Raw genomic sequence first — 72,089 nt, 5'->3', positions numbered from 1 at the left:
CATTAGTTGTAGCTCTGCTTTGCTGGTTTCCATCTTTTCAAATGTGAGTATTTACTGGTTTTCTATGATACATTTTTCAATATTTTATAGACTGAAGGATCAATTGAGTATTGATTAAACAGTTTAATCGATAATTGTAATAATCTTTGCAACCTTAGTTCCTACAGAGCTGGTTCCAGTGGGAATACAACCAGCAACCTCTGCTCCTCCTGCTGCATGTTTCTTTTGTCCCTCACAGAACAGCAGGATTAGTTCTTGGTAGAAAGAGAAGTAAAATGTAGTTTAAAGTCCATTTTTCATAAAGTTGGAGGTTCATTAGTGAGAAAAAAACCTCAACATTTCTTCCTTAACAGTTTCTCTTGGGGATAAAACAAAAAAAGGTTTTCAGCACAACTGCAGACTTCTGCAAAAGCTGGACTGAATGTCACCTCAGGGGAACTAAAAGCCTGATTCTGGAAGGTTTATGAGTTTACTGTGGAGAGCTGCTGGTTGGAGTCATTTAGCCTTTTCTTTTGTTACTGTCCACAGAACAAAGCAAGAAAAAGCTTTATGCTCTACAGTATGTGGTGACTTTCTTATTGTAACATTTTAAATTTAGTTAGTGACGCCCCTCAGAGCCATTAGATATACTTTAAGATATATAAAATCTATAAAGTCTGAAGTGTGTCACAGAGGAGCAAAGAAACCAGAAGATATTCACATTTAAGAAGCTGAATTAATATATTTTTGACTTTGTCTTTTCTAAAAAGAATGTACTCAAACAATTGTTAAAATTGTGGATTATTTAAATATTTGACAAATTATTGGATAATCTTTGCAGCTCTCTTTCTGATCTATTGGGACCTGCGAGCAATAGAAATGAAAAGACAACCTGAGTTGTTGAATTCATTTTTATTAATATTTGGTTTTGGGGTCGTCTGTCCGTCCGTTCCATTCTGGAGAACACCTGGAGGGAATTTCTTCAAATTTTGGCACAAATTTCCACCTGGACTTAAAAGATGTACTGACAAGATTTTGGTGGTCAAAGGTCACTGTGACCTCACAACACATTTTCTTTCCATAGCTAATAATTAATCTTCTAATTATGACAATTTCACACAAATATATAAAAGGCTAAAATGATGAAGTGATGACATTTTGGACCGGCAAGGCGGTAATTGTAGTTTTTTTCCATGCCTCCACCGTTCATCTCAGTAAGACATTGAAACTGGCTTTGTTGTTGTTGTTGTTGTTGTTGTTGTTGTTGTTGTTGTTGTTGTGGGGCGAAAGCAGGGGCTGTTTTCTAAACATGATGCATTCAAGCTCTTGTGGTAACGTAGAAAATATAAGAAGCTGCCTATAGGATTTGATTGCAGGAATGTAACAGTAAAGATAGGACTTCTAGTAGGAGGAAACAGTTTACACACACACACACACACACACACACACACACACACACACACACACACACACACACACACACACACACACACACACACACACACACAGCTTCAATCTTATGGTTTTCTGGATTCTCTAGTTTCATACTGGTTTCGGTTTTCTGTTCTACGGTTTTTGCTCTTAGAAAAAAGAATACCTGCTCAACGCTCCCAAAAAAGACATTTTAATTGCTAAAACTCCTCTTGTGATGCATCATCCTGAACATGTGATGTGCATTTACTGTAATTAGCCCCAGTGAGAGAAGCAGTCCTACCGTTTCTCCTGCCTCTTACATCAGAGAAGGAAAAGGAGAATATCCTGTTTATGTATGTTACACCTCTATAAATACACAAAATAACATTCTGTGCTTTGGGGATAAATGCGGATGTGACATCAAAAAAAGCCTTTATGCTACGAGACATGCAGATAAATGATACATTGTAGTGCATATAACTTATGCATGTACCATATTTTATTCAAAACTAAACCTCTTGTGTATTTCTTGTTTGTTATCATATGTTTGTTTAACAAACCTGTGTACAGTTTGTGTGATTACGTCTCTGCTCTTGTCTTCCAGGAGACACCGAGTGGTTACCCGATCAGGAGCTGCCTTTATCCCCCTGGGACCTGGTCCGAAAGCCTCTCAGCCAGAGCATCACCCTCCGCCTCAAAGGTACAAACATGGCAACCCAGAGTCTGTTGTTCTGTTGTTCAACCAGAATCAGAGCGTCTGTCGCTGTTTGGTGGATGAAAGGGCCTCACAAATGGGTTTGGATGCAGCGTGGGCAGCGATGTACCAGGATCTGAGTCACACCGACGGGGAGGAACATTTAGGCCAGGACATTTATCAAGAATAGATATTTAGACTAATTAATAATCAGCCTACATCTGAATCAATAAACGATTGTAATGAGTCTAATTCATTGACATAGAGCAGGTCTGGCAGGTCATGGTCTACATTTGTTCATTAACACATAGAAACAAAAACAAGAAAAAATACAGTTTAAAACATTTAAACATTTAGAAGTAAAAGTTCTGCATGTACAGTTTATAAATGTATGTTTTTTTTAACAAACATGATAAAATAGATCCATGGTTCAGATGAAGAACATGCAAAAAACACGGTTGTGCTGCTCTTCAAGTACATAGAAAACGTAAAGATGGATGGTTGTGTTGCCACATGTTTTATATTTTCATGGCCGCGACAGGATGCACAAGGAAAATGGGTTGGATTAAAAAGAAGTGATAATCAATATTTAAAAAATCTTCTTTTATTGCAACCATAAATCACAAAAGAGGGTGGAGCTAAGTACAATCGAACGCTTTTCGGCTACCAAAAATGTAACAACTAAAAAACACACAGTGAAAGTGTTAAAGATGTAAGAAGAAAACATAGACAACTTCCAGACCGGACAAAGCCTTGGTAGCAACCTGTCAATCACAAGGTAGCCCCGCCCTAAAGCATCCCCTGCTTTATGGTCTGTTTGACTCTAAATGGAGCATCATTTACTAAATGAACATCATGCTGTATTGAAGAAGACTTGAAACTAGAGATTGAGACCATAAACTCATGTTTACAATGTTTACTGAGGGAATAAATCAAGAGAGAAGTAGAGTCATTTTCTCATAGACTTCTATACAACCAGAGGAGTCGCCCCCTGATGGACAGCAGAGAGAATGCAGCTTTAAAACACTTCTACATTGCATTCTCTTTTTACCAAAGGTTGCCGTCGGCTATGTCCACTTCTCATATACAGTTTATGGTGGATTTAAGAGTTATTGATTCTATAACTTGACTTACAAACAACCTGCAGAGCAGCTCTTTTTCATGGATGTAGCCAGGTTGGCAGCTACGTATAAAGATACCTTCCCAATTCTAAATCTGTCCTTGGACAATTGTTTCTCCAACCAGGGGAGAACTTTTAATCTGTAAAGAATTATCTGTAACATGATATGAAGGAGTTCAGTCATATCTGTGAAGGAATGTTGGAGCAAGCAGAATCCAAATAAAAATAACCTTTTGTTCAACACCATTTTCAAAGACACGACCGGGACCATTAAAGATCTGGACCTGGAACCAGAACGGCTCCTCAGACACCACCATTAATGATTATAGATGAGTCACAGTGGCCGACCGGCACGCTCCACAGATATTGGAATAATCTTTCTTACTGTCTGCTGCTGCTGCTGCTTTGTGTAGTTTATTTCTCGTCTCAGTGAGTCAGGAGGAAAAAGACAGAACAAAAGTCTGGCACCGTGAAGACCCGGCTGAGCAGCAGCCAAACTCTCCCTTCACTCGTTCATCCAATCCATTTTCCCCTTTTTTCTGCCTCTCTCTGCGTCTTTCTTCGTCTCTGCCTTCGTTATTCTGCTCGTCTTTCGGCAGTTGTTGAAGTCCGTATCGACCTGTCCGTCCGTCCGTCACGGTGATGGGATTCAGCCAGAAAACATCCCAACACTTCAGTTTTCAACCTCTACTTTTTCCTCCATCTCACAATCGTTCACAAGAACAAAATCTGTAACAACTGTGACTTATTCATCAAATGTTTATTGAAATTTGATTAGAAGTTACAGACTAGTTATCCCCACGCTTCTATTTCCCTCCATAAATGCATGTCAACTCTCCAGATACGCACTTCCCTCTGACTACTAGTCAATCTTATCAAAATGTAATGCTTATGTTTTATTTTACAGGTCTTTAATGTCCTCGTTTTCTGGAAGGAACTCACTTATTTGTGGAGGAAATGGAGACAGAAATCTAAAACAGTTATACGAGTTGAGAAAAGTTTTCTCATGAGAACAACCTCCTTTAAACCCGAGTAGACATCAACGTATCATTGCAAACTTTATCCCCCATATACTTTGAAATCGTATACCTACAAATTCAATGCTTTTCCGTGTTCAGCCGACCTGCTGTGCACTCTTTAGATTATGACGGCAATTTATTGTAATTGACTCGCGTTTATGAATACCGTCTCCATTTTCCCTCTAATTAGTCGTAAATTGCGGTAAATGGTTCTTTTCAGGTGACATCCAGGTGACGTGGTCGCCTCAGTTTTTTCTTAAATTACCCAGAAAGGAACTAAGAAAGAGAAGTTTTCAATGATCAGTTGGGTTAAATCAAGGTTCTTCTCACGTGAAATCTTGTCTTAAATTAACTTTCTCAGAATTCTGTCTCCATTTTCTCCACAACTGGCAAAAAATAAAAAGAGCAAGTTCCTTCCAGAAAACTAGAAAATTACAGACCTTTAGAATAAAACTTTGATTTGAGAACCACCAAATTTCTGGCGAGACAGAATAAGAAATAAATGGAATAAAGCAATGTGGACGAATTACACCATCTGGAATGGAGGAAATTATAGTGGATTGTCTTATTTTTGCATTTGAAACAAGTGAACGCATCATATTGTCACATCTAATTACACAGAAGGTTTGAAATAAGATTTTTGGAAAGCGGTAATTAATTACTCTCCACATCTCAAATGGATGTTTAACCAGTGTTGTGTACGGAGTGTGATTAAAAAAAAAAAATGTTGATAAATGATTCTGTGACGATCTGAAGAAAAAGTGTTTAATGAGAATCTTTGATGAGGGATGAGTAAGGGGTTTTGATTTCCTCAGGAAGCAGATTAGAACCTCTCACTGATGATACAAAGCATTAAGAGCTATTAAGTGACTCACACACTTATCACATTATCTCAAGATGAAAATCACCTGAGGACAAACAGCTGTTCAACGCGGCGGGAATTGAACCTGTGGCGTTTCTTTTTCTTTCTGGACGGTCTAACCACAAGGGCACCTTGAGGTTTGCAGCCGTGTGATGTCACTGAGGGAGAGTCGGAGCTCGCTGTTGTCGGTTCGCTGACACTGAGCGTGTAAACCAGAGCGGATTTGAGGATTTATTGTGTGTGTGTTTTTCTTTGAAAGGTCTGTCTGAGTCGTGTCTGGATGAGCTGGCTCTGGAACACCTCTTCCCGCTGCCGCTGCTGCACAACTACGTCCGCCTGGTACGCAAAAACACACAACAAAGGAGTGCAAAGGGATTAGATGAGTAAGACGTCAAAAAATAGAAGAGGACTGCAGCGAGAGAATGATAAAGAAAGAAAAAGAGAGAGAGAGAGAGATGAAGGGAAAGTGAGCATGAAAGCTCAAACAGCTACAGTGCCCCCTGCTGGCTGCATCCAGGTGAAGATGATGGAGATGAAGGAGAAAATCAAGATAACAAATTTACATTTTTACAAGAGCAATAAACCAGACGGCGATGAAAGAACTATCAATGACACGCTGAGAAGACAAGAAGCATCTCGTGGAGGAGATTTAGTTTTCAATCCCTCCTCTCGTGACTGATTTATATTTCCAGTCTGACAGTAAGCCGAGGCTTTTAATCCACAGCGAGGCTTCACAACCAAATGTGGTTCACGGCTTAGATCATCGCCGTGGCAACTGAGTTATGGAAGTCTGGGCTGCAACAATTCTATTATTAATAACTCCATGTTTTTTTTTTTCTTCAGTTAATCAATAAATCATGAAGTATTTTAATTTAGAGGAATATAATAAGGAGGATGGTTTGTGAAGCTGTCAGCAACATATTTGTTTAAGATACTATTGGTACTAAGAGCTGATTTTCTCCTTTTATAGTCAACATACCCAGAATAGAATTCCTTCTCTCCTTAATACAGAGGCTCAATTATTTATCCGCTCATTGATGATAAAGTTACATTTCATTTCAGGTGTTTAGTTTAAGCTTTCAGAATCAGAATCAGCTTTATTGGCCATGTTGTGCTTGTATGCATACAAGGAATTTGACTCCGGTTTCTTACGCTCACTAGTTCACAGAAACAGACAAATAAACAAAAAATCAAGGAAGTCCCAGAAGAAAAAAGGATAAACATTTAACTATTTTGTACACGGAAATATAAAAATGCAAAAGTATATATATATGAACATAAAACGCATAAAAACCAACGACAATGAAGTGTAGATAAAAGTGCAAATATGCAGAGTGCAAGGCTGCTTGAATAAATGTGTAAAGAATTTTAATTTAAAGTTAGCAGGTTATTGGGAACAACTTTAAGTCAGTTGTAACAAAATGTAAATCTTGGAACAAAATCCTCAATTTGAATAAAGTGATTCAGCGCATTAAATGAGCTAATCTTGTTTATTATTAGATCAATTAACATTAATGAATAGACTTCAAAACGCTCTGAAATTATTGGAAATGTTTTGATCTGGAAAATTCCTAAGCAGCCACCCCTGGAATCCTACTCTACAAATAGTTTATAATAATTTAATATTTAATTTAATAATAATATTAGTGCAGCCTGACTGTGCACTTCTAGCTTAAAAAAATACATATTTTTAAATAATTGATATACAGACTTTTGTATAAATTATCCAGTAAGTGTGTTATTTAAATTTTTTGCAGAAGTGCAAATCTGATTTTAAGACAATCCCACTGGTTTAAGTGACTTTTTCAAACAGTGCAGCGGTGTTAAAGCCACGATTCCTCCAGTTCATCATCATCATCGCATGCATAACTTCATTATTCTCACTATTACCACCTTTGTATTGTCAGTTCATTTATAAACCAACTCATCCAGCTGTTTCTCTCTCCCTCCTCTCAGGTGGAACAGTACGGGAACCTCATCTTTCACGGGCTCGAGGGCAGCTGTCAGGAATACATCGCCAATCTGGTGGCCCGCTGCATCAAGGTACGTCCTCCACCTCACATGAACTCTGATACAAGAAGCTACCGGCCTCCATGACGGAGCGTTACATTCAACGTTTAAAGGGAATTATTCAAACTATAAGCTAAACCTGCTTTTTTCCATTTATTTGACAGAGATGATACATGTAGATATTGCTACATTTAAATAAAATGCCATAAATGCAATGTACATACGACTTCTAGCCGTAGCACAATTATGGCCAAAATGATAATTATGATTATTTTCATCCATATTAAGATCACGATTATTCTTCATGAATTCTTAAATATTTATTGATTTCAGGGAGAGAATATTTACTTACAAATTCTTACTGAACAGCACTGCTTTCACTCCGATCTTATGCAACATTCCTGCTAATATGCAAATCTTTGCATCAAAATACAAATGTTCTTTATTCACAGAGCAATTTCTAGAAGAAAAATAAAATATACCAAAACCTTTCACCCCAAAATAAATCAACAAATAAATTAATTTTGGCTTTGTGCTGCATTCTTGATAATTAACAAATCTTTGCATCAAAAAAAGACTTAAAAAAACTGTTTCTCTTCACTTGAATTCAGTGCATTTTCCTTTTGCCCATCTGCTCTCTAAAACAAGAACTTTACAATCTATTACCTTTTTACTCTGCAGCTGCAACATTCAGTAAAGTCTTTCACGAGCCAAAAGTGAACGCCAAAACATCTGGATCGCCCCGTGTGGCCTGCTGTTAGTTTAGGAAGCGCTTTTAGTTTTAAACACCAATATCACAGCCCAGAAATGTTCATTTAATCGTGGGGAAAATCGTGATTGTGATTATTATTCAATTAATTGTGCAGCCCTGGTCGGGTCTCTCATAATACATACACAATAAAACAATCCTGAAAAAAAATAAAAAATGAATCACAGCTCTTGTTGAATGAAGCCTCTTTTTCACATCACATATACTCAATTTAGAAACTGATTTTTGGAGTGTATGAGAGGTTTTAGCTGATGTTACTAGAATATCTAACATGGGATTCCAGTACCAATGACATACCAGAGTGGTGCGTATATCTAATCAGGTGAAGTTAGGCTTCATTTTGATGTCTGAGTGAAGGAGAGAGCTGACTTAACCCCACTTAAAGAGATTTCTGTTAGAAGTAAATCCACTCCACCTTGAGCTTTTTTAATTTTGGAGGTTTGAGAAACATCGAAAAGTCCCCATTTCTCCTCCCTCTTAAAGCGAAGGTAGATTTGGCTCTGTTGCACAGAATGATGCAATAAAACAGAAATATGATGCAAATAGTAAAAACCAACATGATGAAACATGAAACACGCTGCAGGTCAGCAGCTGGTCCAGTCCTGCTTCAATGCACCTACAGGTCAGAGATATCTCACACAGCAGAACTGAATAATCAATAGTGTTGACATTTAAATTTTTTTATAAATATGGATTTTCTTTTCTGCAGTAGCACTGAAATCTGATATGAGCAGGCAGAGAAAAAAGAATGCTATAAAAAAGAAATGTTCAAGGTTATAAGGAAGTTTAAATTGGATTAGATTTATTTACAATGACCTCTCTGAAACGACTTCGTTTAAACTGATAATTGATGACGGTGTTTCATTAATTAGTATGATAATATTTATATATATATATAATAAATATTCAATAAGAGGACTGCTTCTGTTCATATTTTCTTTTCTCTCGTCTTTATTTCATCCTTTATCCACAGTTTAATACCGTATACCTTGACCTTAATACATATAATTGTATATATATTTATAATATTAATATATTACGACATTTAAAAAGAAAGAAATGAACAATGCATCTTGACTGTGCTCTCTTTGATAGCAGCGGTGTGTCTGGAAAAGCCCTCCCTGCTCATTGAAATTCTCCTCTTGCTGCTGTTTCTCCCGGCGCATAGTAGTAGTAGTAGATTTTCTTTGTTTCCATGACAACGTGCTCCCTTCTTACCTCTCTCTCTCTCTCTCTCTCTCTCTCTCTCTCTCTCTCTCTCTCGTCTCCACCAGTCCAAGCATGAGATGGGCGGGCTCGGATGTGACGTGGTGAGGGTGGAGGTGGACGAGAGCCTGACCAAAGAGCAGCTGCTGGAGACTTTCATCACCTGTGGTAGGGACACACACAACACAACCACACACACACACACACACACACACACACACACACACACACACACACACACGCAAGGATGGTGTGCATACTCATGAACATCAGGTTTCACACAACAGCGTTCTTTACATAGTACAGTGGCTATTTATAGCATCCATACCATTTATCACATGATACTTTGGGAACCTAATAATCAAAAGTGTTTCTTTTACATTTTAAGACATACTATACTGTGACTTTTTTGACATGGGATACTATTACTTTTTTATGGCATACTATACAATTACTTTTTTTAATTTCTTATGACATACTATGATATGACTTTCTAATCACATACAATCCACTGCTACTTTTTTTATGGCACACTATGCTTTGACTCTTTGATAACATAATATACTATGACTTTTGTTATGACGTTTTTTTATGACATAATATACTGTGACTTTTTTATTACTTTTTATGACATACTATATACTATGACTTTTTTTAATGACATACTATATTATGACTTTTTTGGACGTTTTTATTACATACTATACTATGTTTTTTATGACATTTTATGCCACATACTATATACTATGACTTTTTTATGACATACTATATTATGACTTTCTTTGACGTTTTTATGACATACTATACTATGACGTTTTTATGACATACTATATACTATGACGTTTTTATGACATACTATACTATGTTTTTTATGACATACTATACTATGTTTTTTATGACATACTATACTATGTTTTTTATGACATACTATGTCTTTTTTATAACAACTTAAACTTAAACCCAGGTACTCACATTTAAGGGTTAATTGGACATAGGTGGTCAATAGAGTAAGTAGAAATAGGTGCAGCAACATTAATGAAATCATGTTTATTCGTCGCATACATAATCATACACAGTAAAACACTTTGTGCTGTAATCCGTAAATAAACTAACAAGAGAATAGAATATTTCAGAGAAGTTTTCAGAGAAACACTTAAACAGTATAACCAGGAATGAGTTAGTTGTCGTTGGAAAGTCTCATTGTTCTCTCGTGTCTCTTCCCTGTCTCAGGTTTCCTGGTTCCAGCGATGGGGTCAGGGGTCGGGCTGCCAGGCGGTCACACTGGTCACTGTGTGGTGGTGTTGCTGGAAGGACTGGAGAAGGCTTCATCCCTAACAGGGCTGCTGGGAGACCTCTGCCACAGTCTGGACAACCGGGGCTCTGGTTCACCGCTGGTTCTCAACACCGGTACGACTCACTGCAGAAGGGCTTTGACTTGAACCATATTCAAACAGTTAAAGTCTTCTAGGTTTGATAAATATAGCATTATATTCTCAATATTTATTACTAGAGATTAATATTGTATTAATTTAATGTTTAAATACTAAAAGCAGATTTATTTGTCGAGGAAAAGAGACACAAATTTGCTTAATGCATTTTTAATACAACCAGAAAATCTCATCGTACAATAAAACATGTAGAAAATCTTTATTCTGCTTTAAATACAATTCATGTTCCCATATTCTACAAAAGATAAAGTTCTTTATTATGTCCTGCTAAACCTTTCAGATACGGGTTGTCATGTTTATGCAGGTTCTATCCAGGATTAATATCTGATAATAACATATTAATATTCAAAATAATACCATGCAATCAGCAGAATAACTTGAAAAAGTGCAACAAATATACAAAAATTGTCCTTAGTATTGAGATAAACTGAGTGTTATCTTATGAAACCACCAAAATAATGGAAAATGAATCAACTTTCTGGTCCTTCCTATTGATTCCTCCCTCAGGTCCACACCGCTTTTGCGAAGGCAGCTTCCTGATTGCGACGCTGTCAAAGCCCCGCCTCCAGGGATCAGAGCTCCGCCTGCAGCAGCATTTCCGCTGGGTGACCCTGCGCTGGGATCAGGAGCCGCTGCACGGCCTGCTGGGAAGACACCTCCGTAGAAAACTGCTTCATAAGGTCAGTGAGAGGTTTAGTTCCAGCTGCCAAAGACGGAGATGTTGTGTTCACTGCTGGAGTCAAATATGTAATTCCAAAAGTCTTTTCAGCAAAAATAAAACTTCATCCCTTCCTCTACCACCTCTCCAGATGGGGTCTGGAGTTTGGTCACCTGATGGCGTCATGGAGCGCTGTGTGTTGTGGGTGAGTCTGGTTTGGCAGCAGCTCAACGCCTGTTTGTCCCGTCTGGGTACCCATGAGGCTTTGCTGGGCCCGCAGCTCTTCCTGTCCTGCCCTGTGGTCCCGAACAACACGCAGGCAGTCGTCAGGTGTGTACACGCTGGTGCGTCTGTATGTTCATTGATGTGGCAAAATGACTTTTGACATACTCTACTCTTAACATTTTTATGATTTTTATTTTTTTTTTGTCATACTATTCTATGACATTCTTATTGCTTTTTTTTAACATACAATAATATGGCATTTATATGACTTTTTTATTTTTATTACTATACTATGTCATTTTTATGGCATATTTTATGACTTTTTTGATATACTATAATATGAAATTTCTTATGACATACTATACCATATGTTTTTTATGTTAAACTATACTATAGTATTTTTATTACTTTTCTGACATACAATACGATAACATTTTTATGACATTAATTTGACATACGATACTATGTTATTTCATGACTTTTTTGCATACTATACTATAAAAATGTTATGACTTTTTTGGACATACTATACTATGACATTTTCTGGTATTTTTTTTACATACAATACTATGGTATTTTTTATGACATTTTGGCAAACTATTATATGACATATATTGCATTATTCGACATACTATACTTAGCCATTTCTTTTACTTACTACAGACTTTTTTTATGAACTATATTGTGACAAATGTCAATGGCATACCTTACATTGAATCTTTTTTGATATTCTATAGTATAAAGTTTTAACGATTTTTTTGACATACCGTACTATTTTAGATGGCATTCTATGCGCTATTATTAATGATTTAAAAAACAAAAAGGTTTTATGACATACTATATTTGTTCTAAACACATGCAGCCTGACAGTGAGGCTAATGTGTGTATCTGTGTGTCTACAGGTGGTTGGCTCGGCTCTGGAACGCCGTGGTCGTCCCCCGCGTGGAGGAAGCCATCATCTCGCGGGTAACAGCCAAGCGCTGCTCCTCCTCCTCCTCCTCCAGCACCTCCTCCTCTTCCTCATCGCCGTCGACGCAGCGATCGTCTCCTAGCAACTGCGGCCTTACTGCCGGGCAGCAGGCTGTGGTGAAAGCCGCCCTCAGCATCCTGGTCAACAAGTCTGTCCTCCAAGGCTGCCCTCTGCCTCGACACGGTGTGTGATCACGAAGAGGGTTCATTCATACTGGGGAATAGAAAAGACAGTATGACATAAAACAATACTGATGTGTTTTCTTTATCTCCTGCAGAGATTGACAGGTATCTTCTGGAGTTTCGAGGCGGGACCTTCCCTCTGTCGGCCATCGGCTCCTATAAAGGAAGCGGTAACGGAGGAGGTAGGAAGGGACGGGACAGCGGCAAGTTGAGACGATCCAACACCAGTCCTCGGAAGAAGGGAAGCCCCGCCCTGAGCTGGAGCTCTGGAGGTTCCTTCAGAGAGGGTAAGAAGTTACTCCTGCCTTCCAAGTCACAGGTTTGGATCTTCTGAAGAAACCACGACACTGTGCCCTTCAGATGACCTTAAAGTAAATGACATCGTCTAGCCTCACAGAGACAAAAAAAACACATAGTATAGTATGTGAAATACAATAAAAAAGACTAAAGTATAGTTTGTCAATAACATAAAAAGTCATAGTGTTAAATAAAATGTAAAAAAAACCTCACAGTAAAGTATTTCATAAAAAATGTCATAGTATAGTATGTCATGAATAAAAAAAAGACATAGTATGTTAAATAATTAATAACTGTAGTGTAGGAACCATTAATGAACTTGAACAGTTTCCCCAATAACCAAGTTAACAGTACATGATGTGACATTTAACTTCAATTCATAATGAATAACAACTGGTAAACAACGCACCAGTTAAATAAAAAACATATATATCCATAAACTTTGATTTTTAATAACATAATCAGTATTAAAAAATGATTGATAATTCCTGACTTTACAAATTGACGAGGACCACCTGAACGCACCATTAATAAATCATAAAACAAGGGTGCATTTGGGTTCTTTGAAAGGGGGCAGACTTTGTGAGGTTCAAGGGTCTGGACAGCTACGTAAAGAAATGTGGATTTCTGAGGTTCCAGTTTCAGCAGTATCCACTAGTGGGCGTTGTTTGACAGGTTTATCATGTGATGCATCCTGCTGTCATTCAAACTACGTCCCTCTTAATCAGGTCAACCCACAGACCTCAGTGTTAATGGTTTATTTTACCATTACTAGCAGGCTGTTTCTTATTAAAACTGTTGACAGAAAAGATTCAATGGATAATCCTGAGAACCTGGTAAAGAACAAAAACAATATTTACCTGTTCAGATTCCTGTAGTGTTAAATATGTTTGTGGTTTGAGTGAACTGCCCCTTTATAAAGTCCTGTTTCACTTACATGTTTCTTCATATGTGCTTGTGTTTGCAGGTTCACTGTCCAGCACTGATGTCAGCTTCATCGCCAACGGCAACGCTCAGAGGTTTGTGTTCTGCTGACGATCATAAGCATGTTGTGATGTTACATGTGTGTGTTTTGAAAAACTAGAACATGTCACTAAATTGAATTTCATTGTGTCTTGCAGGGAGCCTGTAGGTCTGTCTGTGTTCTCTGACGACGAGACGGATTTAATCAGAGAGCTGCAGACTTTGTGCTCCAGCAAGTCAGAGCCGGACATCAGCAAGGTAACGTCACCCTGTCACCCTGTCACCCATCTGAACAGATCTTCTCTTTTTCAAAACTTTATAAACCCTCATTATAGTGTGTATTTTTTCTGTATCTGTGCATTCCAATACCCATACTATCTAGTATGTGAAAAGATTGTCCCAATACATAGTATTTCAAATGCAGTATGCCAAAAAACTGGATCCTGTTACATTTTGCAGTATGCAAGCTATCAAGCTTTTCTGCCTATTCTGACCCACAATCCTTTGCACACAGGATAAACGAGCAAAGAAAGTCTAAGTCACTGTTGCGACAAATATTCTGTCCCAATTGAATGCATGCTGCATGCAACAGTCAATACTTTGTATGCAGTATTTCACTTAAAAAAAAAAACAAACAACACACACACACACACACACACACACAAGGATGGTGTGCATACTCATGAACATCAGGTTTCACACAACAGCGTTCTTTACATAGTACAGTGGCTATTTATAGCATCCATACCATTTATCACATGATACTTTGGGAACCTAATAAGAAGTGTTTCTTTTACATTTTAAGACATACTATACTGTGACTTTTTTGACATGGGATACTATTACTTTTTTATGGCATACTATACAATTACTTTTTTTAATTTCTTATGACATACTATGATATGACTTTTATACATCTTTACTGCTATATTTTGAATTTAGCACCTGTACTGAAGGACAAATACACACACATGTACCTCTGACTACCACTGTGTGTCTCTGTCATCCAGCCAGATACTAAATAAACCTCTTTGGAAACAGTTGAGCCGTTCAGAAAGGTTTCTCTCTGGTCTCAATTACGCTGCCATCTCCAACCACGCTGCCTTTAGGTCACATGTTTTGACTCTTTAATTCATCGCTGTCACCCTTCCAAATATAGAGACCATTTGGCATGTTGGTGAGGTTTACCTTTAAGAAGCTCCTGTGCTGTTGGAGATGAGGGCTTAGACGTATTTATCTGGTTGATTTTGGTGTTTTATTCTTGAAATTTTTAGTTTTATTTTAACAAATCAATGCTAGACTTTGTATTTAATTAGTCTGACATTAGAGTTAAGTGTCCGTAGATGACTTCAATGCTGTTTTACAGATATTTCCACACAGTTTTTGGTGAAAAACTAAAATGTAATAGATATATTTGCAATTGTTTAGCAATGCAAAGATCCCTCAAAGAAATGCTTTACCAACAACTTAATCTCTTTGTTTCTAAATTATTGGTATCAGTTTTTAAACAGTAATCCCCTGATCTCAGACCTGCTTGACCCTGATGACACCTGCTCACCGACATCCCACCCTGTCATTTACATATAATGACAGTCCTCACCTGTTCATCACTAACGTTCGCTCTCCTTCATCTTCTTCAGATCTCTCGGGCCAAAGACGACCTGATCCTGTTCTCCAGTTCTCCCAGTGACGGGGCGCCCCCCCACACGGCCGAGCAGGAAACCGCCGTCCAGCAGCAAGCGCAGACGGTGAGAGGACGGGAAATAAAAACATGAATGACTGACAGCTCAGGGTTTTGTATTAGTTTTGTGTGTGATTGTTTTGTACAACTTTTAATCATGTGTGTCGTGTGTTTTGGTTTTACCTCACACATAATTAACCCGTCCAGTATTATTATGAATGTACTGAAATATGTCGTTGTTTTGGTGTTGCAGCAAATTGACGGTATATTGTAGCTTGTTGAAATAAGTAAGTTGAATTTATTAATTATTTGTATTGTTATCCTTCTGCATTCCTGAACAACATTAAACTGTTTCAGAACCTTGAGCATCAGACTCGTGTCTGCACTAGATAATTAATAAAAAATACAGAACTTTTCTGAGAGCCTGCACTCAACACTTTTCATATATAGTATGTCAAAAAAAACAAAAAACCTGAAAGGATAGTATTTCATTAAATTTGTAAATAAAGTCATAGTATAGTATGTCATCATATAAAAAAGACAGAGTAAAGTGTCTATAAAATATAATAAAACCCCCATAGAATGTGTGTATATATATATATATATCATTACGATGTAAAAAAGAAAATCATAGTATAGTATTTCAAGAAAAATGTATAGTATTTCAAAAAAAAAAAGTCAGTAAAAAAGTATGTCATTAAATTTGTAAAAAAAAGTCTTAGTATAGTATTTCATAATATAAAAAAGACACTAAAGTATGTTAAAAAAAATTACAAATCATATAGTACTACATAAAAAAATTATTTAAAAAAACTCATAGTATAGTATGTCATGAATTTAGAAAAAAAGACTTATTATAGTATGTTAAATTAAATGTAAAAAAAACCTCATAGTATAGTATGTCCAAAAAATGTAAAAGAAACCTTGATTAAATAGTATTTCATAAAAAATGTATAAAAAGAGTTATAGTAAATAATAGAGAGTGTTAAACTCACATCTGGTTTCTTTGCAGCTTGTCGTCCATCAGTCCAGCAGCAGCAGCCAGACGTCCGTCCAGAGCAGCGACCGGCGTTCGGGCTCCCGCGCCAAATCGCATCTCCCCGTCCCGAGCAGCAGGGGGCAGCAGACTCGAGCCTCCACCGTCGCATCCTCCACCTCAACCTCCGCCTCCACCAGCAGCCGAACCCAGACGCCCTCCAGCCGCAGCAGAAACTCCACCAACACCAACAGCAGCAGAACGAAGCCGATTCCTCCAGGCAGCAGCAGCAACAACAACTACGACTACCGCAACAGCATCAACGAGAACAACCAATCACACGAGGACATCTGGATCCTCCACAGAGACCTGCATGAAAACAACAACAACAGCAAATAGACTCCTCCTCCTCCTATCTGACCCCGCCTCCACCTCACATGAGTCCACCTCCACCTCCTATCTGACTCCACCCCCACCTCCTATCTGACTCCACCTCCTATCTGACTCCGCCTCCTCCTCCTATCTGACTCCACCTCCTCTGACTCCACCTCCTCCTCCTATCTGACTCCACCTCCTCTGACTCCACCTCCTATCTGACTCCACCTCATCTGACTCCACCTCCTCTGACTCCACCTCCTATCTGACTCCACCTCCTCTGACTCCGCCTCCACCTCCTATCTGACTCCACCTCCTCTGACTCCACCTCCACCTCCTATCTGACTCCGCCTCCTCCTCCTATCTGACTCCACCTCCTCTGACTCCACCTCCTCTGACTCCACCTCCTCCTATCTGACTCTGCTGTGAAAACCTCCCTCCATGGTGTACAGACTATGTACCTGACGACCTTTGACTTTTAGTATTCGTACTTGTTATCCGTACTTGTTACACTGTACTACAGTTGTGTACTTGGGGACCATAGTTTTATTCTATCACAGTATTTGAAGTATTTGTTTGGTTTGGTGAGACTTTTAAAACGGAGGTAAAAAAAAAAACGAGAGAAGGTTACTTTACTGTCGCCTTATTCCAGTGACTCAACCTGCTTATTATGGGACAGTGAAGAAGATATACAAGTATTTAAAGGGTGGAAACTGCCTCAGAACAGTACTAACACAGTATTTCTGTGTACTTAAAGTGAAATACTGTGCTTGTCCTACTGGTATAAGGCCATTGAAGTGTAACTGAAAGGTACTTTTTTAGTGAAAAGTGTTTTTGGATCAAAGAAAGAAACAAGCAGGTTTTTATTTTCTCTTTTTTTTTGTTTTTGTTTTTGCTATTAAGTATTTTGAGATCTTCAAGTGTTTTATCTTTAAATAGTTGCAAAGTTGGGTTTAAATACTGTTGAAATTAATCAGGGTTTTACCAAATATATTTGTAAATAAGAATTAGTACGTTTAAATGCTCTATAGATTGGTGTACGTGGTATGACGCTTGTACAGTGACGAAAAACCTTAAAGCGAAACTGCTGATTTAAAGATAAAAAACAAAAACGTGTACATAGTGTTTGTAAAACCAGTTTGGTTCTGAAGCCGTCACTTGTTTCAGAGTGAAGGAGCCGTGGCAATAAGTAATAGAAGTGTATAAACACAGGATGTCCTTTCAACTGTAAGCCATAATAAATATTTTAAATGCCCATCGTTTTCCCCCGAGTCGTGTTTAACCACAACGGTGTCATTCTTACTATTGTTGCTTTGTTGCTTTCCATCACCACTGTGCTCTCTTTTACTTTGAGGTATGTGAGCGGACATTGTTTATATATAAATATAAATATATATATATATACATATGTACAGGAGATTTTGGTCAACCTATGATTTTGATCTGTACGATAGCTGTTTGAAGTCTTTCTAGCACAAATATTAAAATGTCACTGTTAAAAATCCCCATCGGACTTCTATATTTATTCTGATTTGTTAATTTTACATTTTGAGTAAAAACACATAACTTTACTTCCAAAGTCCCAAAAGATCATTTTTTAGCAAAAAATCTTAGTTAAAGTAAAAAAAAACTATGTTCTCGTATTAAAATACAGAATAAATCTGATAATTGTTTTGTTTTTAAATTTATTTTAATTCCTGTTTTCCTCAACCCAACTTGTTTGTGTTTAAATAAGTTTAAATTGAATTAAACACAAACAGGATGCTGACTGCAGTTCACTTAACGACCATCGGTGTCATTAAAAACAAGATGATTTTTTAAAAGAAATTGTACATGGTGGAGAGAAACCCACAGAAAGAAAAAGTACATAAAATAGTATGTCTTTGAAACAAAAAACATTATTTAATTCTGTCTTTGTGAAAATGTTGGAATTTCGAAGTTGCAGGTTTTTTTTTTTCGTGGGTGAAATATATTTTTGCATACTAACAGCATTCACTGACAATAAGTACATATTTAGTATTTAATTAACAGAATTTTCCTCAAACAAAAATTGCTCAACGACTTTCATCCACAAATGACAAAAACACGACGCTGTTCTCAAAATCTTTATAGTTTTACTGGAAATATAGTTGATTGAACAAATACATTTATACATTTTTTTGGGACATGTTCGTCCCTTTTCCTATGAGTAAGAAACAACTTTGTTCTTAATTTACTCTGTAAAAAAAGAAGAAGAAATCTGTCACAGTTCACATATCAAGGCGTTTCTCTGTGGTACCTTCATGTAAAACTATTCTACAGTATGAAAGAAGAAACACACTTAAGAAAATAAAGTGAAGTTAGAAGAGTCCAAACGGTTTCCAGTTTCAGAGTGAAAATACAGATTTAACTTTGAAAAATGATAAACAAGAAATTCTTAATGTTTGCTTTGCGTTTGTACAGCAGCGGCTCTGAAAAAATATATATTTCAAATAGAAAATGTACATTTTTTGTATGAATTAGCGTCTTCATCAAGTAACAGAGGCTGAATAATTAAAGTGAAAAGGGTATTTTTTTAAGAAAAGGTCACATTTCTACATCTACGCTTCATTTCTGGGGATGAAATGAGAGGAAGAGGAAGTGTGTCCTTGCTGTGGAAGCTGTGAGTACCTCAGGGTGTCTCTAAAGTGCATTCAGATAGAAAAATAAAAGGTCTCTGAGTCACCGCTCTCTAGGAGTGTCGGCCATAAAGACACTGTTCCTGTGTGTGTGTGTGTGTGTGTGTGTGTGTGTGTGTGTGTGTGTGTGTGTGTGTGTGTGTGTGTGTGTGTGTGTGTGTGTGTGTTGAAGACTAACCAAAGATACAAAAAACACAAATATTCAGAGGATACTTGAACGAAACACACGTGAAGCCGCTGTAGAAGTCTTAACGTTGACGTAGCATTAAGCGGGCGTTTATTTTGTTTTCTGTTCTTGTGTGGAAGGAGATCTTTTTTTATAAAAACAGAGTTTTATTTTAAAAAGGTAGAGGAAAATATCTGTTTGAAAAAATATCCTTGATTAAAATAACCTTAATTCTCAGTTTGACAACGTTCTGATCTTTTATAATCCTGTAAGAAATAGTTGTCTTTTTCAGGCCCATCAAAGTTGTTACTGAAATACGTCTTGGTGTCAACTTCTGGAGACAACATCAGACTTCTTTGAAGAACTTTTATGTTAATTTCTTTACGTGTAACATTGTTTATTCCTGCTAGCTACCTGAAGTTAACTGATTATGTGCACTTGATGGGTGAACATTGTGCTTTCCGAGCTCTCACAGTTACACTTTGTACTTGTAGGGGAGAGAAACCGGATCATGAAAGATACATTCAATAAGTCAGACTTCTACAGCGGCTGATGTTCTGTGTTCAGTCCGAGTTTAAACAATCTGAAGAGACTGAAAAGTAAAAAAAAGTAGCTGTTTGTTCAGAACCAAAAAAAAACATGATTTCTTAGAAAGTAAAAGTCCCTTAATTCAAACTAATGAAAAGTTTTTCAAAAACAATTTTTGCCACAAATAAAACAAAAAACCTACGATGCAATTCATGCTTTTTCAAAGCAAACAGTTTTTGGAGTTATAGGAGAAACTTTTTGAGGATAATCTGACACAGTTTGTTCAGCCCCCCCCAAAAAAAAACAACCTGACTGAAACCTGCAAAGGCACTTTGAATGTTTCAATAAAGAGTCCAGATATTCAGACTGAACCAGAGTTTAGGACGTGTGATTATCTGAACACGTCTAACGGGTCGCTCTGACCTCGCTGGTCTCTGTTTCATGGGAGGTTCTTTATCTCCCACGTTTCTGGAAGTTAGATCTCTCCCTGCAGCTCATAAACACACTGGTTTATTAATATATTTCTAATTTTGTCACAGATTTACAGCAAAAAGTCTCAATGTGGGAACCTCTCATCTGTCAAACTGTCTAATCTTTTTAATTCCAATTTGCATACGTACAACTTTAACATTTTAAAGTAGTTTCTAAACTTGCAGCTTCTGTTGTTCTGTTGTTTAAAGTTTTGCACACTTTAAATATGAATTTTCTGTCATTTATACCTCCACGTTCTGCACTGAAAACCCCTGATTCAAACTTTCGAACCATTACAGACACATTGTTTTTAATTATCCTCCATCACAAATTATATTTGTGTGAATTAGCTGCAAACATCAGGTTCATTATGTGAAAGTGTAGCCAGATGTTATTTGCTGTTTTTATTTGTGCTTTGCATGTGTACACTATATTGAGTGTGTGTGAGGATTAAATGAATATATTTGTCAATTTCGTTCGATGTCAATATGATGGAAAACTTTTTTGCACATGAGTTTTAAATTTAATTTAATAAAGATTCAGTGCAAAGTGAGTTTCTCCTGCTACTGAATGAAAAGACTTGTCTGGGAGAGTTTTAGTGTCCCATAGAGAAGCTGTTTCACTTCTAATCATTGACCCAAAGTCATGGGTATCGAACCCTTGTGCTTATCCGTTAGAAGTGTGTGTGTGTGTGTGTGTGTGTGTGTGTGTGTGTGTGTGTGTGTGTGTGTGTGTGTGTGTGTGTGTGTGTGTGTGTGTGTGTGTGTGTCTGGCCGGTTAGAGGCGGGTGTCGTGGACGTCGTCCTCAGCCTCCTCTGGCAGCGATGAGATCTTGGCGGTCTGCGGCGACGCCCTCTTGCTGGAGTTGAGGCGGTGAAGCGGCGGGAAGAGGCGGAGGCTGTCGGCGGGACTCATGGCCTGTTTCAGGTGACTGGTCTCGTTCATCAGCTTCTGGATGGAGTCGTAGCTCTTCATGGAGCTGCCATCGATCATCTGCACAGACGGGAGAGGAGAGGAGAGGTCAGCTGTGTCTCTAAACGTCTGTTTTCTAAGGTTTAAAAACAAAAGGGAACTATTTTCTAGGTTTCGAAGGAGCAACTTCATGATTGGCTCAAACTAAAGGCCTTTAGTTAGTTTGACTGCTTTAAAATATCTCGAAAAAAAGTCCTATGATGCTCCAAAAAAACATTAAATATTCACTTTATCTGACAGAGCTTCATTAGGTCCACTCTACAACCACAGCAACCACAAACACACCCAGCTGGGTGTGTGTGTGTGTGTGTGTGTGTGTGTGTGTGTGTGTGTGTGTGTGTGTGTGTGTGTGTGTGTGTGTGTGTGTGTGTGTGTGTGTGTGTGTGTGTGTGCGGTACAGGATGTGTTGTCCTAAATTGTGTGGAACTTTCTGTTGGATGTTTTTCACTAAAGAAAAGCAGCTGGAAATGTAGTGTTGCGTTCAGTTCAGACCATCTGAAGCAAAACTATCTTTATTTCAGGTAGTTTCTTCTTTTCAGAGTTTACAGTGAGTGAGAGGTGTGTAATACACAGGGATGGTAATGAACCTTTCTTGTTGTCTCTGTTGTTCTGTGTTTAACTGTGTCAATAGTATGTTTGTTTACAGTGCTGTAACAAGAATTGTCCCTTTTAAAGTCATTAAAGTTCTCTAAAGTCTAGAGGCGTACGAGATGAGCTCAGATAAAGGTTCTCGGGGGTTGAACCAGTGAAATGTCATTTGGTGGTTGTTTCTGAGTGTAAACATGTTGAATAATATCGAGAGGCCGAGTCCCAGGAATAATCTATGGCACCAGATTATCCTTTGAGGAAAAAATTCTCTTATCTTCTGAAAATATGACCAGAAAACAAAAATCCACGTTTCATCCGACAACGTACCAGGAAGGACTGACACTCCAGCAGCGGCTCCACTCGGTGTTCTGACAGGATGACGGTGCAGCCGGAGAACGCATGCTTCAGCGTCTTCCTCAGGACCTGCAGAGTTCTGCTCACACACGGACACAAAACCACGTCATCATCATCATCATCATCATCATCATCATCATCATCATCATCATCATCATCATCATCATCAAAGGCCGTCTCTCTCTACCGCTAACGCACATTAGCTGTAGCGTTCTGCTCCTGTTGAGGCAGCGTTGGCCGCAGGTTAAACTTGATTGGTCATTATAGGCTTCATTTACCATTATGACCCCCCCATATGCTTAGACACACACACACACACACACACACACACACACACACACACACACACACACACACACACACACACACACACATAATTACTGTAACTGTAAGCATTCTAGATTGTCACCATATGCATCCACACATGTTGGATGTGGGTGACTTCTGCTGCCACAAAAACAAACTCAAACCCTCGATCCCTTTGAGGAATCAGTTGTGTTTAAGCGTTGCAGTAAGAAGCAGCTTCCTTTAGCTTTAGATTTAAGCTGCAGCCTTATATATATATATATATATATATATATATATATATATATATATATAACTCATTATATAACTCATTACAAACGATAGTCTCTGATCACTGCTCCTGCTTCTGAATTTGCTTCTCCAGGAACATAGTTTGTTTTTTATATATTGTACATATTGTGATGTCTGAATGAGATTGTTTGAGATGTTTCTATGTTCTTATAGAACTGGTTTTCAATTGACTCATCTGGTTAAATAAAGGTAAAATACAAAAATTGTCCACAACAGAAAATAAAAAGACAGATATCAACTGGACTCCGGTTAAACAGCAGACAGGATGACAACGCTGTTTCACGGTCTCTTATTAATTCGACCTGAATCTCTCTGATGCTGTTAGCGACATGAAATAATGATTGGAGTCTTCATGTCTACATTTATTTTCTTCTTCCTCTGATTACTCCGTGGCTACTGACATTTTTTGATGCATTGAACTTCAACATTTAGCAAAATTTTGTGTGATTCCAATCGCTGAAGTTGAGGCATATTTTCTAATAATTTGCCATATTAAATTCACACTTCAGTACACTAATGCACCAATACCTGTCTTAGAGGTTTAGGTTCATGTATAGATGTTGGTTGGAGAGATATCTTGTGAAAGTTTTTCTTTTTTTTTCTGTTTACATTTATTTTGCATTTATGTGTCGTGACTGAAAACTACAGGATATTTTGCTGAGAACTTTTAACTCAAAATCCCCAAAAACAGATATTGTCTTTACAAAAAAGTGTTCAAAAAGTAGTGCCCAGGTTGTAGATATGAAAGTCTCTTTAATAGAAACTTTTTCTTAGTTCACCTTTTGGCCTAAATGTGAATGTGCTTTTTCAGGCTCTGAGTAAAGTAAAGTAGTAAAGGTGCATTTTGAATCAGATATGATGGAATCAGATGGAAGGTTGTCATTTACTTTAACTACAGCATCGGAGTATTTTTCACAGTTTAAAACAGAGTATTTGGAAAAAACTCTGAACCCAAACTTAAGTTTGAAAACTGCAACACACACACAGACAGCTCAGAGTGTTTTGTGGTTTGATACTGACATGGGGTCGAGGTAGGCGGAGGGTTCGTCCAGCAGCAGGATTCGGGCCTTGCTGAGGATGGAGCGGGCGAGACACAGCAGCTGTTTGTGTCCGTTGCTCAACACGTTGCCTCCGTCCTCCAGCTGAAAGTCCAGCTTGTCTGGAAACTGTTCGATCACCGACTTCAAACCCACCTGAGGACACACGGGGCAGATGTTAGGTTAGAGTTCGAGGACTTTGGTTTCAGATCAGGAGGTCAGGTTCACTCACAATAAACAATCTTTGAAATAGAATTGTTGGTTAAACCTAAAGCATTTGGTTAAAAGAGAAGTTTTTATTTTTCTGTATTATTAGTGCTCAAAATGTGTGAAAATGTTCGGTGCTATTGTCAATATTAAAGCGTCATTTGGTACATATGTTTTTTCCCCGACAGCTTCATCTGTGAATTTAAACATGGTTTTGTCCCGAAAAAACATTTTTTAATTTAAAACAAACTTTTTGCGTCTCATAATCCTGATGACCAAAACTATGAACACTTCTTTCTTCATATTTCCTTTGAACATTTCAATTTTTTCCTGTATTTTAGTGGTGAAAGAAGAAAATGTGGCTGGAAAAATCAACAACTTACAAAAATAAAAGCTTCATTCCTATGTATTACTACTATAATGAATTGTTAAACATCAAACTGTCTGGTAGACTAGTCTGGTTTACCAACAGCCAGAAGATGACAACAGAAACCAGCCTCACCTCCTCGGCGACCCTCCACAGCTCCTCATCGCTGTGACGTTCGTGTGGGTCCAGGTTCATCCGGAAAGTTCCGGTCAGAATAAAAACTCTCTGTTTAAAAACGGATCAGAGGAAGGGATTGGATTAGAAAGGCTTCCTTTAAATAATAATAATTTGAATGGTAGCAGTATAAAATCTCACAACTTGGAACAAACTGTTTTAAGTTTTATGTTTCGGATCTAAAATGAAATAAATAAGATTATTAACGTGATTCTTTGGCCCAAAATGAGTCAAATCTCCCAATAACAAGTTACTGCTAGGACATATTTTGGCTGCTCAAGAGGTGAGAGGATGTGAATACCACAGGAAATAAACATATGGCTGAATCTAATAATGCACATTTGGTGTTGATGCTTTGAAAACTTTCAGTGTTAAAAATTCAACCCTCAATCACTGATGTAGAAAGAAATCCACCTTTTTTTCATTTGTGTTATATTATTATGTATTTTCCATCTTATTTTTCCATTAAATATGGTATTCCATCCCTGTTTTAATGTTTTTTTCTTTATTGTAAAGCACTTTTTGCTACTAATTAAAGTTTTAATGTTATTCAATTTATTCATGTTTGAAAGCTCTATTTCAGATGACAGTTTGCTGTTATTAGTCTCTCAAAAAGTGAATTGTGAACATTTATTTGAACTTTACCCGGCTGCATTTCCCTATCATCAAACGGCTTTATTGGGATTTGTTGAAATGATATTCTCATTCACCTGTGGCACCACCCCGAAGGCCTTCCTCCACGTGTGCAGGGAGACGGAGCTCCAGGAGACGCCGTCGATGGAGATTTCTCCGTCGGTGGAGGCGAGGCGCAGCAGAGCGGAGAGCAGGGTGCTCTTCCCCGAACCGGTTCGACCCAACAGACCGATCTACACACACAACAGAGACAATCAATACCTGCATTAATACTTCAGGTGCAGTTCATATGGACAGAAGGATATCACCGTGAAATGAACTCCAGGTGTTTGAAGTCTTAAAGCTCTCTCTCTTTTTTTCTGAAACCTCGAAGCAACAATTAGTTTTATCAGGAGAACGTAGAGTCGCTAACGGGACGAGACCAAAGAGCTGACACTCACTGCCAGGAGGGGGGAGGGGGGGAGAGGGAGAGAGAGGGAGAGGAGGGAGAGAGAGAGAGAGAGAGAGAGAGAGAGAGAGAGAGAGAGAGAGAGAGAGAGAGAGAGAGAGAGAGAGAGGAGAGAGAGAGAGGAGAGAGAGAGAGAGGAGAGAGGAGGAGAGAGAGAGAGAGAGAGAGAGAGAAAGAGAGAGAGAGAGAGGAGGGAGGGAGAGAGAGAGATAGAGGAGGGAGAGAGAGGGAGGGAGAGAGGAGGGAGAGAGAGAGGGAGAGAAAGAGAGAGAGCAAGAGAGAGAGAGGGAGAGAGAGAGAGAGAGAGAGAGAGAGGAGAGGAGAGGAGAGAGAGAGATAGAGAGGGAGAGAGAGATAGAGAGGAGGGAGAGAGAGATATAGAGGAGGGAGGGAGAGAGAGAGAAAGGAGGGAGAGAGAGAGAGAAAGAGAGAGAGGAGGAAAAGGGAGAGAGAGAAGGGTGATAGAGCCAGAGGGAGAGAGCAAGAGAGAGAGACAGACATAGGGATAGAGAGAGAGAAAGCAAGCCAGAAAGCGAGAGAGAGAGAGTGAGAGGGAGGGAGACAGTGTTAGAGAGAGAGAGTAGAGAGAGAGAGAGAGAGTAGAGAGTTCAAAGTTGTACCAATTTCTGCTGTCCTCTAATAAAAGGCACTGTGGCAGTAAAGTCTGTTTAACATTACAAGGAAGTGTTTTAAAGCTGCATTCTCTCTCCTGTCCATCAGGGGGCGACTCCTCTGGTTGTATAGAAGTCTATGAGAAAATGACTCTACTTCTCTCTTGATTTATCCCCTCAGTAAACATTGTAAACATGAGTTTATGGTCTCAATCTCTAGTTTCAAGTCTTCTTCAATACAGCATGATGTTCATTTAGTAAATGATGCTCCATTTAGAGTCAAACAGACCATAAAGCAGGGTATGCTTTAGGGCGGGGCTACACACTGATTGACAGGTCGCTATAAGAGAGGGTCTGGATTTCACCCCTTTAACATACACATATCGATCCATTGTTAATAGAAATAATATTGATTAAAGCAGCTTTAAACAAACAGAAGCCTGGCTGGTACGTCGCCTCGTCATGACCTTCATATGACCCTTTAAATGCAGTGTGTGTGTGTGTGTGTGTGTGTGTGTGTGTGTGTGTGTGTGTGTGTGTGTGTGTGTGTGTGTGTGTGTGTGTGTGTGAGCTCCTCTTTGGCTATTTAGAGCTTTGATGTTTTAAAATCCAATAAGGCAGAGCTAACATGCATCACTCTGCCCAGTTTCATTAAAACCCACTCACACACACACACACACACACACACACACACACACACACACACACACACACACACACACACACACACACTTACGCTCTGCCCCCCCTCCACAGAGAAGGAGATGTCGCTGAGGACGGAGCGTCCGGCCTCCGTGTATTTGACGGTGAGGCCCTGGACGTCCATGCGTCCGTGGTTGGGCCAGCAGTCTTGGGCGTGCGGGTTGTCGATGACGAGGTCGGGGTCTCCTTTACCGCTGGACCTCTCCGGCAGGGGCTCCTCCGACGGCAGGTCGATGAACTTGAACACACGATCCACCGAACGCATCTGAGAGAGAGAGAGAGAGAGAGAGAGAGAGAGAGAGGATGAGTGGAGAGTTGGAGGTCACTGGGAGTTACCCAGTTCAAACAGTAGTTTGCTACTGGTGGAGACAGGAATTTTATAAACAATTTCTAAGCTGGTCAAGACAACAAACCCCCTTTTTGCATCTTGCTGTACAAGTATTTGAATCAAGTAAAAATATATACACACACATATATATATATATAGATATATATGTGTATATATACATTAGAATATCAGTCAGACATTGGAAGAACTCTGCCATCTCCCCAAAAACACACACCAGCACCATTTATGTGTGTGTGTGTGTGTGTGTGTGTGTGTGTGTGTGTGTGTGTGTGTGTGTGTGTGTGTGTGTGTGTGTGTGTGTGTGTGCATACTGTACAAAACGTCCTGCAATGTGATGAGCTCAGTTAACCAAACAAATTAATTGTGAGGAGAAAACAATCACCGGGACGGTGAAAGAACTTCATTCAGTCTTCAGAAACAGAAGACGAAAAGAAGATGGCGGAGGCTTTGTGTTTTGTTTTGAGGTTAAGGTAAGGCTGAGGTGAGCGCTATTATTAGGTTAAGTTAAGGTTTAAATCAAGGTTAAGTTAAGGTTAGTATTATATTTAGGATAAGGTTAGGTTAATGATTAGGTTTAAGTTATGTTTAGGTTAAGGTTAGGTTTAGCTTAAGATAAAGTAAGGTAATGTTAGGTTTAGGTTAGTTTTAAATTAAGGGTAAGGTTAGGATTAGGTTTAAGTTTTAGTTTAAGCTAGGCTAGGTTTAGGTAAAGGTCATGTTAAGGTTTATGTTCATGTTCATGTTTTGTGTTTAAGTTTAAGTTAGTTTAGGTTAAGTTTAAGGTAAGGATTAGGCTGGTAGCAGCTGTGGTTTGGGTAAGCCTCAATGTGAGTCAATGTGATGTCATGAAAACACGACTTTGGGCTTCACACACTCTTAGCTGGTCATTGGTCATGTTTCTTTTTTTAAAGCAAGTCAGGTCTAACTATGGTGTGTGTGTGTGTGTGTGTGTGTGTGTGTGTGTGTGTGTGTGTGTGTGTGTGTGTGTGTGTGTGTGTGTGTGTGTGTGTGTGTGTGTGTGTGAACCACATACCAGTCCGTCTACAGTGATGCTGGTGATGACAGCCCATTGGAAAGTCCCCAGGATGAGCATAGCTAGGGCCACGATGATGCCAACCTCCCCTGGTTTGTCCTCTGTAGACACACACACACACACACACACACACACACACACACACACACACACACACACACACGTACACAAACACACATGGTCATCAATACTGTCCAATCACAGCAGCTCTCTCTGATGTCAGAGCAGCGGTCAGGTACTGCAGCTCTGCTTCTTGCTCTATTGGAAATAATGAGCTGTGAAATGAGCCTTTAATCTGCTCTCCACATAAACACGGCGCGATGACGCAGCCACAGTGTTTGTCAGAGTGCACTTGTGTTTCCCATTCATTTAATTGAACACACACACACACACACACACACACACACACACACACACACACACACACACACACACACACACACACACACACACACACACACACACACACACACACACACAAACACACACACTTCCTTTTGTCCATGACATTTTATCCGGTGGCATTCCAGCGCTTTTGATCAGCTATCACAGACGTATGTTACGAATCCTGATATCTGACTCTACACACTGTAACACACAGATAAGACCAGCGTCTTCACTTGATAGGCCCAGTGGAAACAATAAGGCGTTTACTAACTAACTGGAATTTCGATATGTTCCCTCCTCTTGTTCTGGGTTTACAAACTGCTCTTGTTTCCATAAAGACTTTGCTTCGATCACAGCTCGTGCTTTTTTGAAGCAACTGTTGTCATATAAAAAACATGCAACCTATCTTAAATCCATACATGCACCCCTTTAATCCCGTCACTCACGGTTGGTTCCCACGGCGATGAAGGCCGCGGCGCTGAAGAACAGCACGAAGATCATGTCGCAGCGGAAGAGGAACCAGCGCAGCGTGGACAGGTAGAGGAACCAGGTGGCCGTGTGAGTGTTCAGCGCCTTGTGGAAGAGCGTCTCGAAGTAGGTCTGACGCCCGAACGCCCGGATCGTCCACAGGCCCTTCAGCGAGACGATGAGGTGGGAGAAGATGGGGCTGCGAGCTGCAGGAGGGGAGACGGTACATAAAGTTTAAAAGTTGAATATGTTGGGAAAATATTAGTAAAGTTGGTCCCGACAATAAAGCAGCTGTACTGATGAAAGAAGAAGTGAGCCTAACTGGCTGGAATTAAAAGTTTTTAAATGAAAGAGTGATAAAAGACAAAGAACAGAAGCAAGAAAGCAAGAATTAAGATAATAATCATTATATTTCTTTATGTATTGCCTCCTTTAGTTCTAACTTTATCAGATTTGGCTGTGTGTGGTACAGCTAAGTATGAGTCACTTGTCTCTCTCTGCTTTCAATTACTCTCTTTAATTGTACCTTAGCTGGACATTTAGTTGGACCTTAGTTTAACTTTTAGTAGAACTTTTAGTTGGACTTTTAGTTGGACCTTTAGTTGGACCTTAGTTGAACTTTTAGTAGAACTTTTAGTTGGACTTTAGTTGGACTTTTAGTTGGACTTTTAGTTGGACTTTTAGTTGGACCTTAGTCTGACTTTTAGTTGGACCTTAGTTGGACTTTTAGTTGAACTTTTAGTTGGACCTTAGTTGAATGTTTAGTTGGACTTTAAGTTTAACTTTTACTTTGAGTTTTAGTTGGACTTTTAGTTGGACCTTAGTTGGACTTTTACTTTGACTTTTAGTTGGACTTTTAGTTGGACTTTTAGTTGAACTTTTAGTTGGACTTTTAGATGGACTTGTGGGGGAATTCATCGAGGATATCTCTTTTGGTAACATGAATAAAACGTTGCCAAAAAAGGGAAAACATTCTACTAAACATTCGAGTGACTAACACTCATAAAAATGTCCTTTGTATTTTGTCGGGCCATGATGTTAGTGGCACCAGAGAGAGAGAGAGAGAGAGAGAGCAGAACCAGGATGGGGTTGGAGGAAATCCCAGCACGGCTCGTCGCTCTGACCCCGACGCGTTCTCAGAGGCTCCGGAAAAGACCTCGCTGTCATCACCGAAAAACGCACATTCAGTGTGCAGAAACCAAAACACATGTGGGTTCGTCAGCAAGTCCAGTGACCTGTTATCTCATCCTCTGGTTGGACAGAGTGACACCGTCCTGTCGGCTGACACACATTCAGACTTTTTAACACTCAGAAAGTTTTCAGAGCCTCACTGCTGCACAGAGCGCTATAGCTTTTTCAAAGTTGAATAGTATTGAACGAGTCGTGTGTCCAAATTGAATCAACTTTTGACACTGCAGATCCTTGAATCTGAAACAAAACACCCGCCAAGTGTGAAGTATAGATTGGATGAGCAGAGACGGACCAACAAACAGAGATTCCTTGGTTTAAGGTGCACACCAGGCATGAGGTCGGCCGTAAACTAATGTTAGGCCGTCAGTTTTTCTGTGGTTTGTATCGCACCTTTGGCATTAGTCTGCCTGTGTCACAGATCAGTGGACAATTGGAAATGTTGAATCGTTGGCAGAGCCCATTGGTGAGAGCATTAAAGCTCTGCCCTCCTTTACCAAGCCGTCTACCTCTTGAGAGCCAAAACTATTTCAGCTGACCGACTGCTTCTGCAACAATTGATTCATTCAAAGAGTCTCACTTGGGCAGAAGGTCTAGTAGTTAAAAAGCTTATCCTGGAATATTTAACCCCCACAAACCAAATGATAACAGTCAAAAACAATTGTTTTAAATGTGTGCAATGTGTAAAATGTCTTTGTTCATATCACAGGGTTAAGAATCTCTTTGTTAATCGGAGGTTAACGGTTATTTTATTCGCCCTGCCTCCCTTCCTCTAACTGTTCCCGCCCCTCTGAGGCAGCCCATCCATCCTCTCCATCAACCCTTCCTCTGTCAATGTTTTTTGTTCTTCAGCGTGACCTTTGACCCCTTTGGCACCGGGCCTCCCATCAGCCCCCCCCCTCTCCCCAGTCCCGCTTCCTCTGTTCACTCTATTGGTTTTACTATCATGTTCTCACTTTTACTCTTCTTGAATATTTGTCATTTCATCATTGCACTCTTGCAGATTCCTTCTTCTTAACTCTCATTCTCATGTTGTTGACGAATAAAAGAGAATAAAAAATATACACACACACACATATATATATATATATATATATATATATATATATATATGTAAAAAACTGATATAAAGACACTCGTGATGCTGGTAGAAATTACTCAAGAATACTTCAGCAAGACCCATTAAAAAAAATACTGTCCTGTTTTATCCACCTTGGATTTCAAATTGTAAAAAAGGCATTTTGATTTTTGCATTTAGAAACAAAACATATTTTGTTGCACTAACCTTACATGGATTAGAAAATATATAATAATATATTTTAAGCTTTAAGTACATTTAAAACACACTTGAATGCATTCAGAATATATTTTAAAAGTAATAAAAGCAAATAATCTTAACCACATTTGAACTTTAAGATATTTTAATGTATCCAACATGTGGCAGCAGATTTTGTTTGGACTAACATATCGCAAATGTTTATTTCTCTTTTGTATGAGAAGGTCAGTCTCACTCAATACACTAGTTTTCATGCAATGCTATGAGGTGAAACAGCCTTTTCTTTGCGTCAGTTATTCGCACGTCTCTTCTCAATGTCACACTAACACATTCCCTCCCAAACTCTCACCTTCAGCCTCCAGCAGTTTGAGCTGCTGTCCAGTTCGTAAGAAGTACTTTCTGAGGATGACGAAGATGACGGCCAACGGGATGGCAGCGATGAAGATGTAAGGCCGTATGATGGATACGGTGAAGATGGCACCCGTAACGATCAATGTAAGCTGGTGTGAGAGGTAAAAAAAAAAGGAATGAAATGCATGGATGGAAAGTTGAATGTAAAGCTATATTTTGTTCGTAAAGTGGAATAGTGCTTGATTTCAATTCAAACCAGATTTGTTTGTAGTTTAGAGGGTGTGATTTAAATTATTCTCATTATTATCTGACCAAGATCTTCTTCATCACCAGTGTTATGGTTCATTTTGTAAAAAGGAAAAAAAGTAAATCATAAGCAAAGTAGTAAAAATGAAACACCAAAGTATGGTTAACATTTTGTACTACCTTGCCAGTACCTTCATCATTTCAAGTGTTAATTGTAAAAATAAATGTTATACTAGCAGATGTTAATTTTGTGCTTCTGCCAAGTAGGCTATGTAAGTAAATGGTTTCTGTTTTGTCTTTTAATGGTGTTTATTATTTTTATTTCCTATTTTTCCTACTAGATTTCCTGAGGGGGAGGGCAGTAATGGAGAGCCATTCCATTCCTGAAAGAGGACTCTGCAAAAATCCTCCTGACAACAACCTCCACTATTTCCCTGAATCCATTTATGTGCATCAAAACAATATATATCTTTTTTTGTAAATACCATCTTGTCTTTGCTGTATATGTTATTTATATTTTATTGTTGTACACATTGTATATTACTATTTCCGTGCAGTACTGTAGAAGGCAAACAAGCTCATTCATTCCACATAGCACACAATAGAGTGTGTTGAGTTTGCGACAAACAGGCCATGAAACTTGAAAACATGATGATACGTCATCCACTGTGTTGGTTAAATACCTGAATGAGGTCAAACAGCACCAGAGGCAGCATGTCGTCTATGGTGGCCATGTCCTTGGTGAATCTGTTCATGATGCGGCCTGGAGGAGGACAAACAAGAAGGAAGGTCAACTCGATTAGTATGTTTTTCTTTATGACAAAAACAGGTGAATACATGTGTACAGGTATGACTTTTTTATTTATTAAAACCAAACAGAAGAGCCTTAAAAACTATGAAGTAAACTGTGAAAATCACCTGATTTCATGGTGTTGAGAACGGCCATGGGGGCTCGTAGAACAGCGCTGAGCATCTGTTCGTGCAGCCTCTTGGACACTGTGAGCAGTGTGTGCACTAGTGGGAGACCCCGGAAGAACCCCAGGGCCAGCACGCTCTCCGACGTGGCCACGTAGATGTAGATGATGTAGTAAGCGCTGGTCGGCGTGACGATGACAGCCAGGTGGGTGGGGGTCGACGAGGCGTTCGGGTGCTGCTCGTCGATGTAGTTGGGCGATGAAGGGTTGGCGCCGTCCCTCCAGATCTCGCTGGTTTGAACGGAGCAAAGGGTTGAGAATGAAACACGGAAGTCAAAAAATGCAGAATGACCTAGATATTCATGCATAGTATGTAACAACCTTTTATATATGAATCCAACATTTAAAAGCACAAGTTCCTCAGAAATATTACCAATTGGAAGTTTCATTTACTATTCAAATTATTTAAATATATGTTTAACATGTAAAGCATTCAAATATTTAAACATTGTATTGTTTAGTGTTATAAAAGAGTAATAAATACTACAAAAAAGAGACTTCTTCAATATGTTTGTTAAACAATTTCTTTTGCGACTGAATCTTTTTGTAAAAAACAAAAACAAATCTTATTCGTGAAAATATTTAGTATTTGTGTTTGGGGCCAATGTCTCCTGTTTTAGTATTAAGGAACATGAAACATAACACTTACTCAGTAATGAGGAAAATGCCAATGACTGAACCAGCAACCTATTAGTGGGAACAATAAAAATAATAAGAAGTTAGATAAATTCACAAAAGTGAAATAACACAACTTAAAAATGGTAATTTTACCTCAATGAAGAAGACAAAGAGGATAAACAGTAAGACGTAGACTAAGCTTCTGTTGGTGGTGATGTAGCGAAGGTATGTGCTCCATGAGGTAGTTTCAAAGATGTTCTCTCGTTCATCTGCGAAGCATTGCTGTGAAGAAACAGAACTGCTCTTAGACTAAACTGTATGTGCAGACAACCTTTAAAGTTACTAGGAGGAACTTTTATTTTGTGTTGACTTTGGCGGTCCCTGTGGACAGAAGTGGTAGTGTTTCCGAGCACCAGAGTCCCTTTTAGAAAACCTCTAATTTTACTACAGCAGGGTCTGACAGTCTGAAACGCTCAGTCCTGGTTTTGGTTCTCCCCTGTGAGTCCCTTCCCTCCAGCCGGTCCAGCAATACGGCCTAGGTCTGGACCGGAGGAGCAGAGAGGAGAAGCTCTGCTCCTGGAGGAGGAGGATGAGGAGACGCTGTTGTTGCCGGAAGCTGAGCTCTCCTCCTCCTCCTCCAGAGCTCCGACTGCAGGTCGAAGTCTGCAGCGAAGCCGGATCTGGGTCTGTCCACGGTGGACTGGTCTCTGCTGGATCTGGGTCTGTCCATGGTGGACTGGTCTCTGCTGGATCTGGGTCTGTCCACGGTGGACTGGTCTCTGCTGGAGGCCCCGCTGGAGTCTGAGCTGAAGGAGTTTCCGGTGAACCTTCATGATTTAATCTGATTTCACTGGAACCGGACCCAAGCATTTGTAATAACTATATAGAAACAGCCAATCTTCTCTCTGATGGTCTTGCTTACTGATGTAGGTCATAAAGAGGTAACAGGATTAAACCGAGACTGGTTCATAACCAGTTAAAAGTTCCTCATAGTAACTTTAGTTTGAAGAACATTTTGTTGGTATTCACAGGATCATAAAAATGAGGGTGAAGAAAACATTCTTCTGGAAGTCTAAACATAAACGTGTGTCTACTCTACCTCCATGTCTGTTTCGTCCACGTCCTCGCTGACGTCATAAACGCTGTCCTTGGACAGGCGGCGGGCGTAGATGTCCAGCTCGGACACCAGGTCACACTGCGGCGTGATGGACAGCTTTTTCCTGAACGACGACTGAATCTGGATCTGCTCTCTGCGGCCCTGACCCCGAGACTTGGTGATGAACGCCAGCACGGACTGGCGCCGCTGCCCGTTGAGGTGCTGCAACCCGTTATGGTACAAGTTCCCCCTCGGGAGAACCTCCTCCACCTGATCGTCCTCGGGTACCACGGAGAATTTCCTCTCAGAGAGTTCACGGACCCCGTCCTCTATCGTGGTGGACTGTGGGGGGTTTGCAGTCTGTTGGGAGTTCCCGATGAAGGAGAACTTGCGAGCGGCTGCCAGCGGACTGAGGATGAGGGACTGCTTCCGTTTTTCCGGGTAGCCATCACCTCCAGGATGGCCCGGGGATCCGGACACGATTATCGGAGGCTGCTGCTGTCGGAACGACTGGCGCATCGCCTCCGGGCCTCGGAAGCCGGCGGTTTCGTCCACGGAGACCCTGCGGAGAGTCTCGGTGAGGATGGAGCTGCGTCGCTCCGCGTTGAAGTTGTCGTAGGCCTCCATGCCGAGGAGGAGGGAGCTGAAGTCGGGCCGCTTGGCCTGCAGCTCTGAGAAGGTGCCGTAGAAGTAGCAGTCTCCGTTGTGCAGGAGGAGGATTCTGTCCGCTCGCTTGAGATGCTCTAACTTGCTGGTGACCACGATGCGCGCCTTTGACGCCATGAGTTTACAGACGCATCTGTGAAAAGATACAGAAAATGCAGCTTGTAGAGAAATTCATGTGTCAAAACAAGGAGCATGTTTCCATAAAAGAACAAGAAGAAAAGAGTTCAGGTGTCAAATCTTCAAAGAATAACCACAATTGAAATCAACAAGCTACTTTATTTATTTATTACTATTATTTGTCAAAATGTTTTGCCTGCTTTTCCCCTCTAAAAGATCGCCACATTTCATCAAAGCATAATTCCCTTTTTTCCTCGACTCCCATCTCCTGAGAATGTAACAGTGTGATGAAGCAGCCGTAACTATGCACAGTCGACCCATTTGTGTGTGTGTCTGAGACAACAAGAGATAACCTTGACCTTGAACGTAAAAACTTTCAGCTCAACCACCCCTTCCACCTCCCCCACCTCCTCCTCCACATGAAAGACTCTCTGTTGGGATACTCACTTCTCAAAGATCTCTTTCTCCGTCACGATGTCCAGGTGGGTGAAAGGTGCATCCAGCAGGTAGAGGTCTGCGTCTTTATACACAGCCCTGAGGGAGAAAACACACGTAAGAGAGTCTGTACTGAGGAATATGTTAAAGGGACAGTTCAGATGTTTTGAGGTTAGGCTGTATGAGGTATTCATCCATAGTTAAGAAACTGACTACTGTACCAGGACGGTAGAAAAGCAATGTACTGCTGTGGACGATGACAGCAGCAAAACATATTTTAGACACTTGAAAAAATATATATTATATGCTATTTATAGAATATTTTCACTGCTTTAACTTGCAGTCAGACAGCCCTTTCAGACGGGGAACTGAAGCGGTTATCTATGTTGTCCTTTGACAAAAAAAGATTTTTACGGTGAGTTGTTGATCTTTAGTTTGTTTGTGATATTTTGTGACTTTGATGGTTTAACAAAAAAATCGTCCATTCTCTCTACTGACCATCAGGGGGCGACTCCTCTGGTTGTATAGAAGTCTATGAGAAAATGACTCTACTTCTCTCTTGATTTATTCCCTCAGTAAACATTGTAAACATGAGTTTATGGTCTCAATCTCTAGTTTCAAGTCTTCTTCAATACAGCATGATGTTCATTTAGTAAATGATGCTCCATTTAGAGTCAAACAGACCATAAAGCAGGGGATGCTTTAGGGCGGGGCTACTGTGATTGGCAGGTCACTACTAGAGCTGTATACATCGTCTCTATGTCACTCCTTCGTAACTCGAATATGATCACGGCCAAAATGCCAAACTCAAAGCTTCATAACGTCAGTCCGCAAACCAATTGGTGACGTCACAATGACTATGTTCACTTCTTATATACAGTCTGTGGTTAATACACTGTCTCTGGATTAGAACATCAAACAACCCCACTTCAAAAAATCAGAACTGTCCCTTTAAAGGTGAGAGAAAAAGAGAACAAAGGAGAAACAGAAAGCATGAGACACAGAGAGATGGTGTAAATGAGGAAGTCTGTGGGAATAAATCAATTCCAGTTGATGTTTACCGCGATGACAGAAACCCCAAAAACCAAATGAGTGTCTGGAAAATTGATCACAGGACACTAAACCAATAAATAATGCATGGGAATATGAGAGCGTCTGACCGCTGTGACCCACACACAGATTTTAATGGAGCAATAAAGCTCTGCGGAGGGACGTAGAGAGCACTCGGCGTTAAATAAGTGAGGCCGTAAAACACAATAATCTGATAAGAATGATCGGTGACGGTGATCAGCTTTGACAGGTTTAAACTATGGGAACAAATACTGTAACTTGAAGAATTGACAGAGACTTTAAATCCTTCATACTAAGATAAATGTTATTTAGTAGATGTTTTTATTGACCTCCAAGGAATGGAGGCTCTTAATGATGATATTTATGATTAGTGATTAGGTGATTAGTTTATGGCCCTGACATTGACTACATTCTCTATGCAGACCTCTTACATTGCAGAAGTGAGACGTGTGTTGGTTTATAAAAAATGGGAAGAAAATGCTATCTGGTTTTTTTTCTGTCAGTTATTTTCAGTGAGAAACTCTCTTTATAACATAACTTTCATAACATACCACGGATTACAGTAAGCAAATTTATGAGCTTTTAAAAAGCCACAAAACAACTCACTACGTGCTATATTTATATCAATTACAAGTATGAATCATATACTAAATTATTTCTATTTTAGTCCATTGCAAAACAACCACACATAAAAGGCTGGACATAGTAAAAATTGATCAGTCAACAGAGGTGGTCTGCGCTGACGATGTTTGTCGAATTGTATTTCCAGTTACATTTTTGGCTTCCCACAAGTATAAAAACGAGATAATCTCTCTCGTTTTGTCTTGTGTTATAAATCCAGCGCACCCTGGCTTTTGTTTTTTGCTGTGTTTCTGAATATGTTGAATATATAGTTTACCAAAAATGATGAATCTATGTTTTGGAGTTTTCAGTAGGTTGTGGCAGTGCACCACAACATATTTGATTAAATTATTTTTTATATATTATCTTATAAATTGAATATTTATGTTTAGTAGTTATCAGTAGGTTGTGGAAGTGCACAAATGTTACAAATTTATCCGATTTATTTGAACAAATTAATTTGTATTCATTATTTATTATATCATTTATTTGATATATTTTGTTTTTTCTCAGTTGAATTATATTTAAAAAAAGAAAGAAGACTAAAAAGAAAAATGTAATAAAATCCTGATGTTTCCAAAGTCACTAATTAACTATAAATTCGTTATCTCAATTTTGACCAAAGTAATCGTGATTATGATTTTTGCCATAAAAGAGCAGCTCTTCAGTCGCTTATGGATACATGTCGTGCTGACAGATAACCAGGTGTGACAGGAAGTACCTGGCCAGGCCGAGGCGAGCCCTCTGACCTCCGCTGAGGGTCACACCTCCTTCAAGGAGATGCGTTTTGTCTTTGTCAGGCAGCAGCTCAAAGTCCTGGAGAGGAAGACAAGGAGGGGTCAGTGGGTCAACACAGAACTGTGCACTACCTTTTTATACAACAGCGTATTTAAACATACAGTTTCAGAAAACTTGTCATACAAAAAATAATTGTCTTAATGTGAGTAATCAACTGTGGAAGTTTCATCGTGATATTTACTTGTTTACATGTTTACCCTATTCACCTGAGGCATCTCCTCTTAAAAACAAAGAAGACAAAGACATTTCATTCTTAATTATTGTCCAAATGTTGAACAAGGTATTTCATTTCATCCCTTTTTACTTCCCAAGTATGTTGCTTAAATGCCAAGCTCAATCTTTATCTGCCCGTTCTGATAACTTTGGAATGAAAACACATCATTATTATTATTATTATTACTGGGCCATTAGGATAAAACAAGCTGCAGGAGCTCCAAACATCTCCAAACACAAAAATGTCCGGTGTGATGAAATTGTCCTCATTGCACTGTATGATGCAAAGTTTTACATACAATTATGGTTAAACTAACAGGAGTCTTGCACAAAAATGACCTTTAAAAATGAGCATTTGAGTTTGCAAAGTTTCCCAACATGTTTTATAGAGTGAGGTGTTTGTGCACATTTTTAGTGCATTAATCATTTTGAGCGATGAGATGACTTGGTGACTCTTTCCAGTATGTTCTGACTAATGAAACATAAAGTTTTGAGTGGAAAACACACCATTAGCAGCTTGAAACTGCACAACATTTTGGCAGAAAATACTGCTTTTACCCAGAATAATTGGTATAAACAAAACCAAAATGAATAAATACATAAATAGGCTGTTGTCTCTGTATGGAAAGTTGCTTTTTCAAGCGTTTTAAACTAATTAAAATACATTTTAGTGAGCCTCATTGAGTCTTTCTTTACTATTATGCACAAGATATGTATTATTTAACAGTTTAATGAAACTGCACACGTACAATAAATAATAAAAGTTACATTTATTTTCATGGTAAGGTTTCCAGGTTTCCAGGTTTCCAGGTTTCCCTACAACAACCCAAAGATATGACTTTTACCTGCCAATTAAAGTAATTCATGTTCATATGATCAGAGATTTATAATCCAAGTTGACACCACTCAATAAGCACAAACCACAGATGGGACAGGTGCATGAAAGATGTCACATGGTTGCGTATCGGATGAAAAGAAGACGCCCACAGCGACGAGGATGAAGTGACAGCACAAGTGCATCATCGTAAAAAACAACAACAACAACGTCCTACCTGTTTAACGACAGCTTCCGGTGTCCTGACGGGGGCGCATAGGGGATCAAGTTTAAAAGGTTGTTTAACAGCTTGTAAAAAAAACCAAACAAGGCAGCATAGTAAAAAACATGTTGTGTGTGCGTGTGTCTCACTGTGAACAAAGAGCAGCGGGCCCAGAAGAGAGAGAGGCTGGAGGTAGAAGATGTGTTTTAACAGTGAGGAGACCACCCAGCCTGTCTGTCTGGGGCTCCGTCTACGTCTGCAGAGATCCGCTCTACCCGTCTGTCTGTCCGGGTTGCCTTGGGGATTTCCCTTGTGTATACTCTCTCTATTTTAAGACGTTTCTAGCCTCTTGAAGTAATTGATAAGGCCGATTATTGACAATTTGTACTTTTAAAAAGTTGTTACAGAGCTTGTGCTGCCAAGCATTATTCAGGATGGATTGAATATTTGCTTATAATTTATATTACACCTGTATGAAAGTCATTTTATTCTTCTCATTGTGCAGGACGGAAAACTTTTGGTGAGTCAGCTTTTAGAGAGAGCTGCTGGAAGTGTTGAAATCTTTAAAAATAAACTTAAAAACCTACCTTTTCAGCAAGGCTTTTGATTCAGTATTTTTTAGATGATTATATTCACTTACTTTATTGTATTAAAGCTGTAAAACTGTATTCTTTTGTATTTATCATTTATTTTGAATGTATTTAAGATGCAATATTTTATACTATTTTATTGTTTTTTATTTATCACTAATTTTATTGTAAATAAGATGTAAAACTTTTTTCAATTTTATTATTTCATTTATTACTTTAATTGAATTTAAGTAGTCAAATTTATATTTTATTAATCACTAATTGACTGGTATTTAAATTGTACATTTGATTATATTTATTGTTATTTTATGAATTGCTTATTTCATTGTTTTAAGTTGTAAGAGTAAATATATCTGATCAGCAATATTACAGATTGTGCCTTTAAATGAGACTCAAGGCAATAATACGTCGTCATTATGAAATCATATTTTGAGATTTTGTGATACGCAATTACATCGTCTTACTTGGTAATAAAAAAGCGCATACTAAAATATGATTATTTTGCTTTTTAAGATAAAAAATGAATTACTCATCGATTTTAATTCGTCAAGTAATAAATTCACACAAGAGTTTACAAAACCATGTGGTTATTTCTTATAGAATATTTATTGAATTACCATAAAACATAGCTATATTGTTATATTTATCGTTATCTAGATATGAAATGATGAAAGGAATGATTGACGATTTTGGTCCTGATGATAATCATTTAAATCATGAATTCTGCAAAATGCAGACGGAGAATTTAGATTATTTGTACCTTTTTTTTTACCTTTCAAAATGGTTAAAATATAAAAACACAGTCGTTTAAAATGTACCTTCTGTAATGCCAGACTAGTACAATACATTACTTAAATTATAACTTGTTACCACAACGGACTACAAACAATGTACCAGATCAAAACACTGCTGAAGCTTAGAGGCTGTTTTTAACAAAACCTTGAGAGGAATTGTCTCCTGATTTGCTGCCTCGACGCTCAGAATCAAAGCACAAAGGAAGACTTCCTGTCCTTCCTGTCATTTCCATACAATATACATCAGACCTGACGGTGTGACACCTCTCCTAAAACACAAAATGGAGGCTGTTTTTTGTGTTTTCTCAGTACATTCAGCACAACAATGTTGCATGCTAGCTTTGTTTGCTGTGACAACATTTTGTGTTTTTGTCAAAACCACGGAGGTACTGTCAGCTCCACCGCAGGAGACCGGGCGTGTTGGTCACTAAATATGAAAGTCACCCTCTGTGTGAGCTGCTGCATAGATTCTAGTGTAAACAATACTCATACAGTGTATTTAAAATATCAACATAATTAAAATAGATATCACTGATATATGAGCATGAACAAGCTTTTCCAAAAATGGTTAAAAAAAAGGGATTATCGTAATTGTTTTAATAGTTGTAGTAGTTAAGACATATGTGTTGGTTCATGACTGAGTATATTGCTTCACTATGATGTATTTTATTCATATATATATTTTTAAAAATATTTATATATATTCCCAAAATACATGACAAAAAAATACTATCTTATTTTTATTGTATTTAATTTTTTGCGTATTTTTAGGGATTTTTGTATGTATTTTTATGATTTTGAATAAGTATATGTATGTGCAGTATATACAAAAAATATCACATGACCTATTACTTCAATTTTAATTTATGCAACATCTTAAAGAGTTTTCCTGCTCAGTGGTTTGTCCTGTGTAGTAAATGTCCGTCACTGGGAACCAACAAGCTCATATTCCATCCCAGTGACATAACGTGAGATTTCCATAGCAACAGAGGAGACATGATTCTGTTGAGGGGGTCCGTCACTCAACACTGAAGCTTATGAAGTGTGTGTGTGTGTGTGTGTGTGTGTGTGTGTGTGTGTGTGTGTGTGTGTGTGTGTGTGTGTGTGTGTGTGTGTGTGTGTGTGTGTGTGTGTGTGTGTGTACCGGTGTAAGAGACAGAGAATGTGTGTGTGTGTGTGTTTGAGGGACATAATGGGTGTAAATGTGGACTGGGATGAAACCTGAACCGTCTTGAAGCTTTGCAGAGGCTCCGAACAGACAGAGAGCATCAATCCGATGAAAGAGAAAGACTTACTGCAGAAAACTGCTATGAATTGTGCCGGAAAAAATGTATATCATCACATCTATAAGTCATATTTAGTGACATTTTCATACCTATACATGTTGCTAGTGTTTGTCACTGACTTATAGTGACTCAGTGGAATCAACCAAATGTCACAATGGATTTCTGTGGCTACAATGTTTCTTGGCGGTAACAAAAATATAAAAATAATACCCAGTAAAGTGTTCAAATCAGTGCACCGTTATCCACTTCTGTCCATGTACTTTGGGCGCTTTCACAAGCCAACATTTAGTCTGTTTTAATCAAACTCTGGTGCGGTTTGTTCTGAACGTGAAAAATCAGAATCCGACCCAATTTGCATGGAATTCCTTTGACTTTGATTTCTGCAGAAGTCCAGTGTTTTTGTTTTACATCTGGGCCGAAGAGAACAAGAACAATACGCTCATTTAAGTCCACAAAAATAGTGACATTCATTAAGTTATTGGAGAACCTGGAGGTGAAGGGATTTGTTTGCACAGTAGATGAGATGAAAAACCTTTGGATATTTGTGCATGCGACTTTTATTTTTATTTGTTCCGCTTTTCTGCAATGTTCAACTGAACCAGACTAAATGAAAAAGGAACCGAAAGTTTGCGATTTCACTCTGATTCTGACTAGCCAAGCGGCTTGTGTTAGCATGCTCAGTATCTTCCAACACTGTCACAATAAATCTGTGTACATTCCTTTGCAAACTAAAAAAAATGCACAGGAATAAACTACTGTTTTATATTGTTGTTATTCATGTTTTTTTTACTTTTGTAGCAAATGCCCTACAACTGCATTTTGTTGAATCATCCTTGTATGTGGTCCTATATTGTTTGTGTGTTTTGAACACTCGCGTCCGTCAGTTCGGCATGCTCCAAATACGTTTGTTTTCCCCAAAATATGGGTGTTTATATTTATATTTCTGAGGTAAAATAGGAGCTCCCTGACAAACCATACTGACTAGATTGTTTGCTAAATTATGCTGCAAGAGTGTTTTGAGATGATTGACGTAAAATAGCTGCCTGGAGGAAAACGTTGACAAACTGCACCGATTAACAACCAAGTTGTTAGAATAAACAGGTTTGTGTGGTATGCATGAGCAACAACAGCCAACACGGTTTAGACACACCTGTAGAAATCTACTTCATCTGCATAACCAGAAGACGTGAGGAAGAATAGCGTGATGAAGTGAAAGTACCTCCTCCAGCTGGCAGGCCTTGATGACGGAGGTGTAGCGGAACTCGTCGTACGTCAGGCCGAACAGGATGTTGTCCCGAATCGTCCCCGGCATGATCCACGAAGTCTGCGGCGAGAAGGAGATGCGACCGCTGTGTCTGATTTTACCCTCCGACGGCACCAGCTCCCCGAGGATCATCATGAGCAGGGAACTCTGGGAGGCAAAAAAAACCAAACGTGACACAGCATGTTGGGTTTCAGCGTCCTCTCTTCAGGACTAAACAAACAGATGTTGGTGTCGTCTCTGTAAACTTCTTTGACCTACTTTCCCCGAGCCGGTGGATCCGGCCACCGCCAGCATCTTGCCCATCTCCAGGTACAGGCTGATGTTTTTGAGGACCGGCGTGATGTAGAGGTTGGTGAAGAAGAGGCCGGCGTCTCCGTCCAGGTGTCCGTTGGCTTTGTTCTCCTGCTTGATCTTCTCAAACAGCTCACCGATGCCCTAAAGAAGAGTTGGGAAACAAAAGTTGTGAAGAGATTACCCAGATCAGACGTGTTTTTAGCTATTGGAAATACTATGTTTGGTTTAGGCGCAAATTATCTGTTTTAAAACTTGCATTCCTTCTAATGACCAGCAGGGGGCGACTCCTTCGGTTGCAAAAAGAAGTCAGATTTATGAGAAAATGACTCTACTTCTCTCTTGATTTATTACCTCAGTAAACGATGTAAACATGAGTTTATTGCTCCCAGTCTGGAGAGTTTTTAATTAGTTTATTTAGAGTACAAATAAAAAATGTGCATTAAAAACAGGTTTTATTACAGATCTTTCATGATCTCTAATATTCTACATATTTAACGCTTGCAGATTTTCCTTTCTGGACAAAAAAATATTGCAATAATGTGGTCCAATATATCACATCATTTTGCACCATAATACCTTTATAGGTTACAGTACCCCATGCTGTGGTCTACTTTTACAACACTGTACATCATACGCTAAAGCACGCATCATTCTGTGTGTGTTCGTAACGGCCTGCTCCAGGGCTGAGTGCTTTCAGACAGTGACTCCAGGCCTGAGAAACAAGAGATCCTCCAAAGACACCAGAAGTGTATCACAATGGCTTTATTTCACCTCATCTGTCACCGGCTGTGTAAAGATTAATGGGCGACACATCCCGGCTCGAGAGTTTAATCATTGACCCCCCTCGTGACAGTTTATGGGTCACCGTTCCTCCAACGCATGGACTCGTCTGCGGTTTGTGTAGGTTTTGGTCCGAGCGATTCTCATTCTAATGAGCTGACGTACACGCTGTCAGCGGTAAAGAAAAGGCAACACCCCTCCCATTCATCAGAGGGTGGCACATTCCAGGAAGGGGAGAAGGCAAGGGGGAGAATCTGGGAATTAGGTGATGAACACTGACTCCGAATCTCAAAAGGGAGATTCGGAGCGTTCCCAGCGAAAGGCAAAGTTTGGTGACGACATTCTGGTAATTAATTATGCAAAGTGACGGGTAAAACAAAACCTTGGGTGGATGCTGGTTTTCTCACGGTGTTGGGTGGGCAATGAATCACACCTGTTGGGACGAAGTTTACAGCTTCTGCCTATAGATAAGATTATCCCCCCCACTCCCAGTGATGGTGAGGGATTAACTAGTATACCTGTGATGCATGGGAGATCTGGAGTACCGAGGCTTAACTTCTCTCTAACAGCAAATGTACTTTAAACTGTACTATACTGGATTTCTGGGGCCGATATATATTTACAACAAAACCAATATTGACATTTGAGAGACAGATAAACATTCATCTCTTCTATTCTTTTTTACATAAATACTTATTTGATATTTCTCTGAACTCTCAGTTGGACAAACTAATGTATGTAAATGGAAACATTCCTGATATTTCTTGTCACTTATTGGCTGACATATGGTGGCCAATGTATCAACTTTGCCAATCTATTTATTTGACAATTTATTTACTATTACTGAAGACCAACCATTTCTCGTGAGCATTCGATTGATTAGAGCGTGACTTCATCTTCTGCTGGGCTGTGGTTCGTTTACTACTATTATGTGCACATTATGTTTATCGTTTTCTTCAGTTTTTACTGATGTTTGTTTTGTTTCCATTTGCAACTCATGCTAGTTCAGCACTTAAATCGACTGTGGTTGTTTTTAAATGTAAAAAAAATGACTTGACCTGACTATTTATCAGCCCTCTGAATATGATATTTGTGCATGATCACATCTTCTCGTAAAATAAAGTACATCAGGATCATACAAAGTCATTACGGGCTGCAAAAAGAAAAGAATGCTCTAGTCATTTTAATAGGATCACGCAAACAACGATCTCTCACGGCCATTACGGGGCAATACTCTGGTGCCACCATATATAAAAGGGTTTAGACAGAAACCATAATCCTTATCATTATGTTTGGATCATTCTGGCTCCAAACTGAGGATAATTATTATTTTTCAAAGACGTATTAATCAACATATTACAGATTTTTATTAATCATGGATTCATTATCTGAGTTTACCCAAAGTTATCTTAGTGTTTGCAGAACCCAGAAGGATCAGTAATTGTTTTCTGCAGGTTTTCAGCAAGGAAGTATTGTATTCATATTAGTTTGTTGCACTTATTGTATTCGTATTAGTTTGTTTCTGTACTTTTGCTCTGGTTTATGCTTTAAGATGCTTGTTTAAGAAAGGAGATGCACTTATGACTTCTGGTGACTAGTAGTTCTCTTGAATACCTATGTTGAATACACTTATTGTAAGTCGCTTTGGATAAAAGCGTCTGCTAAATGACTGTAATGTAATGTAATGGAATGGAATGGAATGGAATGGAAGAGCATCCTGAGTGATGTTTATCAGAGAGCATGACGTGGCCATGGCACTAAAAACAGTGAGTCTGTTGTCAAAAGAAGCCGATATTTTCTTCTTGATTTGTTGGCTAGAACACCTTTGAGACAAGAATTGGATATTTGTTTTAAGTTCCCTGCATGTTTACGTCATCCAGAAAAGTATTTTATCGTATTTCTTAACTTTTGACACAAACTCTCAACCCTTAGTCCTCGGTATAAATGTTCAGTGACAGTTTAGATGAACAAACCTCGTCCCAGGATGCAGAGACGTTGACCATCTCCAGGTCGGTGGTGGTCAGGTTGTACTCCAGAACTCTGTACTCCTCCTTCATCAAGAACTCCTGGAGAAAAAACAAGAACAATGACACATCACTATCACCTGATTAGATTTGTTGAATCAGCTTCTTCCTCTCTGAAACCCACCTCGATCTTCTTGACCAGCGCCAGCGTGTCGTACCACATCTGGATGGATCCCGGCAGCTGGCGGGTCAGCGTCATACGCAGCACCATGCAGTAGGAGGCCGTGGTGAAGATGCGCCGCAGGATGATGCCTTTGCTGAGCGCGTGCGGCACGATGGCGGACACGATGACCAGGATGGCGGAGAAGAAGTAGGAGGCGCTGTAGAAGTAACGCAGAGAGCCGATCTTCCTCGTCAGCGTCATCTCGTCCCTGAGGAGGAAAAAAATAAGTTTCCATTTCATACTGAAATACATTTTATTTACAGGAACTGTCTTGTGTTTTCAACTAATAAAAGGTGTTTTGATTAACAGCATGTCAGTTTTTCATGATGCTATAATAATCAGACTTAACATGGAGCCACCAAGACCTCACATCTACCTGATAATCAAAAACATTTCTGCACCATTAACCCTGAAAACTCTTTCCTCTACGTTTATTCTACTCGCCAATTCCAGTGATCCAGATTCTGGCCAGTGACCTCAGCTCGGTTCTGCTGGTAAATCACAATATTTTTTCATCTTTTTCTCAACTTTAGCATAATGTTGATTTTAATTTCTACTTCAATCAAAGCCTTTTTTTGAAGGTGATGTCAGCTGAGTTTCTCTTTTTTCTTTTTCCTGCTCCGTTCCATTCATTACAGTACATCTATCATATCATCAATATACATAAAGGTATATAAAAACATACTGGAGAGATGGATTACTGAAAATATTAAGGGTTAATGCTGCTCCACACTGAAATTGTTAACAATAAAAAAGGTATTTTTGCTTCAACACTGCCGTTCAAATGGCCTTTAATCTGCTAATACCCGCCTTTAGGGAGCTCTCTCTCATTTTAAGGCTTTTTTATGAGTTTAAATAAACTGTAGATGTATTGTTAAACAACTTAGTTGAGTTTGGGGATCAAAAGAAAAAGTCTTCCCTCTGATGGTCTCTTAGTTTAAGTAGGTCATATAGAGGATCAGGATTAAACTGAGACTGATTCAGAACCAGTTAAAAGTTACTCATATTAACTTTAAGGAAATTATGTTTCACCTAGCACATAAAATACTTATCGCAGTCACTTCCTCACAGTGACGCATGAATCAAACGCTGGTTTTCAGATCGGTAATCTGTATCGGCTGGAATCAGTATAATAATAATAATAATAATAATAATAATAATAATAATAATAATAATAATAATAATAATAATAATAATAATAACTTTATTTATATAGCACCTTTTAAAAACAAGGTTTACAAAGTGCTTCGACAGACAAGCCAGCAAAACAGTGCAATAGAAGAAACATTAAGAACAATCGTTAAACTAAACTAAGAAACAAAATGAAATAACAAGTGACAATCAAATAAACAAACAAAATAAATAAAATCAAGTGAAATAGGTAAAATATAGTAAACGAAACATTAAAATGACGACATCACATAAAAGCCATTCTGTAAAAATGTGTTTTAAGAAGTGATTTAAAAGAGATTATCAGTATCAGTATCAGCACTGAAAGAGTGTTTCTGTTGACTTACTGCCTGATGTTCTTGATGATGGTCTCCATCACGTCCTCCCAACCGTACGCCTTCACAGAGTGGATGTTCTCCACGATCTCTGAGGTGAGAGCCAGGCGGCGGCTGATCATGCCTCCTCGCTCGGCGCTGTTTACAGGAGACAGACTTTATAACTCACAGCAGCATCGTGCACAAAGAACACGGACACAGCAATGCACACGGGACGCACATGTACGAGCATGAATCCGTGAATACGATACAATACAACTTTATTAATCCACAAGGGCAATTTGATTTTGACAAAGAAAAAAAAAAAACAGACACATCACAGACGGACAATTTACAAGCAGAGGAGCTACGGTTGGAGGTGCAATTGCTATTACTAAAAGTCAACGTACAAGCATATCACAAAATGCAGCTATGATTCATCATAAAAAATGAAGTATTAGCTGCTAATGCAAAAAAGATTATTAAGTATTTAACAACTTCCTGGACAAGAAGTTAGAAAGTTTTGATCAGGAGAATTATTTTTATATATGTTCTAAATCTTTTAATTCTTCAGAGAGTTGAAATATAATCCAAGACATTAGGGATAACTGTCACAAGTCTATGTACGGTTGTAATGTTCTGTTAGTGATAGATATATATATACTATAGAATACGAGTGGTGGTGTGGCAGTGTTTTTACCCACCGGTGAGGTCCCATCTTCTGGGAGAGCCAGGCCTGGATGATGCCCAGCAGAGTCAAGGCCGCCAGAGCACAAAAGCCGTTGACCTCGATCAGCTCCCAGAGCAGACCCACGCACAGAATGCACTGCAGAGGGGTGATCCATACGAAGTGGGCCAGACCCAGGCTCTGTGAAAAACAAACAAAAAACATACACGTTAAGATCACATCAGTGAACAGAGAGTGATTATTATTACTATTGTGCCAATGGATTCATCGGTTTAAGCATTTTTTTTCAGATAAAAAAGTTTCAGCTTCTTAAATGTGAATAATGTCAGATTCTTTTCCCTTTCTTATGACAGTAAACTGAATATATTTGATTTGTGGACAAAACAAGACATTTGGTGAATGTCATCTTGAGCTTTAGAAAACACTGATCGACATTTATTACCGTTTTCTGACCTTTGGTCTCAGCTCGAGCTTGGATAAACATAAACAGAACAAAGTTGGAGACGCAGTGATGTGCAACAAAGTTAAACACTTCGCTGGGTTGCAACAAACTGAAAACTTTGTATTTAGACACGTTTTTATGTGAAATCTTGAGGGTTATCCTCGCCCAAAGACATTCTTAGTTGGCTAACATGTTTTCTTGACTTATTGATTACTTGATTTGATCTAATTTCACACAAAATGTAGACTTTAAATCTTCTGTTTACCAAAGATTTCTTGTTTTAAGTTCCTCAAAGTAACTTTAATGATGGTGGATAAATGAACCTGATCCTTCTGGAAAAGAGAAGCCATCTCAACCACTGTGGCACACCGGTGACCAAACATTAAAGACACACCTGCATTTACCTGAGTGAGGTCAGAGTTCAGGGTTTACCACAGAGATCCAGCAGGATTACTTACTCATATTCATGTTTTACAATTGATTTGTGCATGAAAGATTTAAAGGGGCAGTAGAATGAAACTCTAGCCGGGATGAAAAGTGTGCAATCACAAAAGTAAGGGAGCTAAAAATCTGTCAAAAGAGACAGAAAGAAAAGAAGGAATGTATCAAACAAACAAGCAAACTTCACGTTTGTCTTTCTGTCAACACTGTGCTGCTGCTGAACCTCAGCTCTACTGTAACATGAGAAACTCTCAGGTCTCAATAAGCTCCCTTTCATCCACTCACCTACAAGGGAATCAACACACACACACACACACACACACACACACACACACACACACACACACACACACACACACACACACACACACACACACACACACACAGACTATCAAACCCCCCACCACTATAAGGAGAGAGTAGTGCATCAGCTAAGTCACATCCAATCCAGGTGATAATTGTCTCAAAGCAGGTTGCAGAGTGTTTCTAAATTCAACACCTCAGTGAGTCCCGAGGCAAGACTGAGTTCAGTCTACACACACACACACACACACACACACACACACACACACACACACACACACCCTCCAGCTACCTTGTCTTGCGTAATCAGAAATGTGTTTTTCCTTCACAGATTCACAGATCCAGAATGCTTTGCCCTGAATGCAAAGCTCCTCAATTGTGTGTTTGTTTGTAAACACGTGTGTGTGTGTGTGTGTGTGTGTGTGTGTGTGTGTGTGTGTGTGTGTGTGTGTGTGTGTGTGTGTGTGTGTGTGTGTGTGTGTGTGTGTCAGTGTGTATTGTTCCAGATCTATTGTCTTTTTAATTGGCCCTCAGTATGAAGAACAGCTTCTGTGTTGGGTAATAAAACTGTTTTCACTGAAGTGGGTGAGGGTGTGAGCTGTCAATCTTCTTTCACAGCGACATGTGAGTGGAAAACTACCGTAGTGCTTCTTTGACTGACAAAAAACCCAAAAAGAAAAGGATGGAATTCACATTCAGAAGTCAATTTCAAAAGTTCTGTAACATCTGTGTGTTTTGCAATTAACCTCTGTATTATTTCTTAAAATATGATTTTAACAAGTGCTGATGATTCTTTCATTTCACTTTGCATTAGTTAATACTTAAATCACAAGTTCATGCTTCACTGGTTTTAAATTGAAAGTTTGAGATTCTGTTTTACTTCTAGTTGGATGGAAACTCAGTGTATGAGAGTGGCATTTCATTTTGGGGAAGTTGGTTAAAAATATGACACAATTTATCATGGACAAAAACTGTAAAAAAAAGAACTTAACATTGGATTTTTTACAAGGTCCTAGAAGGAATCTAAAGACAAACTTCTCCGTCAACCAAACAACCAAATCTAAGCTTAAAAATCGTGATATTTCATTTCATTTACATTTTTATCAAAAAATGTACCGTTTGCACGAACCAGATCCTGTAAAAAACATTCAATTCTGAACTCCTCTGCAGAAATGTGAAGCCATTAATGATTCGAGGGGAACCGAAAGTCAAGGACAAAAAAAGTCAGTGAAAGAACTTGTAGAAGTTGTAAATTGTTGTTAATATTTGTAGCACGTGGAGCCCCAATATTAGTTTTTTGGGCACTTTGCTTTTTAATTGTTAAATGAATTATCAAAAAGAAATCAAATTGCAATGCTTTTTCTTTTTTAATGATTTACTGCATTATAACTGTTTTACTGCACTAAATACATTTTTAAGTTCTCTGTACTTCTATCCATGATTGTGCTGTTTTCCATAGAGGTGCAGGACTTATTATACATGTCCTACTTATTATTATTATTATTATTATTATTATTATTATTATTATTATCATTATATATATTACAGTGAAAAAACGAGGCTGTGATGTGTAAAATGTGTGGTTTATTGGAGAGTGAAATGCCAACCTGCTCCAGTGTACATGTTAGCTAAAGCAACAACGCTCACCTCATCCAGCTTGTTGAGGTGAGCCGACATCAGACTGACCAGCTGACCGGTGCTGATCTTATCCAACACTCGACTGGACAGCTTCAGGGTCTGAAAAATAACCAAAAGATTATCCGGTTGACACGTGGCCACGCTTTGACAACAGGTGGGCCACGCCCCCTCACTATCCCACGTGTGAGAAGCTCTCTGGGAACGTTCAGTCGTGCACACAAAACAAGGTGGATCAGACAAAAAGCTGACATCTTATCAGCTGGGATGTTTTGTTTTGTTTTGTTTTGTTCCAACGACTGATTGTTACATCAGTGGCTTCATGTAGCGAGCGTCTGATTCATGTGTCGTGAGAGAAAAAAGAAAGTGTTGGCTTCAAGTTTTGGGAGACTTTAACTTGAAGTCTTATAAATATTGCAAATATTGTACTTTATTCTCTCGTTATAATGCAAATTAAAAAAGTTAGTGAGATTATCATTTAATCAGGCAGGAACCAACCAAATCAAAAAACTTTAAAGATCCCCGAGACATTTTTAACGTTTCAGTTGCATAAAGAAATATGAGAAAAAATGGAATAAAGGATTTTGTCAAATAAAATTAAGATTATGTACATAATGCTACAATTTACAACAAAATTATTACTGCAGTATTAATGGAAGTATTATACAGTTACATTATTGTATTAGTTATTGTTCGAGACTGGAGAATTGTCCCAAACTGAGAAGACTGTTTTATCTCTTCAGACAAAGAAAGAAACATGGGAGTCTCGGCTCCATGAATCCACCGCCGTCCTCCGCCTTACCTTCTTGTATATGAGACTGAAAAGGGCGATGCGGATCTGCATGCCCAGGTGGTGCAGGCCGAAGATGGCGGGCTGCAGCAGGAGGAAGCGGGCGGTGAAGAGGAGGCAGAGGCCCAAAGCCAGGAAGTATCCCTGGCTCCGCTCCGGAGCGTGGAACGGGTCGAAGGAGGCGATGATGCGACCCAGGAGCTGAGGCTGCACCGCCTTGGAAACCTCCTGCAACGAGAGGAGACATGAGAGGAGAGTTGATATAATGTGGTTTTACGATAATAACTCTTTATTGTTAAAAAACAAAAACTGTGAGCTTGTCTGGTGTCGCTAGAGCAGATAGGAGTTATATTCCAGTCTGTTACTGGCAAAAAACATGATCATTTTGAAGTTCATGTCAGGAAAAATTTACAAAAGTAGTGAAAAAATCTTAAATTTTAGATGCCAAAACCATAAACTGTGTATTAGAAGTGGACAAAGTCATCGTGACGTCAACCATTGGTTTGTGGAATGATGTTTTGAAGCTTCTTGGATTACAGCCGTCGCCATGTTGTTTTAGTCAATGAACAGAAGTTACCATATTTGAAATACAGAGGAGTGATGAAGTCAATCAGCGTGTAGCCCCGCCCTAAAGCATCCCCTGCTTTATGGTCTGTTTGACTCTAAATGGAGCATCATTTACTAAATGAACATCATGCTGTATTGAAGAAGACTTGAAACTAGAGATTGAGACCATAAACTCATGTTTACAATGTTTACTGAGGGAATAAATCAAGAGAGAAGTAGAGTCATTTTCTCATAGACTTCTATACAACTTGACCTTTTTGAAACCGGAGGAGACGCCCGTTGTAAACAAATTAAAAAAACCTGCTAAATTGAATAATCCTAATTTTATTCAATCAGTTACATTTTCACTGCTTCCTTTCCTTCCCCTTTTGAAAAGCCTTTCATCATCTCAAACGCTAAAGAAATGAATAAATTGAAGGTCGATACACTGTTTGTTTTTTTCTGCCTCTAACAAAACAACCAGCTTCTTCTGAGAATAAAAACGTCCCCATAGCCTTTCTGTTATTTCCCCACACAGCCTCTTTAACACCTAACAGGCATTCTTGTCGCCGTGACGACCACCAAACCCAACTGTACCGACTGACAGTCCGGGACAGTGAGATGGTTTGTGACACTCTGGTGAGACATGCTTGTGATTTGTGTGTGTGTGTGTGTGTGTGTGTGTGTGTGTGTGTGTGTGTGTGTGTGTGTGTGTGTGTGTGTGTGTGTGTGTGTGTGTGTGTGTGTGTGTCACGGCACTGACTTCAACACACACACACACACACACACACACACACACACACACACACACACACACACACACACACACACACACACACACCTATAAGCTGATGTAGTCATGTCCTGATATTGAATTGCTGTATTGTGTGTGTTTTATTTTCTTAAAGACATAAAGTATCATTACAAATACAAATTTTAAATGTGAAGAAATTACAGTAATTCTCATATAATCGTATTTTCTAACTCTAGAAACTTTTAAAAGACACGGGATAAAAGTAATAAACCCAAATCAGAGCTTTAAAACATCCCTTTGGGAATCTGAATGTTTTTTCTACAATCTATAGCTCAAAATAACATCACTTTGAGAGAACAAGAGTACACAAATCATGAAGTTTCAACTGCAACTCAATGGTATAATCCATAATGGCAGCGTTAACTACTTCCTTTGTTGATTCATGGTTGGATCGGCTTCATTACGGCTTCATCGCAGACTCACCCCGAGGTAGAGGAGCACACCGAAGAAGGCGAAGGGCCCGAGGAAGCACCGGGCCAGCGCTCTCATCAGCCGGGGCTTGTTCTTGGCCGACACCACCTCTCGGTCCCATTCTCTGGAGGGAGGACGGAGTAACAGCACAGTTAAAAACAGGAGTGCAGGCAGGTTGAATAAAAACATATTGGGAGTTAAATGACGGAACATTTCATTTGTTTATTTCCTCTTCAAATTTGCAGATTTACTTTTATCAGAAGGGATTTCATTCAAGAAAAGTAGGCCAAATCTACACTCCTAGAACTCTTTTCTTTGCTGAACTTCATCTTTATAAATTGCATTTTACTTTTAAAGTTTTTTCTGATTCTATTTTGTGGATATTGCCCTCTTCTTGTAGCTTTTACGTTTGTCGGCCCTTGTTACCACACAGTTGGATTAACTTCCCACAAACTGCCCCGGCGAGCGGTTACAGCTACGGTAAGTAGCCGCATTGTTCTCTAAAGGGTCGTTTATAACCGGGGTGATCTGGCCGACCGGCTCAACGGTGAGTGATAGGGGAGAAGAAGTGGGGAGGAGAAAAGAAAGAGAAGGAAGGAAGGAGGGGAGACCAACAAGGAAGAGGAAGAGTTGTTAAAAAAACAGAATAAGAGGACAAAGTGACTGAAGTGTTTCCTGATCGATGGCATTGATTTTATGAAGTTTAAAGAGACTCTGCCAAGCCCTAAAAACTGAAGGTAAAGATGTGTACAAATACAACAAGCTCTCTCCTCAACCCAACACTGATTTGATTTTGTTCATATACTTCTTCAAAACAGAGTTTCTCCACAAAAGGATTGCAAAAAAACACCAAATTAAATCTTGTGTTTGCCAGAGATGCTTTGATATTCATCTTGGAAATAAGACATTTAGCATGAAAAAAGCATAAAAAACAACTAATTAATCAACTAAAACCCAAAACAACTGATTAGCTGACTAATCGACTAAAAGGCTGAGAGTTTTTATAGAATATTTATCTCAGTTTGCAGACTAACAGATGATTTGATCTGCCAGATCAGTATCAGCACTGACAGACATTATCAAGTGGACTGGGTTACTGCTGAGCGAAAAATCTATTTTATTAGGCATTTTTTAAATTAATTTGTTTAAGACCATGTTTAAAAGATTAAAATCTTTTTTCACAAAAAAACTGGAAAATTGCCACCGCTTCTCTGAGCTCCTTTATTTCAAAGTAAACGAGCAACTTCCAACTTAAACTCTTAGATGAAATTTGTTTATCACTAACTTTGACTTATGGCTCTATTTTATCTATTTATTAACATTCATATTAAGTCTTTTTTTTAATTGCTTTTGCTGTTTTACACACTTGTAACTAAATTCAATAAACATTTCTGTACTGTTTCTCGGGCTGATGGCAGTTCAGCATTTCACTAAACATGTAGGAGGTTTCTTTTACAATCATTATCACTTGTAAATGCTCATTTTACATTGTTGCATTTCAATTTAAAACACTTTTATTTCTTCATATTGATTGATTTCTAGCTTTTGATGTAAACAATATCAACTTTTTTTTGGCAGCTTAATGAGATCCTGTCCAGAAAAGCTCTCTGAACTGAACTGATTTGGGTGATTTGAGGTGCTGTCGGTTCACAACACGCTTTAATGGACGGTAAAGTTCACATTCCCAGAAGCCCTCGCTGTTTGCCCTGATCGGAATAAAGAGAGCGAAAATCACCCACCGCTGCTCATTCATCACCCGGTGGGCACCGTTCCCTTTCTAAAAGGTCGAGTGTTTAACACCCACGTACGTTAAAGCGGCTTGTTGGCACCGTTCAGCGTGACGCGGCGCCCCGGGTAACCAAGAGGGAAGGCCGACCTGGGACACTGATGTTTACTTTGTTAGGCACAGTGAAAAGATTAAAATAAAAGAAAGACACATGAGTATTTATTCTTCCCTTCTTTCTTTCTTTCTTTTTTTTTTAAGAGAACTTAAATGTGCCAAAGATGTGGCATTTGCTCAGTGCTACTAGAACAGAAAGGATGATGAGGAGAAAGAAGAGAAAGAGATAAAATGAAAGAAAAGCAACGTAAAGATGGAAAAGAAACCATTTACAATTTTAAATGTGCCATTTGAAGTAGGCAGTAAAAAAAGGGGGTATAAAAATACACTTATACATTATGTACACTTGTGTTTGATGAAACTTTGCTGTAATATGTTGCGTGGCTTATCAACATTATTGATGATATTATTATTATCATTATTATTGATCCTTAACTTAACTTTGCCCTTTGAGATGGCGGTGTGTTCTGTTTTATGGACGACATGTTCGTTCTCTGCTCAATGAAAATAGGAGAATGTTTGACATTTCCTCTCATTTTGTCATGTGTTTTTCAATGACGGGAGAATTGTTCACCAAGTTTTCGATCAAAAGGGAAACAAATACGAGGTTCATTCGAGATTGAAGGAGAGGAGAAAGAGCGAGAGAAAAGAAGAGCGTCGAGAAAAGGGAAACAAGAGAGATAAACAAAACGAAAGTAGAGAGAGAGAGGAGTTAACCTTGTCCATCACCCACTGCCTGGTTGTTAGTTTGTTTGGCACACACAGGTTCGGTTTATGTTTAGCCCCGTTTAAATGCCAGCCCATATCTTAACTGGACTCTGACGGAAGGACGGTGACTGTAAACACACGTGAAAGGGCAGGGATGATAAGAAAACACCAGAAGCTGCTCTCTCTCTTCTCTGTTGTCGATTATTCTATGATTTCTTCCTCCATGGAAAAGGTTCTTATGAGTTTATTTTCATGTAAACTGGTCATGTACGTATCATTGATAACTGCATCTGTGATTATGGATCAATATGCAGATGTCCATTACAACCAGCTTCCCTAAATGGGATGGAAATTGCTAGATTTCTAGAGTTTTACAGTAGAAATAGCCAGAAGAGTGGTTGCAAGATACCTTTTCAAAGCAAACATTTTGATAAATCATAGCAGGAAAAGAACGTGTAAATAATATCATTGAGATTGTGATATGCATTCATTTAGGACTTACTAGGCTACTTAAATGGATCAGAGCCTTCTGATATGAGAAGTCAAAAATGTCGGCTGGGAAAAGGTTTCTACTGGGTAAGCAGACTTGTTGCCGTGTTGCATTCTGGTCTATCTTCTTCCCCCGGTGTGAGATAACCGAATACTGATGCATGGCCTTAGGCTTTGGCGGTCAGTGTTTGATGATTGCAGAATCTGTCACAACCTTTTTAAAAACACCTCTCAAAACGTATTTAAACAAAACCAAAAAAAGAAGCCTATCTATATTTATTTTCAACAGGTCTTATTCGTTACTTTGACTGATTTCATTTGCTTAAAGTCCTAAAATGTTTTAATCCTGGTTCAACCATGCAATACACTTTCTAACTTTGTTTTGTCATAATAAAGACTATTAAAATTATCATTATTATTAAGATAATTGCCAGCTCTCCGAAGAAGCATTTTGATTCTGATTTTGCTTGTTATTATTTAGACGACATAATTGAATATCTCGATATTTGTTGGTATCATGATACATGATAAACTATCATATTGAATTATCGCCCAGTTCTTGACGATATCTAGTGTTTTAACCAGGATGTGCAGTTTACATATGGATTCATTCATTAGAAAATGTGCTCAAGCCTTATTAACTGTGGGCCATATAAAAAAGGGAAACTGGCTGTTTGGCCAACAAAGAGCATAAAAACAAGTCTTCTTAACTTCATCATGCTTTGGACCACAATGGCATCAAACATGTGTCAGAATCAATGAATCATGTCAAAGTATAACACTATACTTCTAATCTGTTCTCCCATAATCTTTAATCTCTTTATGAGCATGACTAAATAAAAAAACAACAACCCGAGTCATGTAAACAACTCAAACTGCACAAACCTCTCGAGTCTCTCAGAGAGGTGGTCTGCCAGGTCAAAGGAAGGAGCTTTGTAGACGTCCGTCAGCTCCAACTTCTTCCTGAAGCCCTTCCTCAGCAGCGGTGACGTCCACCTGCACGAGGAACCACGCAGACAGATGGTCGATATATATCAGACATCATGTATGCACAAAATGTATTTGGATTTGCATTCAAAGTGCACTGGAACACCATGGATGCATTATCATAACTGCTGAAAGACAAAACAATTCAACTTATTTCGCATAGCCCAAAATCACAAATTTGCAACATGTAGAACATTCGACATCCTCGGCTCAAGGAAAACAGAGAACTGATCCCTCACCAAGGATGGTCAGAAATGCAACAGATGTCATGTTTACAGATAAACAACACAACAGAGTTACAACACATTCAATGCAAATGACATCAATGATTCAGTAGAGCAGTAAGCAGACATATGACTCCTAATAATAACAAAAACAGTGGATATAATAGAATAATAATGATAATAAAAGCAGCAATATTCATAGAAATGAGACTAATAATAAGACAGTGTGTAGATAGTGTGCAGCAAACACATGTAAAACACATTTTATGATACGGTGCAGACATTTATGTAGATTAAATGCACTTTATGAGTCCAGTGTTTGGAGCGTCTGTGGAGCTTTAATGTAAACTGGTGTTTGGTTGTAACAGCAGTAATCCCCTGAGGGTTCACAGTCACACTAATGACAGAGGAGGAAGACAAAGTCAGATGTTTGCCACTAAAGTCTCTGTGTGACTAAATCCTAAAAACAGCCAGGTGACACAAAGCACTTTACATCCTCTCTCTCTCTTTAGTGTGTGGAGAGAGAGGATGCATCAGTGCTCTACTTTTAGAGGAGAGGTTATTGAAAAGGTCACAAAAAAAATCTGATATAAAAGTTTGAATCCTAAGAGATGGTTAATAATAATGTTTTACTTGATGCGCCACAAATTACGCAAACAGGTGCGCATTTTACGCACAGACCAAGCAAAGAATCTCTACTTTCTGAGTGACACATACTGATTATATATCTGCTTTTGGAAGTTCTGTCAGTGTGACATCACTTTATAAACTCACTTAGCTTTGTTTTATATATGTTTCTTCACAAAAGCAGCCTCGTTTCACCTGCAAAGCCCACATCTATCCAAGTAAAGTCTGATATGAATCACCATGAAACCTCCAAAACACACACAGAAAACAACCCAACAATAACTACCAAGTGAAAACACTTCACAATGACAGAAAAGCTTCTCGACCAGACAGACAGAACACAAAAACGCTTCTTACCAGAAGAAATATTTGGAGAGGAAGTTTGCATCTTCCACTGGTGACTTCTGCATCCTCAGTGCGCCGCCAGTTTTGGGTTTCTCTGCACCTGAGTAGTCTGAGTCAGTCACATTTGTGTTGTCCTCCACCTCCCCCACCACCCTGAGAGGCTTTATAACTTCTCTTCTGTATCCTCCTTTGTGCCTCCTGTAGATATGAACTTCCTCCACAACTCCAACACCCAAAAACCTGGTGATCTCTCTCCTCTGCGTCCTTTCTCTGGTCCTGTTCTCTCTCTCTCTCCTCCTCTCTTTCTCCTTCTCTCTCTTCCTCTGTCTGCTCCTCTCCTTCAGTGTGACAGCGGAGGGGACAGTCCATCCTTTATGTGCTCTCCAACACGCATGCGTCATTTCCATGCGTATTGTGGCAACAAGCTGATCCGAAGGAGGCCACTTCTCCTCAGCAGACACTGATCCACAGACAGTGCTGGAGAACAATGGGAGTCCAGAGGTCAACTGGGGATATTTGTTTCACACTTTTGTTGAATTGTCTTGTATTTGAATTCCTTTAAAGGGAAACAAATGGATGTAAAGCTCTTTGGAACTAAATGTGCTGTTTTATTGCTTAAAGAACTTTTCACAAGTTTATGTCACATTACAGCCACCCTCATGTTTCAAATGCAATGTCTAAGTCACAGCTGTGTGTTAAATGAAACCAAATGCACACTAGGTGATGGTCCGTGGAGCGTTCAGGAGTCAAAACCTTAATATTTATAAAACAAAGTGGTCCCAAACAAAGAGATGAATAATAATAATGAGCCTTATTCATGGAGTAAAACATGAAATGCATCCGTTATGTGCAATTTAAAAAGAAAAAAAAGGTTAACATGGAGGAATAAGAAAACAAAAATCAGTACAGATGACATGATGGAACATAACAGAGCTTAAAAGCTTTATAGTAATAATAAACTTCTTTTGAAGACTCTAGTTGGGCATTTCGGCCATCGTCGTCTTGTTTTTTTTCGTATATGTAAATGTATCTATTTGACTCTAAATGGTATGATTTTTTATCTAAATGAGCATCATGCTGTATTGAAGAAGACTAAGTTTATGAGCTGAAGTGCAAGCGAGCATTTCAATTATCCTGATTTATTTTCTTAAATACAGATTAAACATGACAACGAGCTTTGTTTTTGCTGTTATTTGATAACCACTAATAAATAAAACAGTTAATTTAGGGCAAGTGGATTTCTGACCCACTTGCATTGAAGAAGATTATCACCCCCGATCCACTGATCTACTTCTGAATACTGATCTGTGGCTTTTTATGTTTATTTCCCCCTCCGCTCTGCTGCCTCACTATCATTCACAAAGTAGCAGAAACAGTTCCTGGACATCTAAAAACAAACTTGAAACTTTTTTTATTTTAATCAGTTTGGGATTACTCACAGTTTCAGCCGAGGGGAGGATCAAAACCTCCAGACATTCCGTAAGAGAACAGAGATAAGGTGTGAAGATGCCGTAAGACTTTTGGTTTCTGAGTATCCCAACACACAAACTAAATCTTATCTTTACCGTCAGCACTGTAGACACTTACAGAGTGAGACACGGGACGGGTAAATCCGTTAAAACACATGAAAATTAATCTGATATTGATCCCCGTTACTGTCCGACTGTGAAGCAACAGGGTAAGCTTTGTACCACAGAGACAACAAGTTCAATACATTGCTGGTAGTCCAATTAGGATTTTGCTTGAGGAAGATCTAGAACACGTATTTGTAAATACAATTAACTAAATGAACATCATGCTGTATTGAAGAAGACTTGAAACTAGAGATTGAGACCATAAACTCATGTTTACAATGTTTACTGAGGGAATAAATCAAGAGAGAAGTAGAGTCATTTTCTCATAGACTTCTATACAACCAGAGGAGTCGCCCCCTGATGGACACTAGAGAGAATGCAGGTTTTAAGACATTTCAGCATTGGCTTCACTCGGAAGAACCGGAGGTTGCCGCCTGGTTTTTCCCTGCTGCCGTTAGTACCCGGTAAGTACTGAGCATGTGCCACTCTCAATATAAATGAAAGGAAAGTGAGATGGTTCACTCTGGACAAAAACAATGTCTTTACTTTTTTTTTTTTTACATAACTTGCTCGATTGCACAAGTGAGTTGCTAGATTTACTCGTCTGAAGTGGCATTTTACTTGCAATCCTAAAAGTAAAAGTGACAACAGTAGTGGTCAGGTTTAATTTCAGCTTTCAGGTGGACACATGATCACTTCTGCACAGAAAGAGAAGCCGGTACAATGTGTTGCATTGAACTTTTGTTTCATAGAAAACAAACACAAGGTACGAGATGAACGACAAAGGGGGAGTTTTCCTCAATGCAAAATAACATTCAGATTTATGAACTAATCTCTAGGGCAAACATGAATCAGAACACTACATTTGTATGTCCAATTTGTTGTTGAAATGCATTTGAAGGCAGTAAAATAAGTTAAATAAACAGAAGGAATGCTCTTGTGTTTGTGTGCGTGTTCAAAAAAACAGCTCACACACTGTGCTTCAATGAAATTTCACAGTGCCTTTAAAATAATCTGAATATCCAATTGAGACAATTCAATTAAAACGGGAACATTACTCCCTGAATGGGACACATTCTCCCGGTCCACCCAGATCCAGAAGAATTTAGCTCTTTTTCCTGCTTCTTAAAAAAGGTTATTTGGAGCTCGTGATTCTGTCTGTGTGACAGGATGACGCTGAGCTGAATGAGGAGATAATACATGAAGTCAGACTGTTGGTTGCTTGCAATTTTGTTGAACTTTTGAGTCATTATTGCAGAGGGACACAAAGGTTGCTTCCCTTTGCTTAGGTGAAAGTGTGACCTCTGCTGGACATTTACTGGCAGAAAGAGATTTCATCCCAAAGCATGACAATTCTGTCAGTTATGCTTATGCAGTTATAGATTTTATATATGTTATATAGGTTTATATCAAGTACCTTCTATTTTGAGTCTCAGTAAGAACCAAAGTCAAAGCTTGACAGAATATATTCATTAGTTAAATTAGATACTTGCTAGTGATAGCATGCACAGTATAAAATACTGCCCTGCATCCTCAGGGATGGGTTAAATTCAGAAGGCAAATTTTGTGTATATATGTAACAATGTATATATGATCAATAAAGCAGATTTTCATCTTTTCAAGTGTTTTCACTTATTCTGGATAACTAGAGAACAGCTTAGATTAAAGTTGGGCAGGGTGTTCACGTGATGACACCAAACCCTATTATATATATATATATATATATATATATATATATATATATATATATATATATATATATATATATATATATATATATATATATATATAACTAATTTGAACTAAAGGTAAAAAGTAAAAGTATTAGTAATCACGCACACAGAAAATACCTGTGTGGGTGGACTGTAGGTGTTCAAGAACTTCCACAACTTACTTACTTGATTTTAGATTTAAAAAAAAAAGAATTTGTCGGCATAACAATAAGGAATCACCCATCCACTAGTGGCATATATATATATATATATATATATATATGTTTAAATGTTTTATTTAATTAACATGATCCCAAAGACTCACCTGCCATATTTTGATCCTGCTGAAGTTCCCCTCATCCTTTTTCCAGAGTAATCTTTGAACAAACAAAACAAAAGCTTTATAAACGTTAAACAAGAGTCAAACTAACAGAAAAACAAGTGCTAGTTATCTTACTCATAATAATAATGGATTTTGTTTATAATGCACACTTTAAAATGCAATGAAATTCTCTCAATCTATATATATAATAATAATAATATATATTATATATAGCAGGATACATTATTAATAATAATAAAAATTAATTATTATTATTATTAAAATAATAATAATCTTTATTTATATAGCACATTTCATACATATTATTATTATTATTATTAATAATAATAATAATCTTTATTTATATAGCACATTTCATACATATTATTATTATTATTATTAATATTACAATAATAATCTTTATTATATAGCACATTTCATACAGATTATTATTATTATTATTAATAATAATAATAATAATCTTTATTTATATAGCACATTTCATAATATTATTAATTATTATTATTATTATTATAATAATAATAATAATCTTTATTTATATAGCACATTTCATACAGATTATTATTATCTGGCATTTATATTTCAGTTCAGGAAATCGCGGTGATCCATGTCGGGATTTAAGGATGCCGAGCCTTCAAACGTTCACGCATGCGTGGTACAAATCGGGCAGGAATGAGTTCGCACATGCGCAGACCGGATCGGGTACTGGCGCTGTACTTCAACGTGAACTTGGCGTGCTAGCTAGCTAGCTAGCTGCTATACAGGATTAGCTGTTAGCTTCATGGAGAACGCCTTCCCAGCTGGAGACGAAAGCGACGCCAGCAATGACGAGTGGGATATCGGGTGTTTGGATGAAAAGTCTCCCCTCAACAAGGTAAATATATAAAAAACGCGCTTTATTGTATCGTTTCTGACTCTGGTTTATGATATTAGGAGCTAGCGGCCACACCGCTATAGCTGCTTACGAGCTAGCATGTGGCTAACACGTGGTAAGCTAGCTTCAGTTTCCCTTTTCTAGGCAGCAAAGACAAAAAAAGTAAAGTAGTTTATACACATGTATGAAGTAAATGGTCTTCTATTATTATTATTATTATTATTATTATTAATAATAATCTTTAATATAGCACATTTCATACAGATTATTATTATTATTAATAATAATAATTATTATATATTATTTAATAATAATAATCTTTATTTATATAGCACATTTCATACAATTATTATTATTATTATTAATTAATTAATAATAATTTATTTATATAGCACATTTCATACAGATTATTATTATTAATAATAATAATAATAATTATTATTATTAATAATAATAATAATCTTTATTTATATAGCACATTTCATACAGATTAATTATTATTATTAATAATAATAATAATCTTTATTTATATAGCACATTTCATACATATTATTATTATTATTATTATTATAATAATAATAATCTTTATTTTATAGCACATTTTACATATTATTTATTTAATAATAATAATAATAATTTATTTATATAGCACATTTCATACAGATTATTATTATTATTATTAATAATATTATTATTATTTAATTAATAATAATAATAATCTTTATTTATATAGCACATTTCATACAGATTATTATTATTATTAATAATTATAATTATTATTATAATAATAATAATAATCTTTATTTATATAGCACATTTCATACAGATTATTATTAATATTAATAATAATGATAATCTTTATTTATATAGCTCATTTCATAATAATAATAATTATTAATAATAATAATAATCATCTTTATTTATATAGCACATTTCATACAGACTAAGTAGCTCAAAGTGCTGTACATTTGAAAAATATTAAAAGTAAAAGATAAAAATAGATAAATAAATAAATAAAAATTTGTAACAGAATAACAAGTTTCTACAGAGCAAGAACAAGTTTGTATTGGTACAAATCCAATATTTTGGGGAAATACTGCTCATTAAGTATCATTAAGTATTGCTGTTTCCTTACACATGCAAGTGTCAGTTTCCATATGTTGGGAGTTATTTGTTTTTGTGAATTCATGTTGATCTTTCCCCTTTGTCACAGGATTGGGACGATGCTGTACCAAACGCACAAGATAACGTGTCATTGTTGAAAAGAGCCATCAGTAAAGGCGACGTTGGGACCGTTCAACAGCTGTTGGACGATGGCAAGTACTCTCGACGCTTTGCCACTTTGTTTCTTGACTGTGTGGGCATCTATTCCCTTCCGATCAGTCTTTGTATAGCTCTAATGATTCATCCATTGTAGCTTCATAGTTGGCTTTAAATAGCAGTCGAAAGATTTTGTGACTCATGCAAGAACAACTAGTACAATCAGATTAGGTTTTTTTGTGGCATGTACGAACAGATAGTCTGCTTTACTTCACAGGGGCCAAAAGCAATCATGTGACCAGAAACCCTGAAATCTTGATGCTTTAATTGGGATGTATTAGTTTAAAAATGGAAGTAAATTTATGAAAAAAAAACAACTAAGACAAATTGAATACCAAATAAACTCTCTACTCTCCCTATCGTCATCATAGTGAGTTGCTAAATTCCTGAGATATTGTCATTTTTTTCTAGATTTTGTTATTTTATTGGCATATTTCACCACATTTTCCTGGGGACTTTATGCAGGTCTCTGTCGAGTGTCACCCTCAATAGCACCCAACTGTGTAACATCAGATTTTATAGGCTATAATATTCTCTTATATAGTCTTATATCTGTCTGACTGTCTCATGTGCGTGTCTTATATTAGTCAACGACTGCTATGTTTTAGAAATATGTTTTTTTTTTTAGCATTGAATATAAAGTCAAACCAGTACTGGTCTGCTCTGATAATTCTAGGTTGACTTTAATATTAATATTTTAGATTAGGCTGATTTCTAAGTGTTAGATTCATCAGACTTAATTAAACAACTCATGACAAGTTTTTCCACTTAAGTGAGTTTTTAAAATCTGACTTCAGATACTCGTATGAGCAAGCTTTACAGAAAAAAAAAGGTAGGAGAGGTTTAAGATAAGGCCTCATGTTCCTTTGTCTTGTATGTAGTTTGTAGGTGAACATGTTAGATGAGGATATCTGGATAGTTAAATTTGTGGATGGGACAAACTTTCTATTCACAGTTAAAAAAGACAAACGTTTATACAAGAGGCTGGTGGTGATTTCCCACCCGACGTTAACAGTTCTGCCAAAAAGTGATTTATTCAGAATTTTGGAGGGATAGGAAAAACAAAAATGCAAGCAAGGAAGTTCAAATGAAACAGGATCTTTATTTTGTGGATGCATGTTTGTGCGCTGGAGGACATTGGGTACAGATTTACATGTTTTAATCATTTCATTGCTTCTTAATCTGATCCGTTTGGTGTGGACAGGCGTGGATGTGGAGACCAGGCTTGGCTTTGAATGGACTCCTCTGATGTGTGCCGTCAGTGTGGCTAATTACGACCTGGCCAAACTGCTACTGGACAGAGGGGCCAGTGCCAACTTCAGCAAAGGTCAGATTAATGTGGATCACCATGTTTGAAGGGGGAGTTAACTTGTCTAACCAGATCTCGAATGAAAATCCTGAGCTTAAAGATGGCCACCTCCAGAAACGGCTTTTGTTGTCCATTGCTTTTATTTGTTTATAGTTTAATGGCGGGCCACGCTACTTCCACTCTTTCCCCAAATACAATTGGGAAGTTACTAACACTAAACCACAAGCTAAGACATATATTCTAAGAGACATACAATTGGGAAGTTACTAACACTAAACCACAAGCTAAGACATATATTCTAAGAGGACATAAATGTAGTTCACCTAGCCACAAAATGAAAAAACTCACTATGTAGTGAAACTCTATGTAGTTAATACAACTGATTAAGTCAATAAATAAATAAAAGGCCAACCTTAAGAGATATTTCTTTAAATAAATAGGGAAATAAATATAAAACGGATCCTCAAAAATAACAATCGTAAAAACCTGTGAAATGAAACACTCAGTTATGTCAAAAATACAACCCCTATCTCAAGCGCTAGTCTTCACTATTACCCAGGCGGCTACGTCTTTGTCTAAAAAGTGCACCCGATGCTGAACTGTGTTAAACTTGCATTCTCTCTCCTGTCCATCAGGGGGCGACTCCTCTGGTTGTATAGAAGTCTATGAGAAAATGACTCTACTTCTCTCTTGATTTATTCCCTCAGTAAACATTGTAAACATGAGTTTATGGTCTCAATCTCTAGTTTCAAGTCTTCTTCAATACAGCATGATGTTCATTTAGTAAATGATGCTCCATTTAGAGTCAAACAGACCATAAAGCAGGGTATGCTTTAGGGCGGGGCTTACTGTGATTAGCAGGTCGCTACTAAAGCGTGGTCCAGTCTGGGTGTTATCTGTGTTTTCGTCTTTGAACTTTAACCCTTTCACACCCTTTTTTTATTCAGCGCTCAGTTGAACTTGGCTTTACCCTCTGTGTCACTTCTGGTTGCCAAAAACCAAGATGGCGACAACCAAAATGCCAAACTCGAGGCTTCAAAACAGCAGTTCACGAAACCAACGGGTGATGTCATGGCGACCACTTCTTATATACAATCTATGCTATTACCTCAGGACTATGGCATTTGACACTGCACAAATTATGCTATTTCTTTTTGAAACAGAGCAGCTAATATTGGTAGCGAGGGGCAACAAGTTAGCGGACTGCCGAGTGTTTGAATGCCGTCGCTCTGCTCTCTCACACCCTCATGGTGTGTTCAAAGCCCCGCCCCTTTGTAAAACACAGAGTACAAAGGAGAGGAGAGTAACTAGCACGACAGCAAAAATCCAGTAGTGGAGTAGAACTGGTGCACATACATTTGGTAAAAACAGAATTAATTTAAACTCATTCTATTTTTGATTGATGGTTGATATCATTATATACACTTGCAGGCCCCACTGGTCCCTCAACCACCACTTTTAGAAAATAAAACAAACTAGGGCAGATAGTTTGATTAGGCAACACCATTACACTGCTGCCTTCCAGGCTTGATGTCAGACAGCCAAACCTAATCCTCCTGACGGTCCCTGTTGCGTTGGCGTCCAGCTATCCTTTTCCCCGTGGCACCTTTTTCCAATTTCCTCACCTGCTGCAGCCAAAGACTGGGGGACCAATCGGACCCTGTGCACCAATACGCTTCATCTGACATTACTTAATGGCGATGACGCCAAAGAGGAACTCTTGCAGAAACACACCGCCGATCCTTTGAGTTGTTTTTAGTTCATGCACACTGCATCCTTGTCCCAAAGCAAGAGAAATTAAAGGCATCTGTTGGATGGAGGTCAGTCTGGGTAAAGCGTGGGGGGAAGAAGTCTTCCATGTTGAGAGGTCTGCAGTTCTTTACACATAAAACCAGGAATCCTGCTAGAAAAATGCAGTTAGAGATCCACAGAAACATGAAACGTTTTGTAGTTCAGTCATGTCGAATCTGTAGAGGGCAGACAACTACACTCAAGTTTGATTCATTAACACTGAATGATAAGTCTAATGTAGAATCTGAAACTAAATGTTTGTATGCCAAAAACATTTAGAAAATGAGGAATCGTATCACAGATTTGAGTCTCAGATCTCTGATCAGATCAGTACAAAAGGGTAAAGTTAGTTTCTGTTTTTTTGTTATAGCAGCTCGTATATAAGGCCCAAGACTATTTTTTTAATATCGTCCCAAAAATAATTGTAACTTTTCTGAAGTCATTGTTAACCATCAAAAATTCTGTAACTGTTAAATTCTTAAACTTTATCGGCATCTTTAGTTTTTTTTTTTAAATTTTATTTTTGCATAGAAACACACAATTCAAATGATTTGGATTTAAAAGATTGCATTTTTAGGGATATTTTGATTAGTAGTTTTATTGATGTATTATAAGCTGCTTAGAGCTAATGTTAGGAAGTTAAATGTTCATAATTCATCTCTAATTTTAATTGCTGGGAAAACCTCTCCTTCAAACAACTGTATTTATTCAAGTTTCTCACCAAAACTCCATTTTACAAGATTACATTTGAACATTTCATGTTAACGTTATAATTTACCTTGACTAGAGTCTGAACGCATCATAATGTAAATCAATGGAACGTCCGCACATTAGCCGGTAGCAGTGCTGCCTGTGTCGCTAACGTTCTTCCCCTCGATTTCAACATGGATTTGTTGTTTACACTGTAACATTATCAGGGATCAGCGAAGAGAAAGCATAAATGCCGATGTCTTAATGCATACTATTTAACCTAATATTGGACGATTACGATTAGTCAGTAAAACTATATTTTACACCATGATGGTTTAACTGTAATTAAGCTGAAGATGCGTGTCGAACCTTAAGGAGGGATCCTACTGTCTGTAACACCACTACGCTTACCGTTACTTATCGGAGTAAAAGTTAAATAACTATTTCAATAATGTTCATGTCACTGTTGCTGCCGCACAATAAGTTATTTTGAGATCACTGCATTCTTAAATTCCTCAGGGATCCATTAGAAACCGTCCTGCGTCTCCCAGGATCCAAGTTTGGAACCAGAGCACTGGTCATGCTCTTGATATCTGATGTCAATTACTTCTCAGTCCAGAATGTCGAGTTAAACTGTGTGTGTGTGTGTGTGTGTGTGTGTGTGTGTGTGTGTGTGTGTGTGTGTGTGTGTGTGTGTGTGACTGATTTCACATGGTCTCGGCATCTGATGCTCGAGGCAGGTGAAGGAAATAATTAAACAGAGGGGTGACGTGTGGTCACGTCCCGGTGGCGTTCGTGAAAAGCGGTGATGGCTGAGCTGAAGGAATGCACGAGTGATTGATAACGGTCACCGCGCTGCTGTCGCACCGCCGCCTCAACCAACTCTGTGGCCTCAGATTTATTTACTCCACTTCTCTGTAGACGCAAAACCGGGCAGTCTGGTTTACACCCACACACACGTAGTATAAACACACACACACTTGCACACAGATATAGAGCCAAACATGCACAGCCACAGGAACCCACATGCAGATGTAGTGGCCCAGGTATGCAGGAAAACACACACACACGCATGCAGGAAAACACACAAATACACACTGAGATGCTGCGATACCCACGGGATTGGAACTAAACAGGAATGGAGTGCGTTGCCATGGGTCTCCGGTCAGGAAGAGATAAGGAAACTCCTCTGAAGTCACTCGGTCCCATAAAGGACGCCACACTTCCTGATGCCAGATAATCGGCTATCCATCTCCATCACCAGATTCTTTTCTTTTCCTCATTACAGCATGATGTATGACTTCATTGTGTTGAAACAAAGGTACTCCTCTTTCCTCCAATTTGCTTGTTAAATAGTGTATTAAGTGTAACTACGATTACCAATAATGAGGATTGGATACCGTTTTTATATAGATTTTTTTAATTGGACTCAGCTGTCCAATACGGAGATTTGACTCTTTGTCCCTCCTTTTCATACGGACCAACTTGCAATTATGAAATCCAAGTTTCAGTGATGACCTCTAAATTTAAATAGTAAACCACTGTTTTATAATGAACCGGAAAATATTTAAACACCTCTCAAGAGGTTGGGAAAAATTGGGAAAATGTTTTCTTCCTACAGTACCGCAAGTACTGTAAGGGCTCAAGACTAATTGTTTCTAAAAATCCGAAAGGACGCAGTTAACTCTATCAATGTGTGCAGGGGATACACCTTATTTATGCCCTGATAGCACTACACTGTGAACAGCAAATTCGTGTTGAAATCTGCAGGACGAGAGCTAGTTAGCGTTAGCTGCTAGCAGTTGATTGGCTGCACAGTCCCGCTGAGTTGACGGTTAACGTTTACGAGGAGAACAAGTTTCATTATAATGCATAAAAGCTCTATTCAGTAAAAAATAGTATTATAAAATGATTAAATAGTACACCTCGCTTGTTGCTAAAAAATGCAGATTGATTGATCGATGATTGGACGGATGTCATGATATTATTGGTTGATACTAGCTTACGTAAGCACACGTCATATTTTGTTTAATAGAAAGAAAAGATGATTAGATTTTTGGCATAAATTGTTATATAGGTGCACAATAAGACCGAGGATTTGATCTAAAAGGCTTAAAAAGACATTTCATCTCGACGGTAAATATAATTGAATCTTAATATTGTGACGATGCATTTCCTCATTAACGTGTTCTTGTCCACAGATC

General features: G+C 38.4%; 3 protein-coding genes across 4 annotated transcripts in view; 2 read left to right on the top strand and 1 right to left on the bottom strand.

The window, feature by feature from the left end:
* cttnbp2 (cortactin binding protein 2) overlaps positions 1 to 17,239 on the top strand; it is an 88,681-nt gene extending 71,442 nt beyond the window's left edge. The window contains 13 exon segments of the mRNA XM_054620239.1: positions 1,997 to 2,092; positions 5,347 to 5,426; positions 7,044 to 7,130; positions 9,141 to 9,240; positions 10,303 to 10,479; positions 11,028 to 11,200; positions 11,330 to 11,508; positions 12,306 to 12,556; positions 12,651 to 12,842; positions 13,820 to 13,871; positions 13,974 to 14,073; positions 15,456 to 15,563; positions 16,509 to 17,239. Coding sequence (XP_054476214.1) covers positions 1,997 to 2,092; positions 5,347 to 5,426; positions 7,044 to 7,130; positions 9,141 to 9,240; positions 10,303 to 10,479; positions 11,028 to 11,200; positions 11,330 to 11,508; positions 12,306 to 12,556; positions 12,651 to 12,842; positions 13,820 to 13,871; positions 13,974 to 14,073; positions 15,456 to 15,563; positions 16,509 to 16,871 — 1,958 coding nt within the window. The 3' untranslated portion in view covers positions 16,872 to 17,239.
* A 4,207-nt stretch (positions 17,240 to 21,446) lies between these two features.
* cftr (CF transmembrane conductance regulator) lies at positions 21,447 to 60,337 on the bottom strand. Its single transcript, XM_054619751.1, has 26 exons — positions 60,285 to 60,337; positions 58,975 to 59,085; positions 55,065 to 55,176; positions 53,294 to 53,509; positions 52,504 to 52,593; positions 49,687 to 49,850; positions 49,016 to 49,141; positions 47,460 to 47,706; positions 47,285 to 47,377; positions 44,496 to 44,672; positions 44,193 to 44,384; positions 38,977 to 39,071; positions 36,576 to 36,662; positions 35,349 to 36,144; positions 34,365 to 34,531; positions 33,576 to 33,862; positions 33,341 to 33,420; positions 32,410 to 32,560; positions 29,575 to 29,802; positions 28,742 to 28,842; positions 27,394 to 27,624; positions 25,676 to 25,831; positions 24,927 to 25,016; positions 24,201 to 24,373; positions 22,557 to 22,662; positions 21,447 to 21,662 (listed from the first exon to the last, which is right to left on the bottom strand). The coding sequence occupies exons 1-26, from the start codon at positions 60,335 to 60,337 to the stop codon at positions 21,447 to 21,449; spliced, it is 4,545 nt and encodes a 1,514-aa protein (XP_054475726.1).
* A 4,229-nt stretch (positions 60,338 to 64,566) lies between these two features.
* The window catches only part of asz1 (ankyrin repeat, SAM and basic leucine zipper domain containing 1), a 26,492-nt gene continuing 18,969 nt past the window's right edge, over positions 64,567 to 72,089 (top strand). For both annotated transcript variants that reach the window (XM_054620602.1, XM_054620601.1), the window contains exons 1-4: positions 64,567 to 64,775; positions 65,989 to 66,091; positions 67,300 to 67,422; positions 72,087 to 72,089. The exon at positions 72,087 to 72,089 is cut by the window's right edge and continues 109 nt beyond it. In XM_054620602.1, the coding sequence (XP_054476577.1) occupies positions 64,683 to 64,775; positions 65,989 to 66,091; positions 67,300 to 67,422; positions 72,087 to 72,089 (322 nt within the window). In that variant the 5' untranslated portion in view covers positions 64,567 to 64,682. The remainder of the gene's footprint in view (positions 64,776 to 65,988; positions 66,092 to 67,299; positions 67,423 to 72,086) is intronic.

The sequence above is a fragment of the Anoplopoma fimbria genome, chromosome 19 (genome assembly GCF_027596085.1).
Source record: "Anoplopoma fimbria isolate UVic2021 breed Golden Eagle Sablefish chromosome 19, Afim_UVic_2022, whole genome shotgun sequence".
In the NCBI taxonomy this organism is placed as follows: Eukaryota; Metazoa; Chordata; class Actinopteri; order Perciformes; family Anoplopomatidae; genus Anoplopoma; species Anoplopoma fimbria.
This window is presented reverse-complemented; position numbering and strand designations above follow the sequence as displayed.

Coding starts and splice junctions, on each gene's coding strand:
- cftr (XM_054619751.1), bottom strand. CDS start 60,337: ATGCAGAAGTCACCAGTGGAAGATGCAAACTTCCTCTCCAAATATTTC. Junction 52,594..53,293: donor TCAGTCTCATATACAAGAAG/GTAAGGCGGAGG, acceptor GTTATTTTTCAG/ACCCTGAAGCTGTCCAGTCG. Junction 24,374..24,926: donor TGTGGAGGGTCGCCGAGGAG/GTGAGGCTGGTT, acceptor GTGTGTCCTCAG/GTGGGTTTGAAGTCGGTGAT.